Source organism: Rhododendron vialii, chromosome 1a (genome assembly GCF_030253575.1).
Source record: "Rhododendron vialii isolate Sample 1 chromosome 1a, ASM3025357v1".
NCBI lineage: Eukaryota > Viridiplantae > Streptophyta > Magnoliopsida > Ericales > Ericaceae > Rhododendron > Rhododendron vialii.
In genome coordinates this window covers 6,815,967-6,866,743 of record NC_080557.1, presented here as the reverse complement: position 1 = coordinate 6,866,743, position 50,777 = coordinate 6,815,967, and the positions used below count along the sequence as shown (strand labels likewise).

The 50,777-nt window shown below is 38.5% G+C and overlaps 6 protein-coding genes across 12 annotated transcripts in view; 4 read left to right on the top strand and 2 right to left on the bottom strand.

Annotated features, from left to right (window-relative positions):
• LOC131300300 (pentatricopeptide repeat-containing protein At2g15690, mitochondrial-like) overlaps nucleotides 1–735 on the top strand; it is a 6,583-nt gene extending 5,848 nt beyond the window's left edge. The window contains exon 3 of one of the 2 annotated variants that reach the window (XR_009190916.1): nucleotides 204–735. The gene's annotated coding sequence lies outside the window, so the exon portion shown is untranslated. Of the gene's footprint in view, nucleotides 1–183 lie in introns of both variants that reach the window. The other variant, XR_009190917.1, reaches the window with a different exon arrangement.
• A 4,281-nt stretch (nucleotides 736–5,016) lies between these two features.
• On the top strand, nucleotides 5,017–10,023 carry LOC131300281 (uncharacterized). 3 transcript variants are annotated; one of them, XM_058326048.1, is made up of 8 exons: nucleotides 5,017–5,069; nucleotides 5,197–5,294; nucleotides 6,047–6,173; nucleotides 6,286–6,399; nucleotides 7,159–7,357; nucleotides 7,481–7,526; nucleotides 8,631–8,706; nucleotides 9,415–10,023. In XM_058326048.1, exons 2-8 carry the CDS (start codon nucleotides 5,238–5,240, stop codon nucleotides 9,753–9,755), a joined length of 960 nt encoding a protein of 319 aa, XP_058182031.1. In that variant the 5' UTR covers nucleotides 5,017–5,069; nucleotides 5,197–5,237; the 3' UTR covers nucleotides 9,756–10,023. The 3 variants fall into 3 exon arrangements, with proteins under 3 accessions (XP_058182031.1, XP_058182023.1, XP_058182039.1); XM_058326040.1 differs by lacking the exon at nucleotides 5,017–5,069 and having other exon boundaries at nucleotides 5,090–5,294; XM_058326056.1 differs by lacking the exon at nucleotides 5,017–5,069 and having other exon boundaries at nucleotides 5,138–5,294; nucleotides 6,047–6,115.
• A 595-nt stretch (nucleotides 10,024–10,618) lies between these two features.
• Nucleotides 10,619–15,781, bottom strand: LOC131300275 (probable galactinol--sucrose galactosyltransferase 6). Its single transcript, XM_058326027.1, has 6 exons — nucleotides 15,583–15,781; nucleotides 14,833–15,291; nucleotides 13,339–14,243; nucleotides 12,217–12,426; nucleotides 11,903–12,037; nucleotides 10,619–11,486 (listed from the first exon to the last, which is right to left on the bottom strand). Exons 1-6 carry the CDS (start codon nucleotides 15,730–15,732, stop codon nucleotides 10,796–10,798), a joined length of 2,550 nt encoding a protein of 849 aa, XP_058182010.1. The 5' UTR covers nucleotides 15,733–15,781; the 3' UTR covers nucleotides 10,619–10,795.
• A 6,452-nt stretch (nucleotides 15,782–22,233) lies between these two features.
• On the bottom strand, nucleotides 22,234–26,554 carry LOC131300264 (anaphase-promoting complex subunit 11). 3 transcript variants are annotated; one of them, XR_009190906.1, is made up of 6 exons: nucleotides 26,403–26,553; nucleotides 24,954–25,313; nucleotides 24,425–24,543; nucleotides 23,483–23,627; nucleotides 23,105–23,145; nucleotides 22,234–22,555 (listed from the first exon to the last, which is right to left on the bottom strand). XR_009190906.1 is itself a non-coding variant. In XM_058326010.1 (4 exons), exons 2-4 carry the CDS (start codon nucleotides 25,097–25,099, stop codon nucleotides 23,497–23,499), a joined length of 396 nt encoding a protein of 131 aa, XP_058181993.1. In that variant the 5' UTR covers nucleotides 25,100–25,313; nucleotides 26,403–26,554; the 3' UTR covers nucleotides 22,234–23,496. The 3 variants fall into 3 exon arrangements, 1 of the variants encoding a protein (XP_058181993.1); XR_009190907.1 differs by having other exon boundaries at nucleotides 24,954–26,525; XM_058326010.1 differs by having other exon boundaries at nucleotides 22,234–23,627; nucleotides 26,403–26,554.
• A 786-nt stretch (nucleotides 26,555–27,340) lies between these two features.
• On the top strand, nucleotides 27,341–36,383 carry LOC131300254 (uncharacterized). 2 transcript variants are annotated; one of them, XM_058325985.1, is made up of 10 exons: nucleotides 27,341–27,751; nucleotides 28,236–28,303; nucleotides 29,518–29,579; nucleotides 29,689–29,838; nucleotides 29,998–30,174; nucleotides 31,781–31,993; nucleotides 32,673–34,348; nucleotides 34,856–34,924; nucleotides 35,009–35,078; nucleotides 35,456–36,383. In XM_058325985.1, exons 1-10 carry the CDS (start codon nucleotides 27,369–27,371, stop codon nucleotides 36,107–36,109), a joined length of 3,522 nt encoding a protein of 1,173 aa, XP_058181968.1. In that variant the 5' UTR covers nucleotides 27,341–27,368; the 3' UTR covers nucleotides 36,110–36,383. The 2 variants fall into 2 exon arrangements, with proteins under 2 accessions (XP_058181968.1, XP_058181977.1); XM_058325994.1 differs by lacking the exon at nucleotides 28,236–28,303.
• A 2,208-nt stretch (nucleotides 36,384–38,591) lies between these two features.
• LOC131300245 (uncharacterized) lies at nucleotides 38,592–50,561 on the top strand. The gene is made up of 6 exons (XM_058325974.1): nucleotides 38,592–39,009; nucleotides 41,005–41,091; nucleotides 44,235–44,417; nucleotides 44,953–45,039; nucleotides 45,149–45,220; nucleotides 48,281–50,561. Exons 1-6 carry the CDS (start codon nucleotides 38,827–38,829, stop codon nucleotides 50,153–50,155), a joined length of 2,487 nt encoding a protein of 828 aa, XP_058181957.1. The 5' UTR covers nucleotides 38,592–38,826; the 3' UTR covers nucleotides 50,156–50,561.
• Nucleotides 50,562–50,777: the final 216 nt, after the last annotated feature.

The following is a 50,777-nucleotide window of genomic DNA, read 5'->3' as shown; positions in this document are numbered from 1 at the left end:
TCTTTCAAAAAGAAAACGGATTCCTTCTAAAGGATGACATTGAAAAAAATTGGAAAGTAAAAGTATTTTTATATCGAAATTGAAAGGTGAAAGACCAAAATGAATTTTTGATCAAAGTCGAAGAGATATAAAAGAAATTTTCCCTTGAAATACCAACTTTTTTTACTTTGGTTTCTTATAAAGCTGTTTCAAATTTGGTCAAGAGTTAATCCTGTTGTCAAGGCAACCTAAGAGAGAAAACGGGATGACAAACACAGGAAGAAAAAAAAATGGGGACCTGAACCTGCTGTTGGAGTACAAGGATATGAGCAACACAATCGTAAACGGGATCTTGCATCCGAGCCAGTGCTTCATACGAGATTGAGGTAGCCGCTTCGCTTCGATTGTCTTGAGGAAGGTATGCCAACAGTTTGTGCACCGCCGCGAAGTGGGCTGCAGCCTCATCATAGCAGAAATAAGGAGCAAAAACACACTCACTTGTGCACCTTCTCCTCAAGAATTTACATGCTCCACATGAAGTGCCAACCCCTGTCATTGTCCAAGTCTTTTGCTTTCTTCTCCCTCAAAAGTAAGTCACCAAAACAAACTCTTTCGCTTGGTTTTGATTGTTTATTTCATGTTTCTTTAGATTATTAACTTTTTATAGCCACCACTTGAAAGGTTTTTCATTTTGGGTATTCAAGACTTCAAGCTCTTCAATTAATGGATAAGTTACTCTATTTTTTTTTATTTTTTTGGTGTGTGTGTGTGTTCCAAATTGGTAGGAGTATTAGTTATGATTCTAATAGATAAATTTGTTCTTGTTGGCTTTTTTATTCAAAACTCAACATGATAATTATGCCCCAATTAGGTGTTTGATGAAATGTTGGAAATGGATGACATGACAGTAACTGGAAAACTTGAATTGAAAAGGAAAAAAAAAAAGCAATGTAGATTCAAGTTGTGATATCTCAGTAGAATATTGAGATTGTGGTATCTCACTAGAATATTGAGATTGTTGCATGGAAAAGAAAGGAAATTGAGAGTATGGAGAATCCATAGTGTGAATGAGAAAATATTGTTTATTCAAATCTATATTTATAGACAAAAAATAGAGCTCATAACTTAAATATGATGAAAATGGAAGGAAATTAATTTCGCACTCCTTTTTTTTTTTATCTACACTCCCTTTTTTGTCTTTTAGCAAAAAATATATATACACTTTCAACATTAAAAAACAAAAAAAGAGTGTGGATATCAAAAAAGGGGTGTGAATATCAATTCCCAAATGGAATCTCTTTGATAGAGATATGGGACCTGGTCTTAAGGGTTCAATAGAGTTATGGACAGCCTCCCAAGCTTTGGTAGTAAAAGTTCATTTATCACTTTACCTTAACCAGTCATTAGTTAAGATTAGAATTTACCTAGTCATATATCTCATCAAACAACTCCAAATTTCCGGTTTAACGTTGCGGATAGCCCATCGTATCACGAATGAGAGGAGAAATTATTACAGTATGTCTTACAATCACCCGAATGTGTACTTCTTTAGTAGATTAATAGATTTAATATGCACTCTCGAAGCATCACGTAACCTTAGCCTATCTTCAAAATATACACCAAAAAAAAAAGTGGTCAGTAATTCAATGAGAATTCTCCAACCCCCTCAACATTTTCTTGGTGCTCAAAGGGTTGGGACAGACGAGAGAGCCAGAAATGAGAGGCTTAGACGGACTTTGGCAACAGCACTCTTTCAAGACGTGCTTAAGTCATAACCTAATCTCAGGGCCCGTTCCGGAACCGAAATAAGAACTTATTTTTTGTCTAATAAGAAGTTTTGTTCCGGAAAATAAGAAGGTTGGTACTTATTTTGAAAGAATTTATATAGGTACCGACCGGCCGAGGAGGGAAATCGTACCGACGGCCGCACCGGGCCGTCTCCGACCACCGGACGGCCGATCCAAGCAATCCAAATATTCTAAAAAAAAAATCGAGGGGCCTTCGTGGGAATCAACGGCATCCGAGGTGTGTAGGATGCTTGATCCGAGCACCCCTTTTTTGTGTGAAATCGTATACACGAAAAAGGGGTGCTCGGATCAAGCACCCTACACACCTCGGATGCCGTTAATTCCCGCTAAGGGCCCCCTTGGTTTTTTATTTTAGAATTTTTGGACGGCTCGGATCGGCCGTCCGGTGGCCGGAGGCGGTCCGATGCAGCCGTCGGTACGATTTCCTTCCGTCGGCGCCCATTCTCATATCAACAGTCTTATTTTTTTTATAAGGCAACTTCAAGCTCAAAAATCATGTGTTTACGCAAATAATTTTCTTATCACTATGGATCTTGTTTGATAGATCTCATTGAGATATTTAATACGGTGCAAAAAAAATTGAATTTTTTTTTTCATTTACATTATTTTTGAGTTTGAAAATGTGAAAGAAACTTTTTATTTGGGTTTTGTGGAATGGTCCTTCTTATTTTTGAATGAGAAGTTTCAAAATAAGTACTTATTTTTTAAGAAGATTTCCGAAACGGAGCCTCAGTCTCACTGCGGATATAGTAGCAAGAAAATGATCACTGAGTCTTCCCACGTCCCCAACAGACTTGAAATCTTGTTCTCAATAATCACCAAATCACAGGAATTTAAAATTCCTACTCATTCTGTTCAAAAAAAATTTCCTACTCATTGTTTGTTCAGATTTATGGGGGAGGATTCTATTTGGGTCATCAACTTGAATACTACAGTACTCAGGGCCAGGAACTAATTTTTCTGGGCTGTGGCTTTCTAGAAACGGCCTAGCACTTCGCAATGGCTTAATTACACCTGAGGCTGCAAATGAACTGCGAGCAGCTCGTGGTCGACTCGACTCGTTTAATAATCGGGTCGAGCTCAAGCTTGAATTTTAAGCTCGTTTAGTAAATAAGCCAAGCTCAATACTTAAAAAGCTTGGCTCGTTTGTATGGGCTCGACTTGTTTAAAGATCTTGTTAAGTAAATTAACTTGGCTCGGCACATTAAGGGCTCTAAACGAGCCGAGCTCGAACACCATAAAACTCAGCTAAACTCGGCTCGTTTGCGCCCCTAATTACACCTATTATTATGTCCGGTTTGCTCATTAATTCGGACTCTAAATCATTTTCCATTGTGGGAACAAACAGAGAGGGCTGGTCTTAGATCCAGTCCCTTAAGGGGCAGTCCCGCCTAATTTTCGGCTGTAGAGTACATCTTGAATCTAAATAAATGATCGAAACCGCTCACTTTATAAACTCCATTCAATTTGATCGAATGTCGTTCTCCATACAAACAAATTTCATTTTTGCACAAATAAATGAGCGGACAAATCTAGTTTGAAACTCTAACCATTTTCATGCCCTAAACATGATTTGTTCATGTAACAATCCTAGATGAAAAAGCTAGGATTGTAACCAAGCTGCAAATAAGCCGAACGGAGCCGGGCTTCGAAGGATTCGAGCTCGGCTCGTTTAAAATTAATCTAACTCCAGCTGAGTCAAGTCCAAATAATCTAGCTCAGGCTTGTTTTTTCTTTAACTAAACGAACCTTAATAAATAAGATGGGTTACAATTTATTTCTTCGTTTTGTGTGTTTTGTTCCTCTTTTATAAATTTTTGTTAAATTCTCGTAATTTTTTTTTGGATTAATCATCCGTCTCGACGAAAGGAGTTTAAAATGTACAAATTATGACAAAAACAAAAAAAAATTCTAAAAACGAAAAAAGTATCAACCAACGGTTTTTTGGAGTGTAAGTGCCGTCTTTTTTCGAATTTTTTTAACACCGGTCAATATTTTTATACTTTTTCAATTCGTCTCGTCGAGACAAATGACTAACCCCTAAAATCACATCGAAAAACTAAACAAAAAGTTACGGAAAAAACTCCCGAAATAAGTTCCAAACTTACACTCCAATTTAAAAGAACGCAACGAGATTAAAACTCAAACCCTAAAACCACCTTAGCCTCGACCTACTCGCGAACAAACCTGGTTCATTTGCCTTGCTGCTTAAAAAAGAGCTGAACCACAGCAAGGACGAAAATCCGTGAGATTCTGTTGAAGTTCTACGCCGCTCAACTGTTGCTTTCCATTAATCGTATTCTTCGTACTTTTTCCTGCAAGAATTGGATTTTGATATACAAATTATATAATCTTGGGTTCGTTCGTTCTTGGCAAACAGTGAATCGGAATTATGGCCCAGAACTTTGGAGCGTAACCTTTTCATTTCTGGAAATCAAATGCACGCTATGCTGTGCAATCTTCTGTCTTCTTGAATCGAGTATCGAGTACTGATGCGAGTCCAAGTACGAGACCTTCCCAAACTAGAATATTTTAGGGTATATTGGGATTTTTGTGTTGAAAAGTTAGGTATGGGTAGGGAGATACATCCTAGGCAGTCAGTAGCATATTATTACCTCTGTCCAAAAAGATTATCAGGTCCGATAAAACAATAACTTCAAATTTATGCATTTTTGTGGTGTAAAAATTTAAATTTTTTCTACAAGTTACTGGAGTATCAATTTATGTTAAAAAAAAAGTTTGGATTTTTTTTTACAAGAAGTAAATTATTTTTAGGTCCTTATTTTGCGAACCGGACAATCTTTTCGGGACGGAGGAGTACAAGAATAAGGTAAATGGAGCTGGTGGCTTGTAGCCCAGCGATTATCTCCTGGTCCTTCCATAAAGGAGATCATGATTTGAGCCTCGTCAGAGGCGTTTGGGGTCAGGGCTTTGGACCTCCTATGGACTAACTAACTATTTCTCCGGCTAACTTTCACTGATGTCCACAGAAGGAAAAAAAAAAAAAAAGAGTGCTGCTAAATACAACTGCTAATTTACTACATGTAGTCAATTCATAAAAGAAAATTTTGGAATTCAATTTTATGAATTAGCTATATGTCGTAAATTCGTAGTATTTAGCCGGGCCCAAAGAGAGAGAAGGTAAATGTGAAATTTCTGTCGTCCGTACGTGAAAAAGCTTAGAAATATTTCTATTTTAACTAAGCTAATTCATGCTTCTTTTTCTTGCAGTATCCAATTTCCTAACGGGTTCGTGTAACATAGCTTAGAGGATAATTTCAGGTTTGTTTTTTTCTAGATTTACGGCTTTGTTGATCTAATCTTTTATGCATTCGTTCTTGGCAATTGACACCATCCATGGTTTATGTTCTGTCTAACCTAATTTTTTTCCATGTCTGTTTCCCCAGAGCATGTAGTTAGGGTGGCGGCGGTGGCCCGATTTCTTTGCCGATGGATCTCAAACCATTCAAATTGGACATTGATGAACTCATAAATGAGTTTGCTGAGGTACGTATAGTTTTCCAGCCATTTTCTTTGTCATCACTTGTTGCATGTCGTTCTGGGTTTGAATTCAATCTTCACTTTCCCACCCCACATCAGTTTGCTTTTGTTGGCCATGTGCATGTGAGCTCTCAGGAACCCTCCCATTGCAAACCGAAAGGCCGGATTTCGAGGGTGGGTTCTACCCGAGGGCTAATACCATGCCATGAGTTCCCACATAGGGTCAACCTATATGCTGAATTAAAATGCTGTGGTATTACGGAAGGCGTAATTCTAGGGTTTGGCGTACTGAATCTCAGATCCGGCCATGGGCTAAGGTCCAGGAGCCGCCTTAGGTGCCCCCAAACACGCGGGTAATTGGGCCCCCAATTATCTTTTAGTACTCAATATATAAGCTCAAAAGAAAAATTTTGCACCCAGCGTATAAGTCCAAAAGGAGAAATTAGGACCCCTCTTCGAATTTCGCCGAAGGGATAGACTCGGGTTATTGTTGAGTTATCTATGGAGTGGGATAGGGTGAACATTGAGCCAAACTTGGCCATGTCTGTGACTCTGTGTAAGCTCTTGAGCACCCTTCCCAACTCCCCTTGTAAGTCTGTTTCCAAAGGTGATCTCTTTCTTTTGGTACAACAGAAATAAGAAAGCAGAACTTTGGGTTACGCAAGGGTTTTTAGTATGTTATCGTTTCATTTCCTTCTCTTTTTTTGAACTTTTTGGGGTGCTAAAGTGTAATGCTAGTGGAGTTTGGTATGTTGTAGAACAAATTGACAGCTCTGGCCGATATGAAAAGAATATGGCTTTCAAGGAAGTTCTCCTTCATATTCGAGGCGAGTCCTTCTACAAACTTGGCTTTCTTTATGCAATCACTTTATGCTCATTCAATTGGTATGTCTTTACATACTTCAACTTGGCTTTCTTTATATTTTACATCTCTATAACTTCCTCTCTTTTCTTCACACCCAGCAGTATAGACTAACTATGATAAAGTCATTTCCAGGTTACATGATCTCTACTGCTTCTTTATCACATAGATTGGGTGGTCTCTATTGCCTTTACTGCCTCTATGAGGTTCAACCATTCAAACCTCCTTTCAAAATCTATTTGTCTATTGGTATGTTATCTACCTTTCCTCATAGCATGGTTTTTAGTAGCTTTGCAATTTTGATGAATATTATCCTCCTAATCATTATTCAGAAGTTTAGTTGAGCTGTGGATTTTAACCTAGAATGATCATGCCTACACAGTGGCATTATAATTCACATGCTTGCGATTGACATCTTTATGTTTTACTTCTGGAAAAAGTGTGTGCAAATGTCTTATGCTTTATGCTACAGAAATCTGCCTTATGCTACAGAAATCTGCCAAGTCCTTAAAACTTGGGTGTGATGGTCCTCAATTCCTCATTGCCCCAGTAGTGACCTTTCTTCCCTTCATCCCTAGATTAGCAACTTCTGCTTGAGTCCTGGTGCTTCTGACTAGTTGAGATGTAGATGTTAGATTACTTGCCTAAATTATCTGAGATGGTTTGAAGATGTTGCTTTCTAAACAGGTTCAATTTAAACTACGAAGGTTGGAATGAGGACTTGAATTGAGATACTTATATAATAGTATTAGTTCATTCACGTTGACTGATAAACAAATTCGATGTAATGTTCAGAATCAAGTTTCAGTTGGGTTGGACCTTTTTCCTTTTTCAGTTATGACAGTCGCTGTTATTTGTGTCTAGTTATTCTTGGTTCAATAAGGATAAAGTGACACAATCAGCTTAGAGTCTATATTATCATTGGTACGTCTGCTGTTCACCTGTTCACTCATGTGTTCCTTTTTCCTCCTTTCTTCTTTCAAGCATCCTTTTGTTTCCATTTAACAGGGGAGCTGAAGAGGCTAAGAATCCTTGTTATTGAGGCGAAAGAAGAGAGCATAAAAGTAGTGCCTGCTCTGGTAAAAAGGATGCTAGAAAAGAATATGTTCCTTTTTGGATTTGTGGACATAAATGTTGGCTCTGTAACAGAGAGGGTGAATGAGCTTACAGATATGCAGAATGCGCGTGTTCAAGTCGCATATAAGACGTATATTCACTCTTTAAGTTTTCTTTTTAAATTTTTAATCAGTTGAAATTGAATTCAATCTGTCAAGCTGTGCTTTACAGGCTGCTGCAGTTTCTTAGTTCCTCTCTTCCTTTTATTAAACAGGTTGTTTGCGAAGACACGGATTGAGCAGTTCATCCACATGGACTTGGTAAGTTTTGGCATTCTATCATGCTATTGTATAAACTGTGAAAGCAGAAACCTATGGGAACTATGGGGCTAATCTTAAGATGCAAATTGTTTGCATTTATTTACATCAACAGTGAAAAAACTATAAGCCATCTCTACAGTCAAGTGACTAATGTGGAATTCAGACATTCATGGAGCGTAGAATAGTTGCAATGTTGGGTTTACTCTTGTTGGAATGCTTCGTCACGTATGAAGGTAAAAGGTATATAAAACTATAACAGTGATAAGATCAAAACCTTGGACGAATTTTATAACTTATTAATCACATTGTGTTGGCTCCTTAATTGTCATGATTGCATTGATACTATGCTTGCTTAGATCTTTGGTCAAATTGTTTGATGAAACTACGAGGGTCTATAGACTTTTGCCATGCACTCCTTTTAATGAATTTTTTTCTTAAAACTGGCCGCATGGACTAGTTGATTTTTTCTTAAAGTGGGTAAAATTTATTGGCAATTTCAAATAAAATTGGCAATAAATTGGTTAAGGTTGGTTTTAGCTAGCCATGCAGTGATTTGGTCGTAAGAGATTGATAACGCAGAACCTAGCCCGCTTGGTTGGGTTCTATGCCAAATGTTATTTGTTGTCCGTCACAAAAAGGAATAGAAGGTATAGAGATTAATTGAATAATATATAAACGTATCTCTTAATGTTACATATCTTGCATAACGACTTTGTTTATTTTTTCTTTCATAAGTCTCTTGTAATTAAAAGTACCTTCACATTTATAATTTTATCCTGCATAGCACTCACTTCATTTCTTTATAATTTTGAGTTGCCTGATCATAAGGCCACTGTATCAGCCAAATAATGATAGTTGTTACGAGGTTGTTTAAACAAAAGCCTTTGCCAAAACCTAAAGCCAAAGAAAATCCTATTTTGAAGGATTTGTGAGTGCTTTTGGTGGGTACATAGAAACAAGTTGGCTTGTTAAGAATCTCACAATTTACGGAGCATACTATGGATTTCCGAAGTAGGCTCTTTTTTGTTGTCCCTTAGATCTTTAGCTGATTTAACATTCATTTTCAAGATCAACTAACTAAATCCAAGTTTGCACTTGTTCCAGGGTAAGGAACTTGACATTGATGAGATCAAGAAATTGTCGACAGATTATGCAGCGGCCAAGGAAGTGGCAATCAGAGGTACAAACTTCTGTATCTATCTTCTATTCTAGGAGACGATACATAATATTTCTTATAGATTTCGGGATGATTTGCCCTTCATGCCACCCTTTGTTTTCATGCACCTCAACCTTGAGAAATGATCCCAAACAGATTTATAGCAATTAGAATTTTCTGACCACATCCCATTTCCTTATATAGTAATATTGATTTGATTTCAGATTGGGGACTTATGACGTTATAATTTTACCAAATTTGGGCATGTTTTGAGAACATGTCTGGACTTCAAACTCATAAAGTAGCTTCTAATTCCATTTTTTGTGCCTATCGTATGTTTTTTTTATGCAGTTCTGTGCTTATCGTGAATGAGTCAACAATATCCAAATTATTCACGAGATCTTTCGAGAAGAATTTTACCATAAGTTGAAATGTTAGGATGGAAATTATGCCTATAATTTGCCCTTGTGATTATGCATATGTTCCATTGTCAACCTTGAACCTTTCTGAACGTCCGTCTTTGCTATTCCTTTTTTTGTTTTGCTTTATCATTAGCCTAATACTTGCTCCGGACCTCCAATATCTCAAGCGATCTATAAATTTTCAAGCTCTTCAAGAAAATAAGTTTTAAAAGATCCAAGATAGTTTAAACGCGTTGTTTCCAACTTGATATCTACTTTGAGTTTTCTATTTTCTTTAGTTGCAAACTTTTGACTTGTTTTCCTTTTACAGAGGCTAGCGATCTGTTGGATGTCCAAAACATCAAGCACATAGCTGAGAACAAGAAATTGGTTGGAGAGGTGGTGGAGAAGACTGCTCAAGACTGGACAGTCCAGAAAGAATTGTTTTACCAACAAACGGGATTGGACCCGCGTAATGGCGGTGGACCCCAATTACCGCAAGACAATGAGAATTTTGAACAACAGAAAGATGATGTTAACTTTGGACTGGAAGGGAATGAACCCCATGAGGAACCTGAATTCCATGGATTTCTTGAACTGATGGAGGATGATGACAAATTTGGCGAGGAGCTAGAAAGACAGATACTATTTGGTGACGAACTAGAAGAATAGTTAAGTCTTTTCTGAGGAGCCAAAACAAGAGTTGATGTTTTTGTGATGGTTTGAGTTTATAATGGAAATGGTTAGTTGCTTACTGGATATGTTTCTGTGTCTAGAACCATATTTGTACAAATTAGAGAGAGGTATCATGAAGTTATGGGGATTTTGTTCTTCACTTGTTATGACATTCAACTCAGCTAGTTTGAGTTCTGCTAGTTTTTAATTTGAACTGAATTCACGGTTGGTGCAATAAAAGTTGACAGAATGCATCAGATTTGCAGTTGATGTCTCCGATGGAAGCTTCTATTTGTGCGTGTTTTGGGTGCGATATGTTACTTTAATAGCTTTGTTGTAATAGCTGCACACGGACATTTCGCTGATGAATTTTTCTGTCATTGTCTGAAGAAACAGTTGACGGAATTAGAATTTGTAGAATTCTGTGGTTACCACCCGCTATGGCCTTGTCCCGAATCGTTTTTTAAACTCTTCTTTTTTTCCTTTTTTTTTTTTTGAAAACACATCTTTAACCCAAGTGAATGATGATATTATAGGAGGAGATCGTCTTGTTTCCGGTTGTGCTGTAAACAGGTTGTTTACGGCACCAACCAATCTCAGCCGTCTATTCGCACAATCAATGGCTGAGATTCGTTTTCAATTACAATCGGTCACAATTAACTCTTCTCCTAAAAAGTTTCATTAAAATCCGAACCGTCCAGAATACTTTTGGACGGTCACGATTGAGTGCTGTAAACAAGTGTAAGTACACTTGTTTACAGCACAGTCGGAAACAAGTTTTTCTCTAATAGGAGAGGACTTTGATCCATAAAGAGGAAGGGGGGGGGGGGGGGGGGGGGGGGGGGGGGGGGGGAACATGGTTTACAAATGGAAAGCAACATTTTATTTAAATTAGTAATTTCCCCTTCCAATCTTTCTCACAGAGAACATGGAAGTCGGGAGTAAATATTAGGGAATGGTGAAATCTATCAAAAAGGCAATAATCCCCTGAACATTCCCTCTCCAATATCTTCCATCTGACCTAAACTACAATCAATTCATAACTCAACCACAACAATGTGAAACTTCTGATCCTCCCCAGGCACATAATCCAAGTTCAAACTAATCAAACCAGAAACCGAATCGTAATCAAACTCAACCGCGGTTGAGCCCACGGTGCACTTTCTTGGCTTAGCCGATGAGTAAGCACCAAACCGGCCACATCCCTTAACCTCCATCCGAACTATGGCAACCGCTTCTGCGCTCAAGTTCTCAATCCTCTCTCCAAATAGTCCATTTCCTTCCCCTTCATACCCATCTTCCAGTTCAGACAATTGTGCACCGCCCTTGACTTCATATTTAAGTCCTTCAATCGCTCCACCGGCATTGAACATGTCAATGAGCCCCAAGGGTGCAAAATTGAACCCCGGTGCCAAGACCTTTATGGGTGTAACTGTAAAGGTTTCGTGCTGGAGGACCTTGAGAGAAATAGGCATCGCGACATTGTAAGGAAGAGTGATAAGAGTACTGTCTCGGTGCCAGTACACGGCGCAGTCACCATTCCAGTCAGGGTCTACGGCCACATCACCAATGAGGTGGACGTCCCGGGCCCTAATGAAGCCGGTTATAGCTTCGGACCCCGTTTGGTGGAATGTGTTCTTTCTTTCAGTGGTGTTCCAGGCTGCACCTTGGCAGTTGTAGACCCCAAGCACTCCAGTGTACTTGTTCATGTTCCATATCTTCAGTAAGCTGAAACCAAATTGATTTTGGTGAGAACATTACCTTGCTAGAAACAAACTTTTCATCAATTTTGGAACTTCTTATACCATGGCAAGGACTTGAAAATTTGAAACAGAGTTTTTGTACACATCATAAGACTGGAAGATGGATGAAAATACGAGTTTCCGGTCCCGAACAAGGATTTTTCCATTGACCAAATGAAATCATATTCCCTATTCCAAGTGAGAAAGTTGTATGTGACTACTGAGTCATATTTTTGGAAATGTGTCCAAGTTTGGTGAGCTTGGACTAGCTGAGAAAGATCAAGCTGGATAAAAATGTCTCTTTCCAATTTCTATGTATTTACTAATTACATCCAGATGTCCAATTGGTTACCAAAACTGATATGATGATTAGTTGGAGTAAGAAAAAGTTGAAATCCTTACCTAACACCGTCACGGGCCGGGTCAGAGAACAGGCAATCTTGGGTGGGCCGGCCAGGTAACCGGGCTCTGAGGATTGACCCATCAGGTAAAACAAGCTTCTTCAGGAGATCAAAGTTGTGCTTCCCAGGTGCATCACTGTCCACGTGAAGTAAAAACCATTAGCCTATTGTCACCACTTGGTATACTCTTTCGGGCTCGCCTAACTTGTTTACTTCTTTTCGGTGTATTTGCATTGGTAACTAACTTTTTCATATTTCTATCGACAATACTTTTTCGATTCATTTTGACTATACGTCGATAAAAGAAATTCTTACCTAACATAAACAGGCCCACCGCTGATGGCACGGGCTGATGCATGATATTCGGCTGCTGGATGAAGGGAGTGGAACATGTCCCAATCAGGCAGCATGAATTCTCCAAGGAAGACACTATTGTATGCAACCGCAGCTATGTGTATCGTGTGTGAGACCGGATCACGGGGGTAGAAATCGTCCGATGCCCTCACCACAGCCGTTTGTTTAGAGCTGTATCACAGCATTCAGTAGACAACACCACATCAGAAAAACTCCAATTTCTTGTGGAGTACTGTGATACTATCATACAAGGGGCTCCAAAATATGTGGAAATTAATGTAGGATATGATAACATGTCATTCCATTGAACCAAATGAAAAATATGAGTCATATGACAACATTTTCCACACATGAGACCTTAAAAAAGAACAGAAAAACAAAAATGTTCAGCAACTATGGAGTAATTATACTCAGTGGCCCCCAAAATGTTACCCTATGGTGATCAAATTTAGGTAGGTATAATTGATTTTTACATTGGATGTACAGTATCAGTAATACTCCTCTCTCATATGCAAAAAAATCACTATCATTTGCAACAAATCTACATTTATGTAAAAAAAAAATATTGTGGAAAATCACTATCATTTGGACATTGTTGTACTTGTACCATCTTATAGTATATGTTTGTGTATTGTATATGACGTGTCATAAAGAATATGTCATTTTAGACTTGTGCAATGATTACGCATCACATGATATTGAATATCTACGGATATTCGAATGGAGAAAACATTAAGAAATAGGGAAAACAAGAGAATTACACCGTACAGATTAAAAAACAAAAAAAAAAAAAACAAGCCGGCCTTAAATCTGTGTTCCTAGCTTTTTTTTCTTTGATGGATGGGCCTTGGTGCTAATGAAAGAAGTCTCAGATCGAAGTTGATTGAAGCGATATCGAACTCCTTACCCACTACTAAAGTAACTAAACTAGTAACTTTGGGGGGGAAAAAATAATTCAATGCAACCGCTATTTATAACGGAGCTCACATCATGTATAAGGGCGTTATAAATAACTGTTGTATTTCACGATTTTTTAATAACTTTGGGGAAAAAATACATAAGAATCAGAAGTAGGAAATGTACCAGTAAAGCGCATCAGTATTATGGCTCATGCAAGCAATGCACCCATTATCCGGGAAATTCCTGCTAACCGAAGCATCAAGGGCCTGATGGTACATCCGGGTCAACTCAACCCGACCCCCCAAACCCGCCCCGAGCGTCTCCAAGATGCACTGCGCGTCCACCTTAACCCCGTCTATGCCCGCACCCGCCAGATAACTGTGCAGCTCACTGTAAAACCTGTACACTTTCCTGGGGTCCACCAGCCCCAATCCCTGCACCGCTATCGCATCGGTCTTCCATGTGGGCTCGTTCTCCGCCACTCCTTTCGACACCGCCGGGTACCTCATCGACGACCCGTATTGCTCCATCTCCTTCACCCCCGTCCGGACGCCGCCCCAGTACCCGGTGATCGCGTGCCACACGTACACGTACTTCAGCCCGTGCTTCTCCTTGGCGATGCTCACGATGTTCTTGATCCCCGCCGTCGGATCCTCCTTGTCTTGAAACTTCTGGTTCTCTCTGATCCCGGTCAGTCTCAGCAACGACGGCTGCTGCAGGTCCGTCGGCCCGGATTTGTTTTCCTGGTCCAGGCCCACGGACTGCCAGCCGTCGTCGATGATGACGAACTTCGGTGGAGCCCCGCCCGCGGCGAGACTGCCGAGGCCGGATTCCACCCCTTCCTGGGTAACTTCCTGGTAAAACGCGTCCCACGTGCACCATCCGAAATAGTCAACGATCCCGGGCAGTTTCTTCTCGTGACGTTGACGGAACGTCTTGAGGTGGGATTTAACGGCCGCGATTGAATCGGTGATCGTCTTGAACGGATCCGTCCCTGCGCTTATGTACACGGAACGAGTGAACTCGTCCGACGTCGTTTCCGAGTCCCCGCTCTCCAGACATAGCTCCAGCTGGTCTCTCCAGTTTCCCTGGAGAAACGCGTGAAAAACGTGTCAAACGAGAAAAAAGAAAAAAGTTGATAAAGTTTAATTTGATAATTTAACGAGCTTCAAAAAAAATATGTTCAAGTCTAACTTGGTTTTGAAACAAGACGATTTCAAACGAACATTAATCAAGCCAAACACGAGCATATATCAAAGAGTCTGAATTTTTTTATACTCCCTCTGTCCCAATTTATGTGTCTATTTTTTGACTTATCTTAACGCAAATTATTTGTTCAACTAGAAGTTAGACTAGGAAAAATTTCCTTAACACCCTTTCACTTTTTCAAAAATCGTGTATTGAGAAATATGCACTTTCATTAATTGTCCAAACAGTGAGGGTATTTTTTGGAAATCCAAAATATTTTGAGTATAATCATTGTGCTTAAGAAATTAATTTTTGTGCTCAAAAAATGTAGCGCCAAAATTAATGTCGTTATTTCAAGATTGAGTACATAATAAGCCGAATAAAAATATGTTCAAGTTTAGTGTATTTATGTAACAAAATCAATCTTGAACAAGCTTTTAAAAACCAATACAAACTCAGACGGCAGCGCAGTTCGTTTAACAGCCCTACCTGGAGACAAGCACGGAACGGTCCTTCGATCAGCGGCAGGAAAACGGTGTAGACGATCTGATCGGACTCGAGGTGGGACCCGCCTTTGGTCTCGACCAGCAAGAACTGGGTCTCCAGCGGAATGTCGCGCCCCTGATCCCCCATTTTCTGAGCCATCCACCATAGCTTGAACCGGAAGCACGCCAGGAACCGGGCGTCGCGCAGGTCCCCGAGGGGAACCACGTGGCGGCTGCTCTTCCCGTCGAAGACCGCCCCGAGGAAGACCCCCTCCACCGGGCCGGAAGTCGAGCCGGACGTGGCGATCACGTTGTCCGGCACGTCCGTCAGGATCGTCCGGTCCTTCACGACCAGCTTCCGGTCAGATATCCGAACCGCCGGCGTTATCGTCATCGGTGCTTTTTCTCTCTCTGGCTTTCTGTCTCTTCTTTCTGGTGTGGAAACTGATCCGAATTCACCTCTCTGCAAAACACACAAAAACACATAGACAATGAATTGCTAAACTACCAGTGGGATTTGTCTTCCGAAATTACTAGAGGTATCTATAAACTAGCCTGACACCCGAATTATTAATTACTCGAGGTGTGCATAGACTAGCCCGACACCTGAGTTATCAAACAAAATGAATGGCTAAACCATATAGTACAATGTAGTTTATGTATCAGAAGATTTGTGGGATATATATATATATATATATATATATATATATATATATATATATATAGAGAGAGAGAGAGAGAGAGAGATGGGTACCTTGAAACAGGAAATTGAAGGGAAAGGGGAAGGTGGAGGTGGTGGGGTTTTGAGGCGATTTTGTGTGGAGAGAGAGAGGAGAGAGGGGGGATTTATAGTGGGGGAGGGGAATGGGGAGGGACTGTAGATTGATAGATGCACCACCACCATGGCTAAATCTCCCTGGCCCTGGGTTTCTTCTGAGTCTAGAGATCTTCTTGTCTTCTGACTCTTCTGCTAAAGAAATGTTAAATAATTCCTTAATCTAATTGCGGAATCCGACGGTCCTGAAACGTGCTGCGTTTGATTTGGTCGTATAGTTTCATAGCCTTAAGGAAGATTAGATTGCCACTTCGGATCCGGGTCATCCGCCACTTAGTTGACAAAAAAAATACTTGATTTTTGATAGGGTGACGGTTTCACTAACTGAATTAAATATTTATATTTTTAAAATAAAAGTAATGTATTGTGAATGAATGATATTTTCATAAAATGGAAAATAAATATTTAAAGGATATGAACATTAGCAGAACGTGGCCCAATAAATTGTTTATTGAAAAAATTTATACGTATATTTTAAAGAATAGGAGTAACGGGTATTTTTGTCAATAAAATATAAATCAATAGCTTTTGAAATTTCAAAAAAATTTCAGGAATTTAAAATGGATAATTTTTGGAAAACTGAGTTTTAAGTATTTTTGGGATCGAGTTTTGGATTTTGACTGACTTAAATGTAATCTAGCTTAAATTTAAGAGAACGAAAAGGAATTGCTCCGAACAAAAACCTGTATTCTCTGACAAAGAACCTGTGACAATGTCGCTTCGGCAAGGTCCTTTTCGGCCGAACTCAGCTACTTATTTATTTATGTTCCAATGACATTTTATAACAAGCAGTCCTAGCTAGAACCTTCAATAGTTACATGTGGGTGATCACATTTTTTACCTATATCATGCGATGCATCATTCCACACTTTTTTAAGGACTCTAAACGCATCTTAATTTCGAGCAGTGATTTTTTTTTCATTTCTCTTATTTATATCCGCGTTTTTTATTTTGTATTTATTTAACAAAATTCGCAATATTACTATCCTCGTTAATTTGTTTTCTTGCACTAGAAAGGATAATGCTGTGACCTTTTACTCGGATAATACTAATCCAAAAAAATGCAGAAGATGATAAAGGAGGAGAAACTCAAAAAAATTAAGAATTTTATTGAGTGTTGAGAATTTTCTTTGTTATTGTGGGTTTTATCCACGGACACGTAAGCAACAGAGGATAGATTAATCCGCCACGTTTTTTGATTGGGATAGGGTTCAATCATTGAATGAGATTACCTGTTTCCACGTAAGCGTATCTCGTTTTCATCGAAAGCGCCTGGGATCATAACACGTGGCTCCAGCGGAGTCTGATCTGATGTACCTGAATAATTTTCAACGTCGGTGATTGGGAAAGAAAAAAATTGGTCAACCTGACTCAACACGAATCACAGTTACGGGGCGTTTTTCACAAAGCAATAATCGTGTACGGGTGGCGAAGTCATGATTTTGACCGCGAGACTAGCTTAATAGACATATATTTTTTTATCGAGACGTATACATATTGCTTTTCAATACGTTACATTTTTTATTCTATGCAATTAAAGTATATCAATCATTTTGTTTTTTTATTTAAGCTACTTCAACTGTCGCGTACTTATTTTTTATTTATGAAAGAAATTGAGCAACAAGAATGTAAAATAAACAGGTTTTTTTTATCAAATCGAACCAAAATTATTATGATTATAAGTAACTATACATGAATAATTATCAATAATCTTGAAAATCAAGTATATACAAATCAAAAAATTTAAAACTCGGAAGCTCGGGGAGCCGAGGCCCCCTCGGGCCCCAATATTGCTCCGCCTCCTGTTGTGGACCACGATTTTTTGATTGTCCTTGTACAAAAAAAAAAAAAAACGTGGTATTTTTGCGCCAAATATTTATGTATTATGCATTTGTCTCGATGAGAGAGAAATTAGAAAAGAAAAAAAATTACGACTTTTACACAAGTATTTTAAAAAAGGTCTTGCTATTGTCAGCCCACTGGGCTAACGATAAACACACTAGAAGACAAGAAAAATACGTATTTCTATGTACTTTTACACCCTTTAATATACATTCACACTCTTACTATTATTTGGTTGATTTTAGAATTTTCCTTTTAAAAAATGTCCAAAAAACCCAAAAAGTCGCCAAATTTTTTTTAAAATTAAATCAAGACCAAAAAAGTCGTGGTTCGCAACTTTTTGCTTATTAGCAGAAACAAATGAGTTGTAATTAGACAAAGACCCACAAGAATGATTGATTTGTTGCGTACGTGGAGTTTTTCGTGGATCCCACTGAGGTGTTTAATTCCCTAAATTATGGGAGTATAGTTGTGTGAAGAAATGATTGAGCAATGCACCTAAAGCTAGTAATCATGAGGTGTTTAATTCCCTAAATTATGGGAATATCGTTGTGTGTGATTAATTCTATTCGAAATCATCTACGTGAATCGGATTATGACGCAATTTTGATCCGAAAATTAGAAATGATTTCGTAGGGAAAAAAAATAAGCAGGGAAAAGTCAAAATACAAAAAGTTGCCAAATGGTAGTATTTGATTTTAAGAGAAAAAAGAAATGGTATTTAATTTTGACCACTCGACTTTGCTTAAATTAATACGGATCTGTTTCGTAATGTATCTTGATAATTCGCTAGAAGACAGAAGCCTGAAAGAAACCTAATAATTTCGAACCCGTGAATCCTACCGAGCAGCTCCCTGTCGAGCGGGTGCAGAGCGGCCGATATTCGGCCGGTCAACTCGGCACAGATGGCTCAGATCGAATCTGAGCGTATACAAATCGCATAAAGTCCATTCCTCGGTTAAAATCCGAGCCATTAATTATTGAGATGAGCATCCAATCCGGCCGCTCCGCACCGCTTTACAGGGAGATGCATCTCGTGTTTATTAGTCTAGTTTTATGTACCTTTCACGCCAGCTGAATTTGTCTTGATCTTGGGCTGTTACGTACTGATTGAGCATTCTACCAAATTGCCCTCAAATTTTCACCATATAATCCGAAAGCCATTACCTACCCACCATCTCCCTGTCTTCCTCCACATTTGAAAGTTGTCAAAACAACTTTCACATCAGAATTGGTAAGGTCACTTGCAGTGCCGTGCTGCCGTTTTATGTCTTTTTTTGGCATAAAAAAAGAACATCATATATATATATATATATAAAGAAAGAGTACAATATAGTTTTAACAAACATAATACAACACACAATTGTGTTATCGCCTAAGATAGAGGGCGTTGGCGACATGCGAAGGCCTTGAGGCTTAAGGAACAGAGTACAATGTGAATGCATGAACAAAAAAATACATAAACGATAGAAAAATAAAAAATAAAAAAAACAACCCAACCGCAACCGTCTGTCACTGCCACGAGCAAGCCACTATAACACTCCGTAGCCAAGGATGACCAAACCGCTGGCCGGATCGCGCCTATACATAATAGCGACTGACACAGATCAGAGAGCCGAAGACCCCAGCAATAACCCCAACAACAACACCCCTACATCCACAGCGTCGCAACAAACAGACCACAAGGACTCCAGCATAACCAAGCTCCGGTCAGACAGCACCAAGCTCCAAACAACACCACATGTAAATGCCAATCAAACCACATGCAAGCACACCCTATGATTGGATCGGATGTGGGACGGGGAGAAAAGGGGTGGGAAGTTCGATCCAATCGAAGGAAAGAAGAACAGGCCGATCGGATGAGAAAGAGGAGAGAAACCCGATCGGTTGAGAGAGAGAGAGCAGTCACTCGGATAGGGAAGGGGAAAAAAGAAACGGGGGGCCGAGCGACTGGAGAAGAGGGGAAAAAATAGATTGCATGGGTGATTGGCGACGAAATACAGGATCATCGGAGCATATCACCGGAGAAAGAGGCCTCAAATACTTGAGACACAAATGCCGGAGTAGGAAAAAGAGCTCTCCGGAGCAGGAAATAGAGATCGCCGGAGGTAGAGAGAGCGGGAGCGGCGGACATGATTGGGAACTTATTCAGTAAATAGAAAGGAAAGAGAGAATGGAGGAAGAGAGAGGGGGGGGGGGGGGGGGCGCCCCTCCCCCAGCTGAAACCTGAGAGCTGTAGCCTTGGGTGTTGTTTATAGAGAGAGAAAGTTATTAAAAAAATCCGTTTTAGGCTCTTAAAAAGTTTAAATTTTACGATTTTCCTTCTATTTCGTCCATTACTAAAGAAGTTTCAGGAAAATACGTATATAATGAGACACCGCCGACGAAGCCAGAATTTCGGTCCATTTAAATCCCCTAATGTTGAGCCTTCGAGTTTTTTGTTTGAAACTTTGAGAGAGATATAGGGAAGAGAGAAGATTGATGAGAAAGATAGATAAGATGAAAGATGAAATGGGTACATGCGGTCGACTATTTTTTTTTCCAGTTCGGGTAGCCCGAGAGGAATCCGGGAAGTTAAGTTCCTACTCCATACTCTCTCAATTCCGGTTTGTTTGTCTAATTTAAAAAATTCAACTTACTGAAAAGACACAATCATTACACTTTGAAAACTAAAAATTTTCACTAATGCCATTCAATTCAAAAGTGCACTTGTCACATCAATTCAATAAAGATAAAAAGTATAAAATGATATTTTTATAAGGTTTCTTCTTTGGTCTTTTAAAATTAGACAGACAATTTGGGATAATGAAAGAAGTCAAAAAGCGAACAAACAAAATGAGATAGAGGGGGTAAGTCATGTACATGGTGCGCGTTAGCAGGACTACAAATGCGAGCATAAAAGCGTTTTTAAATTACATTCTAACCTAATAAAATTTGCGTGAGGGCAAAAATTGAAAGCGCAAGTATAGTGCAAAAATTAAGATCGAAAACACGAGACATTTTGAAGAATTATATGTGACTAAAGTTGTGTACCCATAGTTTTTTTGGGAAGTGATTTTACCACTTTCCCTTCTCTTCTCTACAACGCTGTTTTTATTTTCTCACAACATAAATCACTCACTAAAAATGACACAAAGGAGACTGTCGTCAGAAAAAAGTGGGTTAACAAAATCTTTTTTTTTTTATTTTAGAAAAATAGTAGTAAAAGCAAAGACACGTGGGCGGTTAAAGTGGAATCTTTTGGCCGGAATTCACGGTGGTACAGAGAATAGTTAGCCGTGACGGGACACGCGTGCGGTGGAACAAAAATATCTTTTTCCGACGCAGATCTACATGTCTGATGTGGGCAGACATCGTACCAATCATTGCCTTGTCTTTGTTAGACATATGTAAGAAAAAAATCACATGTATTCAGCAGCCGTAAGATTCGCACAAAAGGGTACATTCGCTACTAGTACATATATGTACATATACCGCGTACGTGTGCATTTTGAACTCGTCTCGAGTCATACTAAGAAGATCCGACACGCTCATTTTATTCAAAACAGTTTGTTTGCGGTCTTTGTAAAAAATCAACTCAATTCGATATCGATAAAAACGTTTTATAAAACATCCACCTTTGCTACAGAATCCAGGCCTGAATTCTAAAGTAAAGTTGGATATTTCATAAATATAATTTTTGATATCGGGTTGAGTTGACTTTTTTACAAAGATTGTAACACAAACTATTTTGAACAAAATGAGCAAATTGGATCATTTATGCCTTGTTTTCTTTGCTTTTCAAAGAGCATTTTTAAAAAAAATTCCCTCTAGATTCTTGTTATTTTCAACATTTCTCTCTCTATCTCTTTTTACTTATTATCCCTACTATTTTTCAAAAAAAAATTCAAAATACAAACCAAACACAGCATTAATTAGGACCCGAAACGGGTCCAAAATGCATACGTACATAAAATGTATGAACTCTCATTTCTGTAGGACCCAAAACGGGTCCAAAATGCATATGTACATGACGTATGTACATAAATGTATGAACTCTCATAGACTTTTCCAAGCAATCTATTTGCATTAGTAGAGTAATCTACTACTATTGTTAGGTGTTGCAATTATGGTTCTCTCTCGTGCCGTCTTCCCAAGCTCAATTGCAGGCGTGCTTATTGCCCCATTTGCAGGATCGAAAGAGTTTGCTCCCGCAGCTGCTCTATGGACGTTTGATTCTACTGATCTTGCAATTTTCTGTTGGAACTGGTGGCACTATTGGATGGTCATGACTAAAGTAGTATGTGGAGTTCTGATGTACACAACACCACCCGGGAGATTAGTCCCAAGGGATCCGGTAGTAGTTTGGTGCCGATTTTGTGTTAGGATTGATAAATCTTAAATTTAAGAACAAGAAATCAATTAGGAAGACTACTTGTGAATGTGGATGTGCGTTTGCAAATCTGTTGAAAAGATTGGAATTTTTGTATCCATTTGAGCTTATTGAAACTTGAGAACCAGTTGAGCTTATTGAAACTTGTATCCTTTTTTGTTTACTGTAATATTAGACTGCGTAAAAGAGCATTTCACTCTCAATAGTTGAACTTGCTTTGCAAGAGAAGATACACTAGACTAATAGAAACACCATCAATCATCCAGGTAGTAAAAAAAAATCTCATTCACTTAGGAAAAGAATATCAAATTCAGAATAGGGGATGTTAAGAAAGAAGAACGATACAGGAACAGATATAAATTCTAAACATAATCTACATCAAATACAACAAAGATCCCATCCGTGCTCTTACAATTCTAAACAAAATCTACATTAAAAAAAAATGGTTGCAGAAACATTACAAACACGATTAAGGGTTACACATAACAGATTCAGCCTCCAAAAGATGCGGACAACACCCACAAATCAAGTCTCCATACAATAATGTGGTTAAAACCCAAATGGTTCAACTGTAGCAAACAGTTCCATGTGGAAGAACCAATTCTCATAAGTCCCTTGTATTGAAATCAAACATTACACATTTCATACTTCTCATGAATCGTTCTCCCAACTTGCAACCTGAATAGGTAATAATATCAATAGAAGAAACAAAAGATGAGAATAGAAACCCAACCATAAAAAATGTGCAGAAATGTGAGCAAGAGATGTACCAAAATATGTAAACATGTATTATAGCATGTGAAATCTGTACTGGAATTTTAATTGTTATGGCTTCGTTCTCAACTTACCACCATTCTCAACTTACCACCAGAAGCCGTGTCAACTACATACCAATGTAAACAACTCGAACAATCTAGGGTTTCTTGAATTGTATTTTCATCCTCAACTATGATGTTTTTTTCACCCTCTATATTATTTGAAATTATACTACTCGAGTTAATAAATTATTATATGTTCTTATACAAAAAAAGAACCTTTAAATCTACAATAAAAAGAACTGAAACAATATTGATGTAGAGGAGTAATAAAGTCGCCTTAGGCTAAAATTCCATTCTACCAGTAAAGTCCTAGATCTAGTAAGAATCAAAATGCGTAATTACCAAAAAAAAAAAAAAAAACACATTTGAAATTTCTGCAGTCCAGAAAAAATTACAGAGAGAGAGACACATTCAGTAGTTCTCTTCTTCATCCTCTTCAGCAAATAATCCCTAAGAAAACGAGCCAGAGAGAGAACGATTCAGCACAGCTCTCAAACAAACCCTAACTCGAACAAAATCAACCCAGAATCAAACCAATCAGCATAAATCAGTTAGGTTTCTAAAATACCCATTTTATCGAGGAAAAAAAATAGTTCATTTAAAAAAAATCCACAAATTTTAAATTCCAGAAAAAATAAGTTCATTTATCTGTGGTTTTTGGTAACTGTGGCGACCTTGTTGTCTCGCTGGTTAATCCACTTCCAAACATGAACCAAAGAAAGAAAACAGCAATAAGGATTCAACACACACAGAGAGAGAGAGAGAGAGAGAGAGAGAGAGAGAAGACTTGAGAAAAGAAACTCAATCCGTCTGATCATCTCCTTTGAACTGCCATTCCCTACGGCACATAGGGCAATGTGCTTGAGGTGTCTGTGAAGTCACCCATTTTAAGATGCAATGAAGATGAAACGCATGGTTGCACGCACCCCAGACTGCAAGACAAAACATATTATTTGACATTTTACCCATATGATGCAACTTTACTATTGCTGCGAGAAATTTAATAATGGTCCCAAAATAAGATGCAATGAAGATGAAACACACTTTCTACAACGGCATAGGATGAATTAACAAACGAGTATGGCCATGTTTGATTGCTAAAGTGATTAGGACGAGAAAGGATTCCTAGTCCTAGGCATCCCATCTTTAGAACAATTCAGCTCCAACCTCACTTGGTTGGGCGGTAAGGAGGGATAAGGAGTGGGGGCCACCGCATCATCACACAAACACACACAGACAAATGAGATTAAAATAGTGGCCCATACAGGGGATTAAGTTGGTGGGATTATAACTCTGAACGCAACTGGACTATTTCAAATGTCCGAACCCAAATGGACTATTTCAAAAGTCCAATCCCATCAGAGCTGATCCCACTATCAACAATGCAATAAGAAAAGATGTATCTGCTTCTGAGCGGAATACTGAATCTAACATGCATTTCTCCACCACTGATCAATACTGATCAATATTCAGTGTTGGATTGGGACTTGGGAGGTTAAGAATCTATTTGCAAAATGTTAACAGGCAACCGAACCAAGAAGAAGGTTAGCTCCTTTGTGGAAATTTCATCTAGTAATGTGGTACCGCTTGAACTGACAAAAATTTGAGGCACAGGTATCAAAACCCATCAGAGGAGTTAGTGAATGACGACCCAAGTTACTGGATTGATAAATACGCACAAAAAAGAAAAGGATGGCAGGGTGTCTTGTCAATAAAGGCAGTGACTTACTTAGTGGGCAATTGTCCCCAGGGAGTTTACAGTCAGGACAACAACCATCAAAGGCCATTCTACAGATTCCACATGTTTCATCTTGAGCATCCCAAGTCCATGAAGCAACAGCATGCCACCTACAATAGAAGAAAGGTGAATCTACCACAAACCATACCATAAGAAGTTCAAGAGACCCTTCAATACAATAAAAGCTAAAGAGAACTTACTCTGTCCATAAGTCCAACAGTGTTTCGGGAAGGACCAGGTTAAGAGAAAACTGAAGCTAGCAATAGATAATGAAATGGTATTGCAGCCATACTTCATTGAAAAAGTTTTGATTGACTAAAACCAACTTATTAACAAACAAACGGTGCCTAGACTAGAGATTTGAGATTTCCTGAACACAACAAACTACACATGCCATAGAACAACTACAAAGCAATCATAAAAACTAAATACCAAAGCTATAGAAAGGTTATGAAAAAAGACATTCCTTACTATCAAAGCATTTTGCACATGTATTCATAATTGACAACAAAACAAGTACCTTCGAATACATTTTTTCAACTGAATGATATAAATGTTACACAAAATCAAGAAGCCTCTTGACTCCAAAACGAAGCTCTTTCCTGCACCCCATACTCTTTTAGAAGCCACTTTTAAATGGCTTCTTGTTTTCAAAAGGAAGTCCATAATTGAATTGTCTTAACCATCTACATACGTCACTTAACGAATCAAGTTATGAACATTATAAGTTTTCCTATCAACAACACTAATACTAATAGGGGTTATACACCCACGAGAAAGAAGACAGGGAACAACAGGAGATAAATGATACATAACACCACATTAGAAGAAATGAACATAAGATGGATACGTAAGAGCTTAACTTTCATTTTGCTTCTCCCTGCAAAACAAACACCAGATGATGTCCAAAGCTAGACGATCAATAAACTACATTTCCTTTCTTAAAATCATAAAACAGTAAGCACTTGACAATATGATAACCCATCATTCTCACAGTAACAGGAAGAGCGCGTCTTTTACCAGCCCAGAGCCGGGTGTGGGCTAAAGCCCTTAAAGCCACTCCTTTAGGCCCCAAATTTTTACTAATTTTTTGGGGCCCAAATTGTATACGCCCATATAAAATTGAGGCCCTGGTTAAAAAATTTGGTGGCCCAATTCTAAGTAACGTCGGAGTTAAAGGGTCCAACAATTTAGATAATTCGGTGTCTTATTGTGCAATTCTGTAAGAATTCTTCTTGAAAAGATAACCTTTCAAGTATTTGGGAGAGATTTGCATTCCGAATTGAAAGTCTTGAGATGAGTTTCACCAAAAGAACTAAAGAAAGCGCATTGATGTGCTTCATTTACTTGAAGGCAAAGGGTACTTGCTTACCAAATGTATGGAACACGTACCTAATATCGTTGACTACTCCCGTTGCCTCAGGGTAAAGATTATTTTCCAAGTTAAAGTTGATAAAGATCTACCTTTGGTCAATCTTGTCACAGGAAAGATTGAATAGATTATGGTGGAAAAACTTGATAAAGAAAGTTTAATTAGTACATTTGCAAAAAAAAAAAAAAAAAAATACAAGAAGAACAATATTTGAAGGATTATTTTTGAAATATCGCAACGATTAGTGATTTTAAGTATTTAATGCTCTCAAATTCTCGTATACTTCGTTCTGAAGGGTTTTTTTTCCCTATAACGATTCTAGGGTCTGTTGGAAAAGTTCTCTTTAGGTCCCATAAATTTCAGAGTCGTCCCTAGTACAGCCACCGAATATAAATACGGTGGCAAAATCTGTTGTTATATTGGTGGTAAATCTGTAAAAAGTTTTGATTACGATATCAAGTTTGGCAAAATTAGTATAGAATTTCACTTCGGCATTCTATCAAGCATTTGGAATGATAGAAAGCCAATGAGTAAACCAAGCAATAAACCTAGAGAGAGAGAGAGAGAGAGAGTGTGTGTGTGTGTGAGTGGACTTACCGGGAGAGTCTCCGACGACGTCGAAGGGCGATGGGAATTCTTCGTAAATGCAAGGTAGGGTTTTTTTGAAGGGAAAGGACTCGTGTGGATCTGGGTTGGATCGAGTGGGTTCATAAATGTGTCATGGGTTGGGCGCGCCTAATCCACTGCAGATCCTTTTCCCAGAGAACTTTTTGGGGAAAAAATTTCAGTGCCGATTGGTATCTCATGGTGGTGCCCTGTAGCATGTTCGAAGCATCTAAGCGATTTATTGATGGCTCGAATTTGGAGAGAATAAGGAGAGAGAAAGTGTTGGGGTGAAAATTTTTGAGTGCCGATGGGTATCTCCTGGTGGTACCCTGTAGGGGTGCATGTTCGAAGCATGTATTGTTTGATGGTTCAAATTTGGAAAGAGAAAGTGTTAGGATGGGAGGAGAGAGAATATTTTCATCCGAGCCGTCCAAAAATGTATTGAACGATCCGAATGTATCGAGCAGGTACCACGTTGGATATATTTAACCGGAACCAAAAAATTCGTCCCTTTTTGGTGCTATGAGTGAAACTCCGTTGTTTGCTTCTCCTTTTTTCACTCCGCAACCTTACTTTTAGGTCCAATGCGTTACAAGACTAATTAGAGATAAAAATAGAATCATGTTAAAAAAAAACAATCGTCAGGTACCAGAAATAGGCCCCACAAAAAATAATTGATCAATAATCTAAAATAAGAACGAGATCACAATTTTGCGTTTTCCGAAGACTTAGGCCCTGTTTCAATTTTTTGAAAAAAATATTTTTCGAAAAAGAAAGATAATTTCAAATTTAAAAATTATATATTTATGCAAATAATTTTCATATCAATATGGATCTTATTTGATAATTTTATCGAGATCTTTTAAACAGTGCAAAAAAATCAAAAAATTATTTTTCATTTTCATTATATTTAAGCTTGACACCTTAGCAGGTTAATGATGCGAAGTATTGTTGCGTATGCCCGACGTCGTTTTCGAGAAAGCTCCCGCGCTCAAGATGCGAGCTTCAAATGAAATTTACCTACTTCTATTTTGGCGCGAAAGATACACTACCCTCGGCTCATTACCCTCCACAATTAGGTTTTCTCCAAACCCTAACCAGAGGAAGAAGGAAAAAAAAATGGCGAATTTCTCAGACCAGATCGATGAAATCAAAACCCTCTTGTCCTCAGCCGCTACCACCAAATCACAAAAGCCCGTAGCGTACTCCACCCTCTTACATCTCCAAGAACAGTCCAGTTCAGCCACGGGGGACCCTTCCCTGATTCAATCGCTCGCCGACGCCTCTCTCGCTCTCCTCCCTCTGATCCTCGCCGACATTTTCGACGATGATGAAGAAATGTGAGTCACGCCCCTCAATTTCGGTGGTTGTTTGGATTCTTATGAGGAATGTTATACATATCACCGGATTTTTATCACCTGTTTGAGTAGCACTCCATTTGTCCCAAACTTTTATGCCACTATAAAAGGTCTTGCTATTCTTGGATAAAAAAAAGTATATACTTGCGGGCATAATGATGTAAACATTTTTTGAAAATTAAGCACGGAAGGTCCCCCTCCCCCGACCAAAAAGTTGGGGCAGAGGTGTTAGATTTCTTGAAGGGTTGGTTCTAAACTAAAATCAATTGGCAATAAGTGAGCGATGTGGAATAAAGTCCAACCGGAGGGATTAGTAGTTGGTTCTTTTTTTTGGAAAAGCTTATATGAATAGAAAATTGATGTCGGAAGATGAAAATTGGTGATATATAGCATGCTTCATTTTTTGAATTACTAATAATTTGATGTCATGTGTGTGATTATTTACGGGATTTTGTTGGATTCTCAGTGCTGCACAGGCTTTGAAGTGCTTAGGTTTCATGATTTACCATCCAACCCTCGTAGCCACATTTTCGAGTGGGTGAATTTTTTCTTTCTTAATTGCTTTTGGATTTTGAATTGCTTTTTGTGTTGAATGAATTGTGTAGTTTTGTTTCCCTGGATTCAAAAGTTCACCACTGATGCATGTGTATATTGACATGCATTCACCAGTCATAAATAGTGTAACATTGCAGCTACGAGAATTCCTTGTTTAGAAAGAAAAGCAGAAGAAAATAAAAACAGACAGTGCATCTAATTCAAAAGAGAAGGAAACAAAACATGGCATGAATGTTATATGGGGACTCCCAGTCTCCCAAATGCATACTTCCTTTTCGGAGAAAGATCACACTTCAGCAACATATTATATCTTCCTTTTGTCGATATGAGTCAAAAGGCTGTTTTATTTTGATAGATCAAAATGGGATCATTGACTGTGATGGCACCATGTAGCATACTTCTAAAAACTAAGGTGATAAATGGAGGTAAATGCATGATCATTCTAATACATAAGGCTAGAAAGGTATCCCCTCGGTTAGTTTTGAATAAGACAAAAACTGTTTTGATGATTCAAAGAGTAAACAAAGAAATAAGTGCCGGGATCAATGAAATTACTAGAGAAGTGAGTGGTGTTATGGTATGTATCTCGATTCTCGAGTGAGAAGCGCAAGAACAGTGCTTTTATGTCCTGTGATAGTTTGGCTGCTTTGGCAGGTGAGGGCAGTTATACAAAATGCTGCCTTGGATGCTAAAGCATGACCAGTTACTTCCATTACAGGTTACCAACATCAATAAAAGATAGGAAAAGGCTCCCGATGATATAACAATCCAATTGCTCTATCGATCTCAATTCCCTTAGTTTTAAGTTCAACTTTACTTATTCCAATGCAAATTTCGTCCTTTCAGTTCATAGTTGTAATTGTTAATTGCTTTGAAGGGCAAATCTTGTTACAATGGTGGCCCCTCCTATTATTTTTTCTTAGAAAAACCCGTGTGCTCACAGGCACGTAAACGGAAGAAAAAAGAAACACATTTCTTATTTGAAAAGAAAAATGAACATGTTTATGATATTTGATGTTAAAAAAGCTTCAAAAGCGTGGGTATGTGAACAATGTATCTGCCCTTAAAGATTGAAATAAGTGGTATGGGTACAGCTGCCTTTATGATTGGAAGCTTTATCATTTAACTTTACCAGCATTCCAAAATGAAAGAGGGGATTCTGAAATTGGACATGTGGTTATTGAGCATTGCAGGAGATGACGCTAATCTCATTGTGAATTCATTGACCAAAGTCATTATAACTACCAAAATTAAGGTAATTTTTTAATACAAAGTTGAATGGTTGGTGGTAAATTGTCATAGACTCAGCTTTGTTTGAGTAGCATTTGGAGGTTTTTCTAACATGGTTACCTTGTTTCTCTCAGTCTGTTTGTAATTTAGGAGTGTGGTGTTTATCAGTCCAGCAATTTCCTTCATTATATTTGGCTGCAAACTTCCATTCTCTACTGAGGGCAATTGTTCATGCCCTTGACAATCCTATTGGCTCCCTGTCAACAACTTTTGAGGCTACCCAGGTGATTTTTTTTAGTAGTGCTAATTATATTAATTGATTGGAGAGCAAGAATGTCTTATTACCTTTTCCACTATCCACCAATTTCGTTTTGCATACTAGTTTGTGACATCAAAGATGCGATCTTTCGAAGGATTTATCTTAATATTTGTTTTTATTGTAGGCTGTCACGAAGTTAGCTGCTCAGTTATTTGAGAAGATGAGGGATACATCAAATATATGGGCTCCTCCAATCTACAGGAGATCTGTTAGCATCGATAAAAGAGTGAGAGATATCTCTGAAAGATGTTTGCTAAAGATTAGGTCTACAATATGTCCTCCGTCGTTAACTCTCTCTAAGGTGAGATGTCCTATTACCTTCATGTTTCCATCCATTTTGCAAATTTTTGACTGAATAGGTGCAAGTTCTGATGACAAATAATATGCTAATTCTATTGCTGCACCTGAAATAGTAACAATTGATCTGCTCTTTCAAGACTCTGGTATTGATCTGCTCTTTCATTACGTTAGTCATCCTTGTGTCCAAGACTCTATAGTTAGTTTCTAACATGAATAGCTATATTTTCTGTGAAGAGGTAGCCCTAGACAGAGCTCAATAAAAAAACATGATTCATGTAGCCGACCCCAATTGATTCAAACACAAGGCTCGGGTTGGTTTGGTTATATTTGCTGTGTTTCTGGTAGTCATTTTCTAAGGTATAACATGTATGAATCCTTGGATTGTACAAAAATAGCCTGACTATAAGATGCGCTGACCTATTCTCATCATCCTATGTAGTGCAACATTGCTCATTCGATCTACAGAAGGAATTGAAGAATATCGATAGATGTTTTCACCCCTTTTCTTTTGTTCGTTTTGAGTCTTTGACCTTAAGGCTTCCCTCGTAATTAGTGTCATATTGCAGCTCAGAATAAAAGTAATTCTTTGAATCTGAGTTGTTGAAGCATGCTTCTTTGAAGTACATATTCACCGCCTCGGGTTCTTTTGGTCTCTCTCTCTCTCTCTCTCTCTCTCTCTCTCTCTCTCTCTCTCTCTCTCTCTCTCTCTCTCTCTCTCAATGTGCATGCCTGTGCCCTCTGTGCGGTGTAGGAATGAGTGTTTGAATTAACTATTTATGCAAAAAAAGTTTGGTGATACACTGCAACTTGCACTTTTGTAAGTTGAATGCAGACCCTAAGTGTTGTTGCTGAACTGTCAGTTTAGATGTGTTATAGGCATACGCTGTGTCTTAAACTTGCATTGACAGTGGAAAGTAGAATTACTTGACATCACTGAATCTCTATTATTAGTTGTCTAACTGATTGATTGGGTGTTTGAACCACTAGCCTTAGTGCCTACTATATACTAAAGCTAGATCTTCTTTAAATGATAAGTGGAGCTGAGTAAAATGTGGCTAAATGACGATGAGCTTAAGATAAAAGTGTTGATATCTAGAAAGTTTAATTACTTGAGAGTACATATCTTTTTTGTTAACTATATTTGTTGAACAAATTAGTTACACATAGCTTCCTATGTTGTGGATCATAGGCCAAAAATACAACTACTTTGTTTTCCCAACCCTTTGTGTTGGTTGTCACCTTAACCCTTCCGATGTTCTGACACGAACGCTCTCTCAAGTCTATTATTCATGACTTGGGAATGGCATTGAATGTGTGTAGAAAATTCAGAATGGCAGTTGCATTCATTTATGATAATTCTTGTTGCAATGTGTAAGACAATGCAAGCGTTAAATATGTTTACTGGAAGTTGTTACAGTTCAGCTTTTCACTTGGTGCTTGCCTAGTCAGACTTTTATGTGTAAAAGTTGTAGCTCAATTTGTTTAATCTCGAAGAATTTTGCATGATGGTAACCTTGAGTAGAGTTTCAAGAAATATGATTCAAAGCTGAATATTACGCAACATGGCTGTAAAATTTGTAACAGGTGCTTTCATGTTGCTTGAACAGGCCATTGTCATAGACTTGAAGGGAAGATTGCTTCCTGGGATGAAGGAGCTGCTTAACCATGGGTTGAAGATTCAAGCTATTCAAGCATGGGGATGGTTTATTCGCCTATTAGGGTCTTATGCTGTGAAGAATAGGCATTTGGTCAATGAGATGCTAAAAATTCCTGAGCAGACATTTCCTGATGCAGACCCACAAGTCCAAATTGCTTCACTGGTATTCCTTTAGTTACCAATAGGTTATGCATTTTTAAGTAATTGAACATCGATTGTTCTGATCGGTTAATTTGAACCAACTGAATCATTTGTTGGGGAAGTTTTCGCCTGCCCACAAATGATTTGTTGAAAACCCTTTCTATTGGGTGGGATGTATTTGATCCCATCCCTTGTCCATTTTACCCATTCACAACCAGATATTGGGAGGAATACTCGGCTAGGAAACGCACTAACTAGGTGACAGATTTTGTGCTGAGGTTAGGACCATATATATTCAATACCCTGTCCATACTGATAAAGTTAATCCTGGCGTTTATTGGTTGGAAAATATAGTTTTATTAATGCTCGTCATATGTGCATACTGTGTATGGCTTGTTACGTATCTGAATGGTACCAGTTCCCTGTGTCCGGGCCAAAACTTCTTTTCAAGAAAATGTGTTTCAGAAATGCTTAATAACATTAAGAGAAATGCTAGACACAACCCAGGTTCAGAAAAATGCATCCAGAATGTTAGAAGTGTGGAATCTGTATTGAAAATTTCACTTGTCTTTGTAAGCGTCTAAATGACCACCTACTAGGTGGCTGTTACCATGACCCTTACAGTTGGTTGTGAGCATGACCCTAATACAAGTTCTTATCTTGGGTACTTACGAAACGAAGTATGTGCCTCCAATTTTCAGGTTGCCTGGGAAGGTTTGATTGATGCTCTTATTCGGCATGGAAGAACATGCAATGGGAACGATAGTGGAACAGAAGGACAAACACTTTCCAAGAGCATAAAGCTTGTTATGGCGCCCATAATAGGAATCATGTCAAGTAGATGCGACGTTTCTGTTTACTCATCTTGCCTTAACACATGGTGTTATCTGCTGCACACACTTGATTCCTCTGTCAACTCTCCTTCAATGATAAAAACTGCTTGGGAGCCTGTTTTTGACGCAGTGTTTCGAGTTACACCCGACAGTAAGAGCATCTGGGTGTGGATTACCTGTTTAGATCTGCTTGATGATTTTATTTTGACCAAAGGTGGAGAATTGGAAGGTGACTTGAATAGTCAGGTGAATTATCACCTCTCAGATAAAATCCCTACTACTGGACCTCCAATATCTTCTGAGAGGCCCTGGAAGCATTATCCCATTAAATGGATGCCTTGCGATCTGAATAAGTTGGACTTCTGCTTTAAAATTATTCAAAATCTTATAAATCAAGGGCCAAGGGTGGATGTCACAGAAGTCAAGTGTTTGGTACATGATTCTGCCTTGAGGATATTCAGATCTGTCATGCAAGGAGTCCAATGTGTATTTAATAATTCATCAATTAATTATGATGAGATTTTGTTGTGTTTGAATAAAACATTTGAGTTGCTAAAGGTGATATGCGAAAGTATAATTTCAGAGAACACTGACAGTAATCACCTGCGGCTTACTACCCTCCAATTTGTAGGGGCTGTCATTGAAGAGATAGAACCTTCTATTCTTGGATCCCCTCTTTACAAGGTGGCATTAGACCTCAAGTATTTTGAACACTTGAATTCAGCTAATATGACTAAACATGGAGAGGTAACTGGAGTCCAGTTTAAAGTGTACATGGATATGGTCTCACCGATTGTTTATTTATTGAATCTCTATTTTTGTGAGGTGTTCAAGTCAACTTTCAATGCACCTGGGGCAGAATTCATAATGCAGGATGCCTGCAGATATGTCAAGATTGTATTATCCTCATATGAGCCTTCTGAAATTGTCCATGCTATTATGGGTTTATTGTATAAACATGTGGGATTTGACTACTTAAAGGTATGGGTGGCAATATCAAAAGGTCTAATAGAGTACGTAGATGAAGTGAAGGACATTTCACTTTTGACTCTGGGGTCTGTTATGTCTCATTGTTTAGCACTATGCCAGCTACTGTCCTACCCATTTGCTGTATGCTCAGTTCGTCAGGAGCAATTGACAATTAAGCAATGTACTGGGATTCAAGAATCAGCTGATGTTTCCGTTCAATCTCATAGGCAGCTTGAGCTTCAACTTGTTTTTGATGTCTGGAAGTCACTTTATGCATGTGTTAATCGTGCCAACCATTCGGAGAATTCCACCTCAAATGCTCTTGCCGATGAGTTGGCGCTGGCATTAAATGGGTGCTTAGATGAATATATGAAGGTACTTGAGTGTGGCAGCAAGCTTAATCCAAGCAACAACCATCAGAATCATGACCTCCTGTTTTTGTGTGGAAATGTTGTGATATGTGTTTTGGAGGACAGTCAGATGTCAGCAATAAGATCTACAGGAAGCATAGACACAGATGATGGTGACTATAAGCAATCCAGTGTCGTCGATAATCTTTTGCGTTTAACCGCTAGGTGAGTGCAACATTGCTTGTTGAAAATTGAACCACCATGCCAAAGTTGTCATTGTGGGGTGCTTACATAACTTTTGCCTCACTGTATTACACTGAATATGCATGTAGTGTTTGAAGTTTGAACCCTTGGCCATATGGGAATCATTCTGTTAAACCATAAGCTAGCTGTATGTTCACGAGGCCAGGTGCCTTTTGTATTCTCAAGCTTATAGATGAGTTTTCTGTTAGATTTATTTTTTTTCATGCCCTAACAGTCTTGCTTAACCTTCTCAGGGAAGGATTGGTGATGATGAAAAACTACATAGTAGGAATTTGATTCCACATATCTTTGTTTTTCTCTGAAATTTTGCCTAGCCCATTGTTACTGACGTGATTATGATTTTTGGTCCTTTTTTTAGCGCGATAGATCTCATGTAAAGGAAACTAAATGAAGATGATTGGAGTTTTCGCGCTATGCCACAATTCCTCACTCTTGATTGTTAACCCATATTTGATGCGGATTTTGTAGATTCATGACACTGGCACGAATGCTGGCAGAAACAAACCCTCCACCTGCTATTCCTCCTCTAATCCCACGGTAAGTTAGAAAAGTGCTCTTCTTTTCAGCTCTTGCATTATTGTCCTAAATGTCTTCATATCTTATTCAATATGAGATGTGCAGGGTTTTCTCAATGTTGGTGCACTTCGTTGGCCAGCTTCACATGAAGGAGGATATTCTTTCCTTTATCCAGGTTCTTATCTCTCATTTGTAACTTTTTTCGTTGCCAGGATTATTAAATGCAACAAAATTTATGAACCTGATAAAATACGGCTGCCGTTGCTGGCAATAAATGTAGTTGCTTATAGGAGGTGTTTGTAGTAGCTTGTTTTACTTTCTTCATTCCCTTGTTGGCATCTTGTGCATGCCAGCTTGTTTGTCACAACTTCTGCTTCTACTTATATGACCTAAAAAACTTGAATAAGCTGATAATTATTTTGATCCTTTTTGGTTCTGCTTTTGGTATTATCAACGATATAACCAGTCTGTCTTGCAGTTCTTTCCAAATTTCTATGTAGTTGTACCGGACACTAACCCTTTTCTTTTCTTTTTTCTTGTCTGTTTTTTCAGAAAATATCAACTCCACTGCTTCAGTGGATGACAACTCCAGAAGAACCATACGAGGACACCAATCATCAACTTCAACTACTGTGGACCGAAATCCTCAACCGTTTGCAAAAGAGTCGTCCACCATTAACCTTCGATTCCTCCTTCCTTAAACTCCAAGCACCTCTCCTCGAGCAAACACTCGATCACCCCAATCTCTCCATTTCCAATCCAACAATCACGTTTTGGAATTCCACATATGCCACTGAGAAGCTAGATTACCCTCAGAGCCTAATACCGGTCTTGGACAAGCTATACAGACACGGAAAAATCAATCTTTTCAAGAGAAGAATTCCGTGCCATTCTAGAATCGATGCTCCACCGCGATATTGGGTAAGCACTGCAACCAAACATAGGAGCTCGAAAAGAGTGGAGTTAGTGGAGGATATTGGTAAGAAGGGGTGTTTGGGTTTGAAAAGGAAGAAAAGTGAACTTACTGAGCATCAGAAGGAAGTGAGACGAGCGCAGCAGGGGAGAGAGAGAGATTGTAATGGACACGGCCCTGGTATTCGGACTTATACGGGCGTCGATTTCTCCCAAGGGAATGAAGAGTCACAAGATAGTGAGGATATCAGGGATGCTGAATCTATCTTGGAGTTGTTGAGGAGAGCTAGTTAGCTTTGTATGCCACCTTTTGTCTTGTGTATATATTCTGCAGTGTAATATGTATTTATGTAACAATAATGTTTGTGTGTACTTTGTTTGGTTATGGTAGGAAATTAAAATTTCCTTTTTTTCTTTTTAGTTTTGATGATGATTTTGTTGTAATTATTTTGAATCTCTGGAAAGATTTGTATGTAAACTGGTGCTTGGAATGTAGGGGACACATTTTGAGTGCAACTTGGGAGCCTGTTAATTTGCTTTCTCTCAGAATAATGATGGGCTATTGTAGTAGCAATTTCGCAATGACTTTTTTCAAGGATGTTCTTTCTTTTTTTTTAAATTCGCGAAATTCGGTATCGTTAGAATAATGAAAGTAGTGCTTTCAAAAGGAGTTGAATTCATGACTTCTTTTCAAGGATGTGTCGATTAGAGTAAAAACCCTTGAGTTCGGATCTTGAATTTTAAATGAATTTGTAACTGTTTTGGAATTAGTTGAGTTTCGCATAAGCTGGTTCGAACACATGATTAAAAAGCCCCAGGCCCCATTTCAAAACGGGTTTTAAGTACTTATTTTTTAAGAAGGCAATGTAATGAGTGTGGTACATGTTATAGTGACCTTGTTTGGTTCTCATTTTTTAAAGTTATTTTTGATATAATAAATGGTAATGAGTGAAGAGAGATAGAGAGAAAAATGTATTAAAAAATGTGTAAAGAAAAAAATGAGATGAAAACGAAACAAGGTCAGTAACTCTTTACTTGTCGAAGTGGTTTGGACCCGTTGAAAGATGGTTCGAGGACTTCGACGAACAAAGATTGGTACGAAGTACAAACTATTGGGTGGGTCAATGGGTCAATGTGTGTGGCTGCGTTTGGACCCAGTTTTTAACGTCACTTTTTTGTTTTTTTCTTGTAAACTTCCAGTTCCCGACAACCACTGCTTAATGCAGTTGGTCAGTCATTGTCTCTCCTTTGTGGAAGGTCTTGGGTTCGAGCCCCACAGAGGGCAAGCCCTTTAGGGAACCAGGGCTATGGATAGCTTCTGGTCTCCCTGGGCTAACTCTCTAACACCCCCACTAATCCCCGCTGATGTATATCGCCGTGGTAAAAAAAAAACTTCCAGTTCCCAAACGCGAAATAAAATGATGAGCTTATTGAAATCTAAAAATATGCAATAGGGATTTTATTTGAAAGATCTAATTGAGATCTTTAATATGGGGCAAAAAAATTTGAAAATTTATTTTTCATTTATATATTTTTTAGTTTAAAAATGTGAAATAAGTACTTATTTTTTTAAGAATGTGTTCTGAAACGGACTCTTAATATATATATATATATATATATATATATATATATATTTTGTGTGTTTTTTTTTCATTTTTTTGGGGGTTAGATTTGCCATATATATTTTTTTCTATCTTGATAAAGAGAAGTCTAAAAAGTAAAGAATCATGACAAATAACCAAAAAAAAAAGTTCACTAAAGACGAAAAAAATATCAAACAGCTACTCCAATTTTTTTTTGTCTAAAGTGTCGTCTTATATGAACTTTTTTTTAACATCAATCTATATTTTTATACTTTTTCGATTCATCTCGTCGAGACTAACAATTAACCCTAAAAATTATGATGAAAAGCTAAACAACAAATTACGAAAAATAAAAAAAATACCAAAATAAGTTCTAGACAAATAAGCTTACAAGAATCCAGAAAGTTTAAATAAGCATAAAGATAGGCTCGGATGACTTAGGAGAACACCAAAAAGGATTTTCAAAGAGTAAAAAAGTTTTTAAAAAACTTGATTTTAGACAAATCAACACTTGGCTATTTTGAATTTGTTTTTGGAAATGTTTGGAAAATACTGACAAACATATTGGCGATGGATAAATGAACTAACGAAATAAAAATAGGTTGAAGTTGGTGAATACATGTTATGTGTTCGTCATGATTAATTCATAAAATCTATAAAAAAATTAAAAATATTTTATAAACGACAAGAAAAATACGAAGACCAATATTTTTGGGAGAAAAAGGAGCTTAAATTCTTTTGACGTCCCATTAGTTTTTTTTTAATGTGAGTTTTAATTTTTTAAGCAACAAAGTGTTTTTTTTTTGGTTAGGAATATGAGTGGAAAAACTCACCTCTATTCAGAACTTGAGGAAAGTGAGGGAAAATAAAAGAAAGTGTGAGAAAAATGAAAGGAAAAATTTATTATTTATGGAATTGAATATGTTATTTTCTTTTTTCTTTCTCTCCTAACCAAACAATAGAAGGGAAATCTTTTTAATTTCTCTTCTATTTTCACGTGAACAAAACAAAGCAAAATGCGAAGAAAAGTTTACTAATCATACAAAATTGAATTTTGTTATTTTCTTTTATCTTTCTCTCGGAATCAAAGAATACGAGGGAAATTTTAAAAAAATTTCTTTCTTTTCCACGTGAACCAAACAAGGCAAAAGAGGGCGGTTTTTCTACACATCCAAACGAAGCCTAAGCGGGATTACATCCCAGCACTCTCCCACCCATTTCCCAAACCCCTCTCTCTCTCCTTCCCTCCCTCTCTCTCTCTAAAATCTCCACATCTCAATCGAGACACCCACTCCCCCATCCTAAACCCCCTCCTCCTTCTCTCTCCACAACAAATCGCTACAGACGCACTCTCCCACTCTCGATCTCCACCTGAACTGAAACCTAGGGTTTCCAAGTATCCGCGCGACGAAATTACTCGATCTGTGCATGGATTCGAAGGATTCGTCGCCGTTCTCGTCTTCTTCTTCTTCGATCGAGGACGACGGCGCCCTGTCCGCCCTCGCCGCGGGGCTCGCGAGGGACGCCAGCATCGCGTTTCACTCGGGGAGGTTCTCGGAGTGCGTCGATTTGTTGAATCAGCTGTTGCAGAAGAAAGATAACGATCCCAAGGTTACGTTCTTGTTAGGTTTTTCGAAATATTTTCCAGTTCGAATATCTGAAAATGCATTCTCTTTTTATCACTGAAATGAAGAGATGAAATGCTCGTGAATTTAAATTCTTGGAGTATTCGTTTTAACCATAGGAGTATTGAATAGGATGCACCTCGTGAATTCTTGGAGTATTCGTTTTAACCATAGGAGTATTGAATAGGATGCACCTCGTGAAATATTATTACCTCTCTGATGTGATGTCAACATCTTGCAGTAGTACCAATGAGGGGTTGGTTCGGTGGTAAAAATTCGGACGTGGTTAGCAGGGGCGGACGTAGGATTTAGTTGCAGTAGGGTCAAATATCTACATGCAACACATATAATTTGCCTATGCTTGTTTTTGTCTTTGCAAGAGCTTATGCTTGCTTTTGTCGAGAGAGAGAAAGAGAGAAAACGAACAAACTATAGAGTCTATATATAGACTCGTAGACTTTGTAGTTTGTACGGGAGAGAGAAAATGTTGAGTTCCTTGCATAACGTCACAATCAAAGAGGGCAAGAATTATAAATTTTGTGGAATTTCAGGGCAAGAATATTATCCTTTGGGGTAAAATTACAAAATACTCCTCAAAACTATACCTGCTCTAGAAGTATTTTGGAACTCAGTGGGGTCAAGTGACCCCGCTTGCCCTAGTGTGGGTCCATTCTTGGTGGTTAGGCCCGGGTTCGAGTCCCATACTAAGTCACATAAATTTTCTTTGAAGCACATCCCAACCTATTAAAATTCGCGAGAGCGAGGATTGAGAGCATGAGCGCAGTGCGATGATTGAGAGCAGGAGAGTCGGACATTCTGAAGGATTATGTGACTAAGGTCCCATAATCCTTATTGGGGATAAACATACTCCTAACATCACCTACACATGGTGGGACCTTAGCTTCGGTGCTAACGTGGGTGCAGTGAGGGCTCTATAGATAGTGGTGTGGGGTGATGGGGCAATAGGTGATGTGATGGGTACAATACTGTCACTTCTATTTGTTGTACCCAAAAAGAGAACATCTTGCAGTAGTGTATGAGGTGAGAGATTATAGTTCTAAAAGGTTGAATTTTGGGGGAGAGATAGTAAAATCATAGGAAAGTCGAGGTGGCAAACTAGTTTAAATTGGAAGCATTTTGAATTTGCAAAACTAGGAAGAGCAAAATGTGATCCATCCTGGGTATTTGCAAAATGTGATCCACTGGGCAATTAAGGCTGCTTATTTACTTGGACTATCTAAAGGATGGAGGTGACCATGATTATGGGAGTTGAATGATTACGATTTTTATTCGTGAATGCTTGAAAATTAGGAAGAGCTTATACACTGAGGAGATTGGGAAGATCAGTGAGACAGTTTAGGTTTTTTGACCGTGGGCAAGAGATTGCACCGGTGTTTGTTAATGGTTCTAAAATGCAGAACTTTAATGGCTGAATTGGGTTGGCGGGAAGATGACATTGGCAAACGTGTTACCTCTATATCTTGCCAAATTTTCTCATGGAAACCGACAAGCGAAATTGGTTAGACAAGATTGAAGTCTAAAGGAAGTGTATGGCCCATTTTTGGATGATGTGTGAAAACTACTTGGTTTGTTTGTCCTTTTCCTTCTTATTCCTCTTTTTCTTATTCTCCCCCTTCCCCTTTTTATTAGACTTATTGTTAGTGGAGTATATTTTACTCATTTTAATGGAATATATATTAGCTTTGGTGCTTAAGATATATATATATATATATATATATATATATATATTTAATGGTTGGACTCAATACCAATCTAATGTCGGTTCGATTCATAACCTGTTTTGAAAGGATCGTCTATTGATCTGAAGAACATTTTCAATGCACCTCCACTAAATGTTCTCAAATTTAGAAGTTATGCTCTCAAATTTAGAAGTTATGCGTTTATCAATTTATTAGAGTGTTTTAGAGGATCCTTTGTCTACATAATTTCAAGTTTTGGCTTGTTTTTGTATATATTTCAGGTTCATCATAATATTGCTATTTCAAGATACTTTCAGGATGGTTGCGCAGATCCCAAGAAATTATTTGAAGTACTTGGTACTTTGAAGGTACGTGTTAATATGTTACTTCATGGAATATGTTGATTGCTTCTTCCTGTCCTTCTTATCTAGTATTCATGTTGTTTTTCTCTGTGTGTTGTGGCATATTTTCAAATGATGTACGGAGGAGCTCTAGTAGGGTAATAGGTAGGAGAAAATTCGCAAGATATTGATAGAAATATAGAATGCTATTTAAGCTCTGATACATGGCCTCGAGTCCGCATTATACATTACTGGTTGGGGATGTTCATTGAGAGAATTTATAGGAAGATATCATGGAAGTTGAAAGGGGATTTGATACTATTACTAGTGAAGTTATTGCTAGGAGAAGCAACAGTTAATAGGGGGAATGCATGCGCGATACAGGCACAAGATCAGTTTAGCTAATCAATCAAACAGTAACTGCTCTTGGCCAGTTATAATGGTGAAACGATAACTGATCTGAAGTCTAAGACTGGATGCTATGAGCATTCTGCTTGATTTGTTGGAGTTTTAGACAGTTAAATGGTTTTAAGTTTTAGTATTAGTGAATGTCTGCGATTTTTTTCCTCTAATGATTCTATTTTTAGCCTCTTGATATTAGGAAGTAATTGTCGTTTAGGGATGATGTCAGTTTCATTGTTTCTCAGATGTGTTGGGGATCAAGTGGGCCCTTTGAGGGATTCCACAGGATCTTTTCTCTTGGTAAATGACAGAATAATTTGGATCGCTCTCAGAAACAACCAAAACCAAAAAGGTGACAGGTTAATAGTTCTTTTACCTGATCCAATGGACTCACGTGACGATGCCACTAAATTTGTGGAATATCTCGTCCCTCTTTAATATTGTGCTTGTTCCTTTTAAGGGTAGAATCTGGTAATTGTTAGCATAAAATTGAGATCCTCTAATGTTGCTCCAATTGGTAAACCCTGCCAATAGATCTGACTCCTTGCGTTTGCCTTTGCTTTGATCATCCAAAGTTGATTGTATAATACATGGGTGTATTTCCTATCAATTTTACTTACTAAGTGGTAGGTGATATCAATGGTGATTGGTGAAATTACTCAATTAGGCCTTACCTGCAATCCTGCATGCTTAGAGAGATGCATAAGATCGGAGAAATGTTGAATCTTTTGTCAGAACCTTAAACAGGCCATATTACCTATTGAAGAGTAATAGTTTTCATTTATGAACATGGACAGCTGTGCTGAATTGAGTATTTGAGTTTCGGTTCATTGGTCCTTTAATGCAATCACCTTAAACCTTGTTCGTGCCTACTTTTGGTAGTAAACTATGTTTCTGTGCTGGATCCTTAACCATGTATGAATTCCTAGATTGTTCCTTGATTATTGCTTGTAATATTTTCTTTGAAATTAGCATGATACATTTTAACGGACCTATCCAACCCACACCCATGCCGTATTCGTTTTATATTTTGCCATAGTGATGTACAATTATCCTAGCAAATATTTCTTCTGTAGTATCAGAAACTAGGAATTTAATCTTTAAAAGTAGAACCAAATAATTCTTAATTGTGTAATGACGATATTCAGACCTGAACTTAGCTATCATGAAATAAACCTAGTGAGTCATTGATTGAGGTTTGGGAAGGGTAATTTGAGAAAAGGTTACAAGCGAGAAAATTTGAATTTTATGCCAGGTAAATAAACTATGATAGACATGTAAAATGTTCTAATCAAAGAAGAATGACCTCCATATGGTACTTTGCAAAATTTATTTATTTTCATCACAGAAAGCACCAGAAGGCATGCACACTTTTATGTCTAGGTTCACAATGTAGAGAGAAAACAAGACAGGGTGTGAACAAGCTGAACATAGCCAAGTAAGGAAGCTCAATTTCTTGACCAATGTTATGACTCAACATGGCTTGAGCTTTGTTAAGAAAACTCACTCAGTCATGATTGTGTTGGACCTGCCATATTAGCCAAGCCTTAGGTTTGAGCGTAGCTCGTTTAAACAAACATCCTGCCAGTTAGTTATTTTCATGGGTAGGTTTCATAAAGTAGAAATAGGTTAACCTTTTGTTCTATCGTTTCAAACACCAACTGAGCTCACAGACTTGGAAATGTATATTGCAAAGCTTGGAGGAGGAGACAATTCGATGTATTCCAATTTAAATAATCATGTCTGTAAAACTGGTGTTAAAAATTTGTAGAGACCTGCACTGCACTTGCTTGCTTGGTGATGTTTCCACACCCCCCCCCCCCCCCCCCCCCTATGTGTGCTGGTTTTAGCCTAAAGTGCCTAGAACTTTAATGTAAGAAGTAACGTTTAAACTTGTTAGAGAGAATAGGCAACACCTTGGGTATAATTTGGTTTAACAAAACTATACAAGGAAGTTATTCAAATTCAATTTGATTACAGGGAAGTCATGAGTCACTAAAGTAGTCAAATTTAATAATCACCATGTGAAGGTAATCATACCATTATGGACCATATAATTGATAAAGCTTCTAGAAATCAACAATTAGTTTGATCACTATTTAAAGTGGTGCACATACTGAAACACTAAGGCAAAAAAATAGATACAAGTTTAAGATATTGAATAAATTAGGAGTGCACAAGCAATGAGAGAGCACTGTCTAGGGCCAGTATTCTTCATGATTAGTGGATGTTGTTCTTAAGGAATCCAAAGGGTCTAAATCTCCTATGGTTCGGAAAACCAAATGGAGCTCTATTTATTTTGTTGTGTTTTACTGTTCACCTCATTAGAAATAGCAGTCTAATAATAAACCATCACGTAGAGCCAGCCATCCAATTTAAGAGAGAACAATGCTTTACTTTTGAAAGCCAAGCCAAGAGGTAGGGGTGCACTTAGCGTGGAAACGTCACCTAGGCATCACGGGGGTGACTGCCCCCACTTCTTGGGGGTTTGGCTATCTAACATGCATTCTCAAGGCTTGGCACCATATGCCTCTTGGTGGTTGGATTTTATAATAGTGCGTCCAACTAATTTCAGTTGGCCTAGGAATGTTGATAATTACTTCTTGAACCTTATAAGATTTTGCTACTTCGTGTTTGCATTATGTAATGTGTGATACTTATCTTTTGGCTCTTCTCTATTATGTGTTGAATTCATTATCAATGTATTAGGAGGTTATATTGGCTTCATTTGTTCTAACTGTTGTTTCTTATTCTTTGGTTTGGTGCAGAAACAAAGTGATGAGCTTGCACATGCATCTGGAGAACATACAGAGGCTGGTAGCAATGTGGGCAACAAAGCTGTTTTATTATCTAAAGGAACTAATAATGTCGCACATCAACTTTCTAGTGCAAATAGTTCAGATGTTGTCTACGCCAACGAATTCGACACTTCTGTGACAATGTTAAATATAGTATGTTCGCTTGATGTTGAGGATATTTGTTAAATTACTAGCATACATACATACATATATATACACTCGGGATCCAATGAGGGATCCCGCATAGCCTTACCCTGCGGGACTCCCCTTTCCCGATCGAATTGCGACGATCCGAGCCGCTCAAAGTGTGCAGAACGTGATTTTAAGGGTACCCGCGAGAAATCGGCAAAAAAAAAGATCGGGAAGGGCTTGATCCGAACAGTTTTTTACTGAACCGTTTAATACAAAACTGTTCAGATCAAGCCCTTCCCGATCATTTTTTTTGCTGATTTCTCGCGGGTACCCTTAAAATCACGTTCTGATCACTTTGAGCGGCTCGGATCATCGTAATTCGATCGGGAAAGGGGAGTCCCGCATGGTAAGACCGTGCGGGATCCCTTAGGAGATCCGGACTGCATATATATATATGTATATATATATTTGCAATGGTTTTGATTGGTTATTGTAACAAAGATTGGGTTAACTTGGAATGATGGTTGTGTAACTCCTCCAAATTTGTTTTGCACAGGCAGTCATCTGGTTCCATCTTCATGAATATGCGAAGGCGTATTCGATTTTGAATTCTTTATACCAAAAGATTGAACCAATAGATGAGGTACGATGGAATATTTTTCATGAGGATAATTTATCGTGACTTCACCTGCATCCCAGCAATGTTATTCAAATTTCTCTTGCTTTATGTTATGCAAATTATTTATTTGCAGGCAACAGCTCTTCATATATGCCTTTTGTTCCTGGACGTTGCGTTAGCTTCCCATGATCCGTGGAAATTTGTTGTAAGTTCAACTTTTAGTTTCTTTCATTTGAAATATTGAGAAATGTTAAGGATGGCTATGAATTTCTTTTTCCTTGATGTATTTGAGGCTGAAACGTTGAGTTTAAGCCTTAACCATTGTGCCGTGTTGGGTATATCCAGTCATATGAAAGACTGGGCTTATTTACCTGGTTTATTTTCCTTCATCAGACTTATATAGGCAGACTGCTTGCAGATTAAGATGAGATTACCCATAGACCCAATGACACGAAATAGAGAAAGATATCTTGAATCTACTGTGCTGTTGAGCAGTAGTTATGGCAGTGATCAATAGGGAGTGATGCATTATGAAGGCAAAAGTGGAAGCAAATAAAAAGAACGTAGGTTGAGGCTGCATTGAAGGATTCGGTTACCTTAAAATAGTGGATACATTCCATTGATGAGAAAAACGGGTGACAGTAGTTTTATTGAAATATAGATGTAACTGAGTTAAAGGTTATCTCTCTGGTGATTCCTATGTTGTTATGGCAGGATTGGTCTCTCCTTCACTGAAGGTTGATCTATTCATACTTGGTCACTGTTACAAGTCATTGGCAGTCATTCTTGGATTGGTTCTTTCGTGAATCTTGACGTGTCAGTCTGAAAGACATTTTGAAGGCATGTTCATACCATAAGGAAGAGAAAAGATACCATCTTTTTAGATAATAAAAGTACGTGTCATGCTGCATAGTGGGTGGGCAAAGATAGCTTTGGTCATGAGTTGTCAGTGGAAAGGGACCTGCAGGGTTCTCGAGGACACGATCCCCCCTCCCCCCCCATTTTGTAGCTAAAAACGAATCCTTGTAAAGAAGGATGACCTATACCTTCCAACAGTGGAAGAGGAAGGTGCAGTAGTACGTTATTGGAAGGTAAAGTCCTAGTGAATAAAGAACACCTCCCTTAATGTAATACAGATAACGTAACGTAATAGAGATCCTTCAACAAATGCATGGAGTTCTTAATATAGGAGGGTCAAACTATGGGGGATAACTCATCCATGGACAAACAACGCAACATGATTCTACAATCAGGAGGTTTCTCACTTCTCATTGTGTGCATCTCAGGCCTCAGGGGTCATATAATGGATGTTGTGGTGGTAGGTTTGATCCATTCTATGGAGAACGCATCTCTTGTTCGTAGGTTTTCTCTTTTTTAACACCTATCGAGGTGCAAGTCCAATTAGGGAAGGGTGACAAGGCACATGTCGGACCACCTGTTCTGGTCAAGCGTCAAACCTTGGGTGATCCCCACATAGGTCCCTTGGGGTGTCTGTTGGTCGAGGGCCTTGCTCTAGACCTTAGGGTGCCCTTACCGAGGCCATGTATCGAGGATTCTGCTCGAACCAGGGCTCATCCTGCAATGTTGTGGAGGGATGTGCTTGACTTTAGAATGAGTGTCATGGAGGGGAGTATTTTGGGGTGGGGTGGGGGTGGAAACATACTCCAGTTGAGGATATCTCAGCTTGAGCCCAGGTGTGCTGCTGGTAGTTTAAGGGTGCCTTATCCTTGAGTTCATGGCATGTGTCATTGTTGAACTGCGTGGCTCAAATGCAAGGGAAGCGTATTTCTATGCTTGATTGGCCTACAATCACCAATTGGTTGTGTTTGCAAAGTTCACCTAGGAACAATTATTTTCGTTAGAGGTTCATCATGCATTTTGCAATGTAATGCAAAGTAAAAGTGGTTTGTAACACAATGGTTGGGTTCTTAGCTTTGCAACTTAGAAAGTTGTTTTCCTTAGAAGTATATTGCGCAATTCACATATTAAATGAATTGGCGAGTCCTTTTTTGTGGGAGAAGTGTGGCATGGATCACTCAGGGCACACGTGGCCAAGGCTCCAACTTGGAGAGGTTCCTATGCCATCCGGACCTTGGTTATTTTGCAGTTTTCACCATCTGACGTGCAATGCCCTCCCCCTTTCCTCCTATTCAGTTGAGGGTAATTCGTAAATCACAATTAAATTATTCTGTTTTGGAATGACATTAATCACATTCTTAAAATGCTTTTTACGCTTACCTTATCGTTTTTCCAATAGAGGAATTGACATGAAAGTAAATCCGTTTCATTTTCCAGGCTTCCATCTCTCTCTCCATGTCCTTGTTGGTTTTCAGTGTTACTGTTTGGACTACATTTTTATTTAGATTGATTAGAGATTTCATATTCTCTAGATTTTCTATTTTTTGCTTTTCTCCCAGAGGATAAGAATTTTCGTAGCTTTAAGCTCTAGCTTTTACTTTCTAGGGTTCATTCCATTTTTATACTGTTAGAGATTATTTGGAAATTATCCTAGATTTCTTTTTAAGACGGTTCCAATTATCATCACCCAAGAATTGATCTGGCTTTCTTTTTCAGTAGGAACTGCTATGTTCTTAAATATCTTTGACTGCTCACTTAATAAGCTGAAGCAAGTTCTCTGAATGGAATGGCATGTGCAAGTGACTAATTTAGGGGGTGAACCACATGTTTAGATCTTTTGCTAGAGATATGTGTTTCAGCTTGTGATATTTCAGTTTTGGACCCTCCCCTTAGCAGTTCTCTAGCTTGTGCTTGGAACTTGGCAGGCTCTAGTTTTGCATAATTGGATTAATCTAAAGTATCATAAAAGGGTATTTTTGTTAGCTGTGGATGATTGTGCCAAAGGCTTAAGTAATGCTACTGCAAACATTTCTGGAAGTTATTTATATTTTGTCTGTTTTTAGTAAGGTGGCTCCAGCTTGTACTGCTCTGGAGAGTTTGGTCGCGGGTTACCGGGTTCACCTTCATCTTCCTGAATGCATTTCTTATTGTTATTCTACTCAAAGGTCTGGAAATTCACGAGTGTTGTGTATGTCATATATTCTCGTGTTTTTTAGCGTAAGAAATCATGATATATAAACTCAGTAATCAATGCATCATTGTTAATTACCTCCCTTTCGTTCTTTTCCGTGGCAATATTTTGTTTATCCCATTTATCGACAGCAATCTTGAAGTTTTCTTTATTTTTTCAGTTTTATGTTCAGTTAGCCACTCGAGTGCTAAAATAATTTTCCTGGTTTGTGTCTAGGATGTAATTACTTATGTGGAAAAAGCCTATTGTGGCAATAATTTGACGAGTCAAAGTGACAACGGAAGCTCCACGCAACAACAATCTACAAACTTAGCAATGAAATCTTCTTCGCTTCCAAGTAATTCAGCTGCCACAGATGTCTCTAATACCGATTCGGTTTCCACAGTGAATGCCTCAGATAATTCGCTATCCAGAACTCTATCGGAGGAGAATCTTGAAACGCTAATTTCAACTATTGACATGAGCGGACAGAACTTACCACGACCATCCGGACTCCAATCCTCAAATGATATTTCGAGGACCCCATCTGATCATTCCATTTCAACCAGCGATTTGAGACTCAAGTTACATCTTTACAAAGTTAGGTTTCTGCTTCTCACCAGAAACCTCAAGGCAGCTAAGCGTGAAGTTAAGACGGCAATGGCTATGAATGTATCCCGTGGGAAAGATTCCTCCATGGCTCTCCTATTGAAATCTCAACTGGAGTACGCTCGTGGGAACTACCCTAAAGCCATCAAACTCTTGATGGCTTCAAGCAATCGAACTGATCTTGGGTTTTCAACCATATACAACAATAATCTAGGGTGCATCTATTACCGACTTGGAAAGTACCACACGGCAAGTGTATTTTTTTCAAAGGCCCTGAGTAATTCTTCGTCTCTCCGTAAGGAAAAGCCTTTAAAGCTGTCAACTTTCTCACAGGACAATTCTCTCCGAATTATATATAACTGTGGGGTCCAGTACTTGGCTTGCAGGAAGCCGATACTCGCAGCTCGCTGTTTCCACAAGGCTAGTTTGGTTTTTTGCAGAAGGCCTCTTTTATGGCTCCGGATTGCTGAATGCTGTCTAATGGCACTAGAGAAGGGACTTTTGCAGTCCTGTGGGGCCCAATCAGAGGTTAGGGTTCATGTTATTGGTACAGGAAAATGGAGACAGCTAGCTCTGGAAGATGGGATTTCAGGCAAAGGGCATGTGGATTTTGTTGGAAAAAATGATGGGTTTCTGGGTGATGATAAAAACCCTAATCTCTCAATGCCCTTTGCGCGACAGTGTCTGTTAAATGCCCTGCATTTGTTAAACTGTTTGGAAACAGAACGTTTGAAGTCTGGTTTGCTTCATAGTTCAACCTTGGACGAAATTGGTGACATGGTCTTAGGTCAAACTATTGCGAATGGGGATGCTAAGGAACAAAAGGGTGGAAATAGCAACAACCCTAATGCTGCCTTTCAAAGCTCCTTGTCAGATTACGAAGAGGTTTGTAGGAGAGAGACTCAGCTGATCAAGCAAGCCATTCTCGCTGACCTGGCTTATGTAGAGTTACAATTAGGCAATCCTCTTAAGGCACTCTCGACGGCAAGGTCTCTCTTAGAACTTCATGGATGTTCCAGAGTATATGTATTCCTTGGACACATATATGCGGCTGAGTCTCTCTGCCTTCTAAACCGACCAAAGGAAGCTGCCGAACACTTGTTAGTCTATTTGTCCAGTGGGAGCCACGTCGACCCCCCGTATAGTGAAGAGGACACTGAAAAATTTCGAGAGGAGAAAGTTGCAGATTTTGAAGAGTCAAATAGTGGGCCATTGACAACCTCAAACCCGCCCCAAACTGAATTGCAAGATTTTCTGTTCCTCAAACCTGAAGAGGCACGTGGGACACTGAACGCAAACCTTGGTGCTTTTTTTGCGGTGCAGGGTGATCTTGAGCAGGCTCACCGGTTTTTGATTCAAGCTTTGTCCTTGATACCAAATAGTCCGGAAGCATTTCTTACAGCGATTTACGTGGATCTGATGGTTGGTAAGACACAAGAAGCTCTGTCCAAGTTGAAAGATTGTAGTCGAATTAGATTCGTCTCCGGCAGCTTAGCACTATAAGGCTTTTGTTGATTGTTGTGTCAGTGGCTTTTAGTTGGCCACGTCGCCATTTTAGGAGGTAGGTTATAAATTCCTTTCTATCTGGATTTGTAACATAAGTATAGTTCCAACCTAGGGAATAAGATTTTCAATTTTTTTTTTCTTTTTTTACATTTTTATCATTCAGAAGAAATTTCTCATTTGTAAGGTTTCGGTGATTGGTGGGATGTGGGTGGAATGTTGTGGTTGTCACAAGATGCCCACCTATAAGATGTGAGATGTAGTTTTGATTCAGAATATTCTTGTTTCAGTAGCTAATTCTGTTTGGCAATGAGGATTGTAGAGGCTACCCCCTGTTTTTCTCGGGAAAATGAAGTCCCAAGGAAATTCACTCCTTGATGTCAATGAAAAGGTCATTTCATTCCAATGCCTTCATTTGGTTTGGGACTCTCATCATATATGCTTGTAAGATTTTGTTTTTATTACTCTTTACAGTTTTATCTACTGGGAATTTTCATGTTTACCGTTTCAGTAATTGGTGGTGTGGGTGAAAATTATATATTTTGGTTGTCACAAAATGGCCTACCTATGGGATGTTATGTTAGATACAGTGCTAATTCAGAATATTTTGGCTTTAGTGGCT

What these genes read in the sequence shown, in the direction of transcription:
- LOC131300281 (XM_058326048.1), top strand. Translation starts at nt 5,238, where the DNA reads ATGGATCTCAAACCATTCAAATTGGACATTGATGAACTCATAAATGAG. An exon ending in TCATAAATGAGTTTGCTGAG is followed by an intron (nt 5,295 to 6,046) that starts GTACGTATAGTT and finishes GGTATGTTGTAG; the next exon opens with AACAAATTGACAGCTCTGGC. An exon ending in CAAGGAAGTGGCAATCAGAG is followed by an intron (nt 8,707 to 9,414) that starts GTACAAACTTCT and finishes TTCCTTTTACAG; the next exon opens with AGGCTAGCGATCTGTTGGAT.
- LOC131300264 (XM_058326010.1), bottom strand. Translation starts at nt 25,099, where the DNA reads ATGGACTTCCTTTTGAAAACAAGAAGCCATTTAAAAGTGGCTTCTAAA. An exon ending in TTGAAAAAATGTATTCGAAG is followed by an intron (nt 24,544 to 24,953) that starts GTACTTGTTTTG and finishes CTTCTATTGTAG; the next exon opens with GTGGCATGCTGTTGCTTCAT. An exon ending in TGGGGACAATTGCCCACTAA is followed by an intron (nt 23,628 to 24,424) that starts GTAAGTCACTGC and finishes TTTGTCTTGCAG; the next exon opens with TCTGGGGTGCGTGCAACCAT.
- LOC131300275 (XM_058326027.1), bottom strand. Translation starts at nt 15,732, where the DNA reads ATGGTGGTGGTGCATCTATCAATCTACAGTCCCTCCCCATTCCCCTCC. An exon ending in CTTCAATTTCCTGTTTCAAG is followed by an intron (nt 15,292 to 15,582) that starts GTACCCATCTCT and finishes TGTGTTTTGCAG; the next exon opens with AGAGGTGAATTCGGATCAGT. An exon ending in AATACTGATGCGCTTTACTG is followed by an intron (nt 12,427 to 13,338) that starts GTACATTTCCTA and finishes GCTGTGATACAG; the next exon opens with CTCTAAACAAACGGCTGTGG.
- LOC131300245 (XM_058325974.1), top strand. Translation starts at nt 38,827, where the DNA reads ATGGATTCGAAGGATTCGTCGCCGTTCTCGTCTTCTTCTTCTTCGATC. An exon ending in AAGTACTTGGTACTTTGAAG is followed by an intron (nt 41,092 to 44,234) that starts GTACGTGTTAAT and finishes GGTTTGGTGCAG; the next exon opens with AAACAAAGTGATGAGCTTGC. An exon ending in AGATTGAACCAATAGATGAG is followed by an intron (nt 45,040 to 45,148) that starts GTACGATGGAAT and finishes ATTTATTTGCAG; the next exon opens with GCAACAGCTCTTCATATATG.
- LOC131300254 (XM_058325985.1), top strand. Translation starts at nt 27,369, where the DNA reads ATGCCCGACGTCGTTTTCGAGAAAGCTCCCGCGCTCAAGATGCGAGCT. An exon ending in ATTCCTCCTCTAATCCCACG is followed by an intron (nt 34,925 to 35,008) that starts GTAAGTTAGAAA and finishes TGAGATGTGCAG; the next exon opens with GGTTTTCTCAATGTTGGTGC. An exon ending in ATATTCTTTCCTTTATCCAG is followed by an intron (nt 35,079 to 35,455) that starts GTTCTTATCTCT and finishes CTGTTTTTTCAG; the next exon opens with AAAATATCAACTCCACTGCT.